The 71,692-nt window shown below is 47.4% G+C and overlaps 1 protein-coding gene across 1 annotated transcript; it reads left to right on the top strand.

The window, feature by feature from the left end:
* The first annotated feature begins 9,966 nt into the window (after positions 1-9,966).
* On the top strand, positions 9,967-18,674 carry LOC103109612 (phospholipase A and acyltransferase 2-like). Its single transcript, XM_060176192.1, has 4 exons — positions 9,967-10,068; positions 14,335-14,443; positions 15,909-16,177; positions 18,421-18,674. The coding sequence occupies exons 1-4, from the start codon at positions 10,060-10,062 to the stop codon at positions 18,535-18,537; spliced, it is 504 nt and encodes a 167-aa protein (XP_060032175.1). The 5' UTR covers positions 9,967-10,059; the 3' UTR covers positions 18,538-18,674.
* The last annotated feature ends 53,018 nt before the right edge of the window (positions 18,675-71,692 follow it).

Consider the following 71,692-nt stretch of genomic DNA (forward strand, 5'->3'; position numbering starts at 1 on the left):
TCACTTGGCATAAAAGGTAAGAGAGTCACACAGCATCAACCTCCAAACTTATGATGGAGGAAAGAAGAATGAGGAGAAGCCAACACAAGCAAGCAAGACAAGGACACTCAGTTGGATTTAAAAATACACAAATAAAGGAAGGAAAATTATACATACAAAGCGGGAGTTAAAAAAAAAAAAAGACCAATAAGGGGAGTCGGGCGGTAGCGCAGCGGGTTAAGCGCAGGTGGCACAAAGCACAACGACCGACCGGCGCAAGGATCCCGGTTCGAGCCCCCGGCTCCCCTCCTGCAGGGGAGTCGTTTCACAGGTGGTGAAGCAGGTCTGCAGGTGTCTGTCTTTCTCTCCCCCTCTCTGTCTTCCCCTCCTCTCTCCATTTCTCTCTGTCCTATCCAACGACGACGAGATCATCATCAACAACAATAATAGCTACAACAATAAAACAAGGGCAACAAAAGGGAATAAATAAATAAATAATATTTTTAAAAAGTGACCAATGAGACGCCAGGTGGTGGTGCACCTGGTTGAGCACACATGTTATAATACGCAAGGACCTGGGGTTCAAGACCCCAGTCCCCGCCTGCAGGGTGACAACTTCACAAATGGTGAATCAGGTCTGCAGGTGTCTCTCTGTCTCGCTCCCTCTCTATCTCCCCTTTTCTCTCAATTTCTGGCTGTGTCTATTCAATAATAATAAAAATTTTTAAAAATAATAAAAATGGATAATAAGATGGAAAAATGAATTTTTAATATATTGACGGTCACTAAAAATATACATAGAATAAATGTGCTAAGAGACACACATTACATGGGGCTCAGTATTAATTGAGGAAATACAGTGACAGGTAGCCTTAAAATATAAGGACACAGAGAACAAAAAGAAAAAATAGGTATTTTATATTTATTTATTTATTTATTTATTTTTTACCAGAGCACTGCTCATCTCTGGCTTCTGGTGGTGCACGGTATTGAACTTGGGACTTTGGAGCCTCAGGCATGAGAATCTCTTTGCATAACCATTATGCTATCTACCCCTGCCCCAAAATGGGTATTTTATATGACCAAAGGCCTGCTTTTATGAAAGCATTAATGTTCTCAAGGACAAAAGTTGAGGCCATGTACAGATTATCTTAATTTAAAGATAGAGCGTGGGGGTAGATAGCATAATGATTATGCAAAGAGACACTTATACCTGAGATTACAAAGACCCAGGTTCAGTTCTCTGCACCAACATAAGCCAGAGCTGAGCAGTGCTCTGTTAGAAATATATATATATTAGCGACATAGATTCTGGTATATATATATATATATATATATATATATATATATATATTAGAATTCATCACTGAGAGAGCGATAGGTTTGTTGTATAGGCACTGAACTCCAGTGATAGCCTTGGTATGGCAATTAAAAAGGAAAAAGAAAATTTATTAGGGAAAGATGGTTAGGCCTAATGAGGAAGTCATATATATAGAATCAGAATAGCTACATGGGAAGAACAGCTACAGAATGATTTGGGATAATGGGAAAGTGAATGTCTGGGTATTAAAGAAGTTTAAAGAATTATTAATTATATTGTAGGGTAACAATATTAGGCTTATATAAGCACTTGACTTGCTTTGGAAAAATATAAAATTTTTTGGGGCCAGGTGGTGGTGCACCTGGTTGAGCTTACATGTTACAACATGCAAGGACCTGGGTTCAAGCCCCCAATCCCCACCTGCAGGGGGAAAACTTTTCAAGTGGTGAAGCAGGGCTGCAGGTGTTTCTCTGTCTCTCTCTCTAACTTCCCCTTCCTTCTTGATTTCTAGCAGTCTCTATCCAATAAATAAATAAAGATAATTAAAAAAAGAGAAAAATATAAGTAGATGAAGCAAATATGAAAAAACATTTTTTTTTTTGTTTGTTTTTGCCAGGGTTTTACCATTCTGGGCCGACTTTTTCAGATATAGAACCGCAGCACCAAAAAACTTCCTCCAGGCTCAAACCTGGTTTGCACACAGGGCCAACAGCATACTATCCAAGTGAGTTATTTATTTATTTTTAATTTAAAAAATTTTATATTTATTTATTTTCCCTTTTGTTGCCCTTGTTATTATTATTGTTGTTGTTGAAGTCGTCTTTGTTGGATAGGACAGAGAGAAATGGAGAGAGGAGGGGAAGACAGAGAGGGGGAGAGAAAGATAGACACCTGCAGACCTGCTTTACTGCCTGTGAAGGGACGCCCCTGCAGTGGGGAGCCAGGGGCTCGATCCAGGATCCTTATGCCAGCCGTTGCGCTTTACGCCACCTGCGCTTAACCCACTGCACTACAGCCTGACTCCCCCAAGTGAGTTATTTTCACAACCCAACTATCAGGTCTTCAATCTTGGCAGTGGGTGTGTGGGCGGTCATTGTCTTTGTCTTTTGTTTGTTTGTTTGCTTACCAGAGCACTGCTCAGCTCTGGCTTATGTTGGCGCGGAGGAATTGAACTTGGGAGCCTCAGACATGATTGTATTTTGTCTTTCTAGTGTTTTCTGGATGTGAGGACATTTACACAGTAAACACCTTGGAATACCTGAAATCTGAATGTTTACATGAGACTTTTGAATCTACTTCAATAAATCTTCTAATAATTTATTTTAAAAAACATAAAAGGACCCAAAATGGCATATCTACTAAATGCTGGCATAACGCTATTGATCTTAGAGCTTGGAAGGCAAAAATTACTGGTTAAAAAGAAGCTGAAAAGGCATGGGGGAGGTAGGGCCTTGGTGCGGTGCAGGGCTCACATCTCTAAGGACCTGAGTCCAGCCCCCGCCCTTCATACCAAAAATAAAAGATCACCCCCCCACACATACAACTAAAAAACCCTCCACCCCTGATACACACACAGGCTTTGCTGCCAGGGAGGAGGCTAAGCAGGTAGAGTGCAGGACTTGCACAGTGAGCCGCTGAGTTGAATCTCTGATCTGCACACACTGAGGGAGAACAGAACTCTCTCTCCTCTCTCTTTACGCTCTTTCCCTTAAAAATAAATATTCTGGGAGTTGGGTGGTAGTGCAGTGGGTTAAGCGCACGGGGTGCAAAGTGCAAGGACCCGTGTAAGGATCCTGGTTGGAGCCCCCGGATCCCTTCCTGCAGGGAGGTTGCTTCATAGGCGATGAAGCAGGTCTGAAGGTGTCTTTCTCTCCCTCTCTGTCTTCCCCTCCTCTCTCCATTTCTCTCTGTCCTATCCAACAATGATGACATCAATTCTCAATAACAATAACTACAACAACAATAAAAAAACAAGGGCAACAAAAAATGGAAAATAAATAAATAAATAAACAAATAAAAATAAATATTCTGGGGGTCGGGCGGTAGCACAGCAGGTTAAACGCACATGGTGCAAAGTGCAAGGACCAGTGTAAGGATCTTGGTTCCAGCCCCTGGCTCCCCACCTGCAGGGGGGTCCATTCGTAGGCAATGAAGCAGGTCTGAAGGTGTCTATCTTTCTCTCCCCCTCTGTCTTCACCTCCTCTCTCCATCTCTCTCTGTCCTATCCAACAATGACAACATCAATAAAAACAACAATAAATAAAACAACAATAAAACAACAAGGACAACAAAAGGGGAAAAAAAAAGCAAAATTGAAAATAAATATTTTGAACGGGCATTGTAACAGAAACATTATTTTCTCTTTGTTTTGGTTCCTAGCACAGAGTTCCTACAACCCTAGGAATTTCCTTTTATTATTCTTTCCTATTTATTTTTTGATAAGAATTTTTTTTTTAGGGGGCCTGGGCGGTAGCACACTCAATGAAGCACACAAAGTACCAAGGACCAAGGTTGGAGTCCCCTCTCCCAATCTGCAGGGGCAGGGGTCACTTCACAAGTGGTGGAGCAGGTCTGCAGGTGTCTATCTTCCTCTCTCTCTTTCTTTCTTTCTTCCTATCTCCCTCACCCTTTCAATTTCTCTCCCACTCAGTACAACAGAAAGGAAGAAGAAGAAAAAAAAAAACAGCTGAGAGAGCAATGGATTTGTCATACAGGCACTGAGCCCCAGTGACAGCCCTGGTGATAATTAAAAAAAAAAAGAAAGAAAATTGATTAGGGAAGGAAGGGTAGGCCTAATTAGGAAGTAGTATGTCTCCTCCACCCTTATGGGGAGTGGTTTAGTGAAAGAACCAGTGGAAAAAAGATCCAAAAAAGGAGAGGGGTTTCTTCTTTTCAATATATATATATGGCCTCCTCCAGGGTTATTGCTGGGGCTCGGTGCCTGCACTATGAATCCACTGCTCCTGGAGGCCATTTTTTCCTCTTTGTTGCCCTTGTTGTGGTTATTATTGTTGTTGTTGATGTCGTTGGATAGGACAGAGAGAAATGGAGAGAAGAGGGGAAGACAGAGAGGGGGAGAGAAAGACAGACACCTGCAGACCTGCTTCACCACCTGTGTAGCGACTCCCCTGCAGGTGCGGAGCAGGGGGCTCGAACCAACATCCTTATGTCGGTCCTTTAGCTTTGCACCGTGTGTGCTTAACCCGCTGTGCTACCACCCGACCCCCTCCCTTGTTGTTTATTGTTGTTATTATTGTTGTCATTATTGATGTCATCATTGTTGGATAGGACAGAGAGAAATGGAGAGAGGAGGGGAAGACAGAGGGGGGAGAGAAAGAGAGACACCTGCAGACCTGCTTCACCGCCTGTGAAGCGACTCTCCTGCAGGTGGGGAGCTGGGGGCTCGAACCGGGATCCTTATGCCAGCCCTTGCTTCGTGCCACATACACTTAACCTGCTACACTACCGTCCAGCCCCCTCTTTTAAATATTTTATTTATTAATGAGAGAGGTAGGAGGAGAGAGAAAGAACCAGACATCGCTCTGGTACTTGTGCCACTAGGGGTGGAACTTAGGGCCGCCTGCTTGAGAGTTCAACACTTGACCTACAGCACCACCTCCTGGACCACAGATTATTTTCTTTTTCTTAGATGCAAGCGCCTGGGAATGAACGGAGAGTCTCTGTCGTGTTTGATAGTATTGAGTGATGTCCTGGGTCCAATTTAAAAAATTTAAATTTTGCTGGAGACCTAAGAGGCAGACACACAGAGAGTAACTTTGGGTGGGGACCCTGGAAAGCCTGATTTCTGGGATTGACTGGGTCAGGGGCTGCAGCTTCTGTTCTGTAAGAACTCTGGAGCAAGGAGGCTTGATGGGTGAGAAGTCAGGGCAGACCAGACCAGTATAGGCATGAGGTTCTGGGGGTGGAGCCTGGAAACCCCTGGAACTACCCTCCTGCCCATGGCCACTCTTCCATTTGGTTATTCCTGATAACGGACTCGCAAATACAAGCCTAGAAACTCCTGGAACCCCCTCTCCACCACCCCCTGCCTTCTGAGATCTGGGAGCTGTCCTTGCAAATTACTGAGCCTTTGGAGAGACCACTTCCCAGTGGAGAAGGCCTTGCAAAACTGAGCCTTGAAGCTGCAGGCACAGAGCTGAGCCAGTCTGTGCAGTCAGTGTGAGAACTGAATTAAATTGTCCAACAACCACAACCAGTTGGGGTCTGGACACTCAGAGAACTGGCATTCGATATAAAAAGCTCATTAGAGATACTAATTCTCAATTTGCATTCAGTGACAGTTTCCCAAAGAGCTGGTGAAGGTTTGCCTGCTCGCAGAGAGAAATGTGTGAACTTTGGCATCACAAAGTGAGACAAATACAACACTGTCAGGAACAGATGAGTCAAAGGGACACAGATGTCAGGGAAGTTACAGAACATTTGAACAAATCACCAGCAAGCTGATCTAGCAGGCATATAAAGCCTAGTTGATGGCACATAGGGAAACGTGCAGGAAAGCTGATGATAGCCTGGGCCTTCAAGCAAGTCTCCGCAGCATTCGCAACTTGGTGGCTGAGAGGTGGTAAGATATAAGGCAGGACAAAGTGTTTAGTAAAGAGGAACCATACAGTAGAAATGGAGCAGATGAGAATAGGGATCTTGGGCCAGATAGAAGCTAGGAAATCTATTTTAGGTATATTCCTAGGGGCCTGTGACTTTAGTAAAATTTTTTTAAAAGATTTTATTTATGGGGAGTTGGGCAGTAGTGCAGCGGGTTAAGCACAGGTGGCGCAAAGCACAAGGACCAGATCAAGGATCCAAGGACCCTGGTTTGAGCCCCCGGCTCCCCACTTGCAGGGGAGTCGCTTCACAGGCGGTGAAGCAGGTCTGCAGGTGTCTCTCTTTCTCTCCCCCCTCTGTCTTCCCCTCCTCTCTCCATTTCTCTGTCCTACCCAATAATGATGACATCAACAACAACAATAATTACAACAATAAAACAACAAGGGCAACTAAAGGGAATAAAAAAATAAGTATTTTAAAAAAGATTTTATTTATGGATTGATGAAAAAGATAGGAGGAGAGAGAACCAGACATTACTCTGGTACATGTGCTGCCAGGGATCGAACTCAAGACCTCATGCTAGAGAGTCCAATGCTTTATCCACTGTGGCACCTCCTGGACCAACTTTAGTAACTTTTTCTTGAGCTTGATAACATACATGCAGGTGACCTAAAAATATTGTCTGGGAAGATGGTGCCAGAGCTGAGAACTGGGTGACAAACTGGATTAGGGTAAAGAGTAGCTACCAAACTCAAAGAAAATATATAAATACAATTAAGTATTTACTCCATTGGCCTGACCCAGGGCCCATGTCTATTCATATTTAGCACAGGAGCCTGTGGAACCTCTGAGTCCCTGTCAATCTGAGCTCACAGTCCATGGTCATAACTGGGAACACTCTAGGCTGCACTCATTTCAGGAACAGTGGTAGAGTAGGCTGACCCAGCCTCCCTTTACAGTGAGGGCAAGGCCCTGGAGGGGCCCATGAGAGGGCTTGTGATGATGTTCCTCTTGGAAGTGACCAGGGATGAGTCTATAATATTGCAGGGCCTCTAGCAGCCAACAGTGAACAGAAGATAAACCCACAGCACCACCTGCTGGAAGAGATGAGCAAAAGCAGCTAATTACAAAGCTTCTATGATAGGAACAAAAAGTGAGGAAAAAAAAAGTGGCAGACAAGTGGAAGGCAGACAGAAAAGTTCAGCAGTAAGTCACTCAAAACTTCAAAGTATGATAATCATTGCATCCGAAGAGAGAATGACAACTTTCCAGAAGCCAGTTTTTTTTTTTTCCTCCAGGGTTATTGCTGGAGCTTGGTGCCTGCACTATGAACCTACTGCTCCTGGAGGCCATCTTTCCCATTTTTGTTGCCTTTGTTGTGTTGCCATTGATGTTGTTGCTGTTGGGTAGGACAGAGAGAAATCAAGCGAGGAGGGAAGACAAAGAGGGGGAGAGAAAGATAGACACCTGCAGACCTGCTTCACCCCCCTGCAGGTTGGGAGCCAGGAGCTCAAACTGGTATCCTCAGAAGCCAGCTTTAAGAACTTTTTTTTTTTTTAAAGATTTTTTAATATTTATTTATTTTCCCTTTTGTTGCCCTTGTTGTTTTATTGTTTTAGTTATTGTTATCGTTGTCATTATTGATGTCATCATTGTTGGATAGGACAGAGAGAAATGGAGAGAGGAGGGGAAGACAGAGAGGAGGAGAGAAAGATAGACATCAGCAGACCTGCTTCACCGCCTGTGAAGCGACTCCCCTGCAGGTGGGGAGCCAGGGGCTCAAACTGGGATCCTTATGCCCGTCCTTGTGCTTTGCACCATGTGTGCTCAACCCGCTGCGCTACCACCCGACTCCCGCTTTAAGAACTCTTAAGGGAGATTATGGTCCACTTGGTAGGCAATCACCATCACTACTAAGAAGATATTCAGAGACACAAGGAAACTCAAAGGAACAATGCCATGAGATCATGGATAACGTTCCTGAGTAGAAGGAATGCTTTACCAAAGAGATTAGAACTGCTACTTAGAAACTACCAGAGAGGGAGCCAGGCGGTAGCGCAGCAGGTTAAGCGCACGTGGCGCAAAGCACAAGGTTCAGTGTAAGGATCCCTGTTCAAGTCCCTGGCTCCCCACCTGCAGGGGAGTCGCTTCACAAGCGGTGAAACAGGTCTGCAGGTGTCTATCTTTCTCTCCCTCTCTCTGTCTTCCCCTCCTCTCTCCATTTCTCTCTGTCCTATCCTACAACGATGACAACAATCATAACTACAACAATAAAAACAAGGGCAACAAAAGGGAATAAATAAATAAAATAAATATTCTAAAAAAAAAAAAGAAACTACCAGAGATTCAGGATGCAACTTGTCCAATGAAGGATGTGGAGGAAACATTGGCTGACCAAGCTGCAGATGCTACCGTGATGCCACCCTGACTTCCCTGGACAGATGACCTCACCCATGCGTCCCAGAACTCCACCTCCCCAGAGCCCTGCCGCACCAGGGAAAGACAGAAACAGGTTGGGGGTGTGGATCCAATGTCCATGTCCAGCAGAGAAGCAATGACAGAAGCTAGACCTCCTACCTTCTGCCCCTCCCCCCATGATTTTTTGGGTCCATGTTTCTATAGGGGAGATGTTAAGGGAAGATAACCAGAGGAACTCCAACTCCATCAGGACCTGAAATGTTTGTCATCAGGAATCTTTGTCTTTATACCATCACTGAAAAGGAAGTGTGTCTGGAGAATACCAGAGGAAGCCAGGTACCATTTCTCTTATATGAGAGACAAGAGGAAAAAAGAATGGCACTCAGAAGTAGTAATAGGCATAGGTGTGATCTAGAATGGAAGAGAAGGTAGGACCGTAGAAGTGAATAAAAATGAACAAAATATATACAAATATAAATATATAGATACAGATAGATGGATAGATAGAAATAGATATTTAGCCAACCCATATCTGTGACCGGGGGAGAACTGTTACAATTCCACTGGGTCAGGATGGAGACACAGAACTCTACTGGTTGGAATGGTGTGGAATTATACATCTCTCATTTTATAATTTCATAAATCAATATTAATTCACTAATAAAAAGAAAAAAAGAAAAAAAAAGACTACCAGGAGTGGTAGGTTTACTGTGTAACCACTGAGCCCCAGAGATAATGTGCATGGGGGAGGTCTCTTCACAGGTGGTGAAGCAGATCTGCAGGTGTCTTTCTTTCTCCCCCTCTGTCTTTCCCTCCTCTCTCAGATTCTGTCTGTCCTGTCTGATAGCAACAGCAGCAGTAGCAACAACAATAATAATAACAGCAACCCATCTTAGTTCTTTCCCCCTTAACCCTCCTCTCTCCTTCCCCCCTTTTATAATTTTATTAGTGATTTAATATTGATTTACAAAATCACACGTCAACAGGGGTATAATTCCACACCGTTCCCACCACCAGAGTTCTGAATCCCAAGTCCCTCCATGGCAAGCCATGGCAGTTCTCCCAAGGCTGCAGACGTGGGTTAACTGTCATCTCTACAATGGTATGTCTACATCTGTACATAACTGCCTCCTTTTTCTTCCAGGTCCAGTCCTCTCTTCCCTTCCAAGCCACACACAACCTGACTACTACATCCAAATATCTCTCCCCTTTTCATCCTCTCTGGGACCTGATGGGGCTAAAGTTCAGAGCCCTCCGATCCTCTTCCTCCTATTACTTCTCCTCCACTCGGAATATGGATGCAAATGGTTTTTGGGGTGCAGATGCAGAAGGTCCTCCTCTCCCCTCCCCTCCTCTCCTCTCCTCTCCTCTCCTCTCCTCTCCCCTCCTCTCCTCTCCTCTCCTCTCCCCTCCTCTCCTCTCCCCTCCTCTCCTCTCCTCTCCTCTCCTCTCCTCTCCTCTCCTCTCCTCTCCTCTCCTCTCCTCTCCTCACTTCCCTGAAGCCTGGTTACTTGAGACTGGGGACCTCAGCCATCCCCAAATCCTTCTGTCTCTGCAAAGCAACTCTATCTTCTATTCCCTTTCTCCTTGTCCAGAGGCTGCTGGCTTCCTGGGTGTGTGCCTGGCCTTGATTAAAGAGGGCAGTCTTCATTACAGACTTTGACCCACATGTCTGAGCTATCTGTGCACCTGGGCAGGGTTAAAAGAGAAATGAAACTTAGGGAGCTGGTAGAAGACTGGGCATCCTGGTGGCCACACACAGAGCTCAGCTGGGAGGAAGGATGGCTTCGGTGAGTCCCCAAACAGTTCTGGTGCTGGGGGTTCCTTGGGGGTTTTTCTTGCTGATCCATGGGGCCAGGGCTAGGGCAGGGCTGGGGTGCTCAGGGAGGGTCCCACTGGCTAGGTGACTCCCTCCATCAGTTACATTGCCCTGGGCTGGTGGGATGAGCTGGGGAGTGGGAGTCCAGGATAAGGGGTCACAGAAGCTCAGGGCCCTGGTGAGGGCTGCTCCTGTGCCCACCCCTATCTCCAAGGTCAGCCCCTCTGCCTCTCCCTCCTGCCCTTCTGCCAGGCTCAATGACTAGTGCGTTTCTTTTCTTTTTTTTTAATATTTATTTTATTTATTTATTCCCCTTTGTTGCCCTTGTTGTTTTATTGTTGTAGTTATTATTGTTGTTGTCATTGTTGGATAGGACAGAGAGAAATGGAGAGAGGAGGGGAAGACAGAGAGGGGGAGAGAAAGACAGACACCTGCAGACCTGCTTCACCGCCTGTGAAGCGACTCGCCTGCAGGTGGGGAGCCGGGGGCTAGTGTGTTTCTTGACTGCTCTCCGCACCCTGCATTCTGTAAAAGCTTCCATTTCATCTTCGGAAAAACCCTGTGAACAGAGATATGTCTCTCCCACACCCCTCTTTCACTGCACGAATAAAGTCACAGAACTCAGGGACAGTCACTGACTTAGCCCAGAGGGCTTTAAAAATATTTATTTCCCCTTTTGTTACCCTTGTTTTTTATTGTTGTTGTAGTTATTATTGTTGCTGTTGTTGATGTCGTCATTGTTAGATAGGACAGAGAGAAATGGAGAGAGGAGGGGAAGACAGAGAGGAGGAGAGAAAGATAGACACCTGCAGACCTGTTTCACCACCTGTGAATCGACTCCCCTGCAGGTGGACAGCTGGTGGCTTGAACCAGGATCCTCAAACTGGGATCCTTATGCTGGTCCTAGCGCTTTGCGCTATGTGCACTTAACCTGCTGCGCTATTGTCCGACTCCCTTTTCTCTCTTTCTTAAAATAAACATATCATATCTTTATTATAAACACAGACACACTTTTTTTAAAATTGCCACGAGGGTTATCACTGGGGCTCGGTGTCTACAAGACAAATCCACCATTAGTGGCCTCTCTCTCTCTTTCCTTCCTTTCTTTCTTTCTTTCTTTCTTTCTTTCCTTTCTTCCTTCCTTCCTTCCTTCCTTCCTTCCTTTCTATTTCTTTTTCCTTTCTTTTATTTATTTTTAAAAATATTTATTTTATTTATTTATTCCCTTTTGTTGCCCTTGATGTTTTATTGTTGTAGTTATTATTATTGTTGTCATCATTGTTGGATAGGACAGAGAGAAATGGAGAGAGGAGGGGAAGACAGAGAGGGGGAGAGAAAGACAGACACCTGCAGACCTGCTTCACCGCCTGTGAAGCGACTCCCCTGCAGGTGGGGAGCCGGGGCTCAAACCGGGATCCTTATGCCGGTCCTTGTGCTTCGCGCCACCTGCGCTTAACCCGCTGCGCTACAGCCCGACTCCCCTCTGTTTCTCCCTTCCTTCCTTCCTTCCTTCCTTCCTTCCTTCCTTCCTTCCTTCCTTCCTTCCTTTCTCCCTCCTTTCCTTTCTCCCTCCCTCCCTCCCTCCCTCCCTTTCTTTCTGTTAAAAAGTACAGAGAATATTTGAGAAGGGAGGTGGGAGACAGAGAGGGAGAGCAGAAAAGAGTCCGTAGCAGCACTGCTTCACCACTCATGAAGTTTTCCTTTGTAGGTGGTAACCAGAAGCTTGAACTCAAATCCTTCCTCAAGCTAATGTGTGCACTCAGCCTGCTACGCCACCGCCCAGCCCTTATTTATTTTTAAAATGGTCACCTGGATTATCACTGGGGTTTGGTGCCTGCTTGACAAATCCACCAGATATATCTCCTCCTGGCAGATATATAAGTATATTTGGATAAAGAGAGAGAGAAATTGAGAGTGAAGGAGAGAGGGAGAAAGACACTTGCAGCACTGCTTCACAACTTGAAGCAGGTGGGGTTTGGGGACTGAACCTGAGTCCTTATGCATAGTGATATGTGTGGTCCACCAGGTGTGCTACCACTTGGCCCCCAGGTGTTTTTTTATGAGAGGGAGAAAGAGAGAAAGAGAGAGAGAGAGAGAGAGAGAGAGAGACCTCAGAGCACTGCTCCGTCATAAGTGGTGCTGGTGATCGAACCCAGGGCCTCAAGCATGCAGATGCTACATTTTTACCCCAGCCATCTCCTCTGCCAATGCTTCTCCATTATTATTATTATATTTATTATTCCCACAAGAAATATGTGAGTACTGGGACCAGGCAGTGGCACACCTGATTGAGAGTACACATTAGCATATACAAGGACCCGGGTTCAAGTCCCTGGTCCCCACCTGCAGGTGGGGAATCTTCATGAGTGGTGAAACTGCTGCAGGTGCCTCTCCATCTCTATGTCCCCCTCACTTTTCAATTTCTCTCTGTCCTGTAAAAATAAAAGTAAATAAAAATAAAAAAAAGAGAGAGACATATGTGAGTACTCTTTCCTGGTTAAAAGATAGCCACAGACCCAAACCCAAGTGGAAACAGTTGGCCTTCCAGCTGACTTCTCCTTCACCATTCTCCCCCTTCTGGAAGCTGCTCCCTAATCACTCAGAAGAACATTGCCCGCCCACCCCCGGCCTCTCCCATAACCTTGGTCCCCTACCTTGGTCTGGAACCCAGGTTTCAGCTGAAATATTCAGCCCCAGTGAAGGATCTCTGCTAAGTTACCTTTTTCTTTTTTTTTTTTCTTTGTGGGGAGACAACTTTATTTTGGCATCCTTAGCATACATTTTGTTTTTAAAAATTTTTTACTTATAAAAAGGAAACATTGACTAAACCATAGGATAAGAGGGCTACAACTCCACACAATTCCCATCACCAGAACTCTGTATCCCCTTCCCTCCCCTGATAGCTTTCCTATTCTTTAACCCTCTGGGAGTATGGACCCAAGGTCATTGTGGGGTGCAGAAGGTGGAAGGTCTGGCTTCTGTAACTGCTTCCCCGCTGAACATTGACAGGTCAATCCATATTCCCAGCCTGCCTCTCTCTTTCCCTAGTGGGGAAGGGCTCTGGGGAAGCGGAGCTCCAGGACACATTGATGGGGCTGCCTGTCCAGGAAAGTCTGGTTGGATCATGCTAGCATCTGGAACCTGGTGGTTGAAAAGAGAGTGAACATACAAAGCCAAACAAATTGTTGACCAATCATAGACCTAAAGGCTGGAATAATGCAGTTGGGGGGGTGTCCTTTGTTTTGTAGATAGCTAGTAGGCATATTTTGGTTATATTCCAAAGGGCCTGTGGCTATACTAGTGTTAAGTTTGGGATGATCCCACTCATAAACAGAAGTTGAGAAAGAATAATATAAAGGGGAACTCAAAGCAGGATTTGACTGAATTTGGAGTAGGGCACCAAAGTAAAAACCCTGGGTTGAGGGTGAGGGTGGGTGTTCAGCTTCATGGAGTGGGGGGTGGGGGAGCGTTGGGGAGGATGGAATGGGACACAGTCTTTTGGTGGTGGGAATGGTGTTTATGTACACTCCTATCAATCTGTAGTCATATAAATCATTATTTAATTAATATGAGGGGAAAATTGATTGAATGTCTCAAACTTTTTAAATCACAGACTGAGTCTTTTTAATAAATAGGCTGAGTCTTTGATATGTTGACTCTCTTCAAAGCTTAGACCAGGGAGAACAGAGGCAACTGGTGGCACAGCTATCTACAAATAATGTCAAAGGACAGAAATTAAGTTACCTTCTTGAGACTCAGTCTTCCTGCCTGTGACGTGGGGTGAGAGCAGCTCTGACTCCTGAGGAGTGAGTAGCGTTGTGTTGGGCTCTGCGCCTGGCTTGTGGGCTTTGCAAATCTGAGCTCTGCAGGTCACAAGAAACTCAGGGAGCCTGTAGGAGAAAGGGGGGTCTCTTGGAGAGCCTTTAGACCCTCCTTGGGACCTGTATCCTTACTCCCTGACCCCTGGGCACATGGGGTGAGGTCATGCCCAGCTTGTGCATGGCACCCCACTGCACTCACTCACAATACCCCGGGGGATCCCCTCTCCATCTCTGCATCCCCCCCACAGTCCAGCCCAGCAGCCCCCAGGAAAGGCAAGGGCTCCCCAGATGTGCAGGAAGAGTCTCCTCCTCTCTTCCCTGTCTCCTGTGGCTGATGCACAGAGAGGGCTCGTCCAGGGCCAGCCTCTAGGACGTCCCTCGCAAGGGCTGACCTCTGTCCATTTCTTTTGTCTCAGGGCAGGCGGCAGCCGCAACTTGGAGACCTGATTGAGATCTTCCGCTCGGTCTACGAGCACTGGGCCATCTACGTGGGCGGTGGTTACGTGGTCCACCTGGCTATGCTGAGTAAGGGGGTCCCCACACCCATGGGGTAGGGGTAGGAGAACGGGCAGCTCCTATGCCTTCTAGTCTGGGCCTTGAACCCGTGCCTGTTGCACCCTGGGGGTTAGCTGCATCCTTGGCAAAGCAGGGACAGGACCCTGCCTGCCCTCCTGGGGGTGTGTGGGAGGACGGCGTGAAGGAGGGCCCAGCAGGTGCGTTCGTGAAATAAGTTCACAGGATGCTGTGAACCACTGGACGTCCGGGAGCTGCTAGGGGAGACCCATGGCTGCTCAGACTGAGGAGACAGCAGGACCTGGTTCTGCAAAAGACTCGGGGCCCTGCACCTCCCTGTCCCCATCCAACGCTCCCGGGAACGCTGGTTCACAGGGTCTTCTAGAAGATCCCGTGCTCAGGGGACCAGGCAGTGGTGCCAACGGCTGAGCACGTGCATTACCGTGTGCATGAACCCGGGTTGAACCTTCAATTCCCATCTTCATGAGCCGAGCAGTGGAGCTGTGATAGGTGTCCCTCTTTCTCTCCCCCCCTTTCCTTCTAATTTTCTATTTGTCCTATCTAATGAAAAAGAAAGAAAGAAAGAAAGAAAGAAGGAAGGAAGGAAGGAAGGGAGGAAGGGAGGAAGGGAGATAGAAGCCACCAGGAGTAGTGGACTCATTGTGCAGGCACCAAGTCCTAGCAATAACCCTGGTGGCAATAAAAAATAAATTAGGGGGGCCGGGTGGTAGTGAAGCGGGTTAAGCGCACATGGCATGAAGTGCAAGGACCAGCACAAGGATCCTGGTTCCCCCGGCTCCCCACCTGCAGGGGAGTCGCTTCACAGGCGGTGAGGCAGGTCTGCAGGTGTCTGTCTTTCTCTCCCCCTCTCTGTCTTCCCCTCCTCTCTCCATTTCTCTCTGTCTTAGCCAGCAACAACAACAACAACAATAACAACAACAATGGCAACAAAATGGGAAAAATGACCTCCAGGAGCAGTGGATTCATGGTGCAGGCACAGAGCCCCAGCGATAACCCTGGAGGAAAAAAAAAAGCAAAAAAAAAAAACCAACCAAAACCACTTTATTTTAATGATATATATAATTAAATTTAAAAATTATATATATATATATATATATATATATATATATATATATATGGAGAGAGAGAGAGAGAGAGAGACCAGAGCAACTCTGGCTTATGGTGGTGCTGAGAATTGAACCTGGGACTTCAGAGCCTCACACAAAGCCTTTTTGCAGAACCACTATGCTGTTTCCATAGCCTATGACCTTCACTTTTTTCTTTCATTAAAAAAAAGTCATTAGTGATTTAATAATGATTCACAAGATTGTAATGTAACAGGTCTGTGTCCTTCACTTGTAAAAGAGAACTAGAGTCCAGGAGCACTGTCAGGGGCAGTGCGGACCCTGTGACTCGGGGCCCCTGGGTGGGGGTGCTGGCAGGACTGACTCCCTGTGTCCGTGCTGTGAACCCCCAGATGGGACTTCAGGATCTGGGTCCGTCGTCCTGGAGCACCCCCTGACGGACAAGGCCGTGGTGAAGAAGGAGCTGCTGTCCAAGGTGGCCGGGAGGGACAGGTACCGGGTCAACAACAAACACGATGACAAGTACTCCCCGCTACCAACCAACAAGATCGTGCAGCGGGCGGAGGAGCAGGTGGGGCGGGAGGTGCCCTACAAGCTGACCAGCGAGAACTGCGAGCATTTTGTCAACGAGCTGCGCTACGGGGTCCCCCGCAGCGACCAGGTGCGTCCCCAGGGATGGAGGCCGCTCCCCTCCCGCCATCCCCGCCCAGGACTCCAGCAACTCCCAGGGAAGCTGGGGTTGGGGGGACAGTGGGTCTGGGTGTGGGTCATGGCTCTGACAGGCACCCCATGGCTGAGCCCTCCCTGACCATGGCCCCAGAGGCTTGTCCCCATTGGACAGATGGGGGAAACTGAGGCTTCCCCGGGGCTTAAGTCTCTTGTCTGCACTCACTGGCCAGCTGGGTTTTGAGGGTCTAGTTCAGGCCAAGCTATGGGCAGAGGTATGATTTGAACCCAGGATCCTTCTGCTCTGGAGACTCTGATCAAAGAAGGTTTCCCGGAGGAGGGGGCACTTAAGTTGAAATGGATATTATTATTACTATTATTATTATTATTATCATTAACATCACCATTAATATTATTTTCCCAGAGCATTGCTCCATATGGTGGTGCTGGGGATTGAATCTGGGACCTTGCAGCCTCAAGCCTGAGAATTATTTGCATTACCATTGTACTATCTCCCCGGCCCAACTGTTTTTATCTTAAAAGCAGACCTATTTAGCTATTTACATTTTAGTTTTTAATTTATCTTCATGATTTATATCTATTTCGAGAGAGAGAGAGGGAGAGAGAGAGAGATAGAAAGATAGAGGGTCCAGGTGGTGGCACACCTGGTTAAGTGCTCACATTACAGTGCACAAGGACCCAGGTTCAAGCCCCTGGTCCCCATCTGCAGAGGGAAGGCTTCGTGAATAGTGGAGCAAGACTGCAGGTGTCTCTCTGTCTCTCCCTCCTCTCTCAGTTTCTGTCTTTATCCAGGGATAAAGATATTAAAAAAAGAATTTATTTCTTCTTCTAGCGTTTGCCCTTCTTCCGTAGCCAGTCAACAGCGTCAGGTTGAAAGCTGTCAGGAGCTGCTTGTTGCTGGCTTTGAAAGTGACTGGGATCCATGTGGATTCAGTCGGCTAGGAAGGATCGTCAGTTTCCCCAATGAATGGGGACTCACGGGATGCACCACGGGAAGGTCGATCCAATGCATCCCAAAGAATTTATTAAGAAAGATAAAAAGAGATAGAGACAGGAAGAGGTCAGAGGGTTGAATGCACATGTTCTCAAGCTCAAGAACCTGGGTTCAAACCTCCAGTCCCCACCTGCAGGGGGGATGCTTCACAGGTGCTGAAGCAGGGCTGCAGGTGTGTCTCTTTCTCTCTCCTTTTTTGGCCCCCATCCCCTCTCAATTTTCCTCTGTCCTATCAAATACAAATTAGGAAAAAACATTAAAAAAATGAGAAAAGAGACCAGAGCATTGCTCAGCTCTAGCCTATGGTGGTACCAGGGATTGAACCTGGGGCCTCTGGCATGAGATGCTGTTGCGCTTACCCCTTCACGACCTCTCCAGGCCTTAGTTAGTTTTTCATGAGAGAATGAGAGAGACAACAGTGCACTGTTCAACCCTGGCATATAGCAGTGCTGAGCATCAAGCCTGGGACCTCAGACTTGTAAGTGATCTCTCCTTTTAGGGGATTTAAACTTACCCAATCTACAGAGATGATTATTATTGTTATTGTTATTATTATTATTAATTTATTTACCTGAGACTGAAAACATGAGCTGGAGGTAGGCTCACACTTGTTTCCAGTTGGCTGATCCCAGCTCACTGTGCCAGCCTGCCAGCCTTTCCCACAGTGCCTACCCCAGGGGCAGAGCTATCTATCACCAGGCATTCTTTCTTTCTTTATTGTTGGCACCAGGGTTGTCACTGCCACTTGTGCCAGCACTCTGAATGTACAGCTCCTGGTGACCATATTATTTTCTTCTCCTCCTCCTCCTCCTCCCTCTTCTCCTTCTCTTCTTCCTCCTCCTTTTCCACCTCCTCCTTGTCCACCTTTTATTGTTGTTGTTATTATTATTATTTTAATAGGACAGATAGAAATTGAGAAGGGGAGGGGAAGATAGAGAGCAGGAGAGAAAGATAGACACCTGCAGACCAGCTTCACTACTCATGAAGCGTCCCCTCTGCAGATGGGGAGTGGGGGTTTGAACCTGGGTCCCCATGCAGAGTGATGTGTGTGCTTAACCCAGACCCTACTAGGCTTTAAATCCTCCTTCCAGCTGAGCCCCTGCTGTGACTGTTCAGGTCTCTCTGCCTCTGCTTGTCCCCCTGTGGCTCCACTGTGGGTCTGTCTGAGCTGTAGGTGCCTGGTGTGCCCCTGGAGTGAGTGTCCTACCTTCTTGCCGTGACAGGTCACCAACGCGGAAGTTGCGGGAGCAGTGGCAATAGGTGCGGTGGGAGCAGTCCTGATCACCGCAGGCCTCTTCACCCTGTTTTCTGGAAGCAGGCGGGAGAGGAAGAGGCAGTGAGGCCGGTGCTGCCCTGTCCTGGGAGGTCTCTCTAGGTTGTTGGGCAGGGGTCTGGGCATATGGATGTCTCTTTGTTCTGTGGTCCTGTTGGCTTATTTGGGTGTGGGTGTGTGTGTGGGGGCAAATGAACACACGGGCAAATTGTCTTGGGGACATGTATCCTTGGGAATTCTATTAAAGACATGACTGGGCTCTGTCATGACTGAGTTTTGTGGGTCCTTCAAAGTCACACTGAGGGCGTGGAGAACCACTCACCAGGTAGAGCATTTGCCTGGTGGTGTTGCTTGCGGTCTGTGTTTGAGCCCCAGCACCACACGAGGAAGACTGTGGCCCTAGGTGAAGCTCCAGAATGGTGGGCTCTCTCTCTCTCTCTCTCTCTTTCTCTCTCTTGTTATGCCCAGAAGTTTGAGTCCCGATCTCATGCAATGAAGACCAGAATCACATGCAATAGCAAGAGACTTTATTATCAAGCTTAAGCTTGGGCCGCCGACACCCTTCCAAGCAAAGGTAGAGTCCGCGACCCCAATCACTTCTTGTCCCACCTCTTTATAGTTATCACAGGTGGGCACAGGTGGAAATATTTACACGGAACAAGGAACAATTGGCTTCGGGTCAACAGCTGCTCTCAATATTCTCAATATTCAACCCCACATCTCTCTACCTCTGTGTGTGTCTCCTTCTCTCTGAATCTGAAATCAAAGAATACACCCAACCAACAAGCAAACAGGGGCAGGGTGGTGGCACACCTGGTTGAGCACACATTTTACAAATGCAAAGAGGGGCCAGGCGGTGGTGCACCTGGTTGAGTGCACATGCTACAGTGTTCAAGGACCTTAGTTCAAGCCCCTGGTCCCCACCTGCAGGGGGAAAGCTTTACGAGTGGTGAAGCAGGGCTGCAGGTGTCTCTCCCTCTTTACCTTCAATTCTCTATCCCTATTCTCTTCAATTTCTCTCTGTCTCTATATGCAATAGTAAATAAAGACCAAATTAAAAAATTAAAACAAAATGTGTAAAGACTCAGGTTCAAGCCCACAGTCCCCTCTGTCTTCCCCTCCTCTCTTGATTTCACTCTGTCTCTATCAGATAAATTTAAAAAATATCAAATCAGACAGCAAACAATCCAAAGCAACATTTGTGTGGAAGCCTTACCTTCCTCTGGTGACTTTTGCAACTGGGTCTTAGGGAGGAGATTGGTTGCCCTGAGATCATAGAGGTAACCCCCTCCCGCCCCCCAGATTAGTGCTGACTGGCTACTTCACAGACAACCGCCTCTGCGGAGCTGAGACACAGAACAACAGAACTGGGTGGGGCCCTAAACATAGTAGGCTTTGGTCTGACTCCAGCCATCTTCCCCTTCCAGGCAATGCTCAGACCCCAGCAGCTATTTGCGTTCTCCACCCTCCACTGTATGACACTCTGAGCCCGGGAACTAAGCGCTTCCAAAGTATTGGTGATGTCTGGGGTTTTCCCACAGTCACTCCAGAGGGAGCCCACTAAAGGCTCTACGTCCCCTGCAGAGGAAGCTCAAACACCAGCCCTCGAACCAGGATCGTGCTGCCCTCTGCTGGCAGCAGGACAGAATGCAGAAGAGAAATTACCTGCCTGCGCTTGGGTATTTAATTAATTTTGAAAAGGTCTGTTGATTTAAAAAATCTTATTAAATTCTTATTAATTAATTTTTTAAAAAAAGAATCTTAAAAATTTTTTTTAAAACTTTTTTTTTCCTCCAGGGTTATCGCTGGGGCTAGGTGCCGGCACTATGAATCCACTGTTTCTGGTGGCCATTTTTTTTTCATTTTATTGGATAGGACAGAGAGAAATTGAGAGACGTGGGGAAGATAGAGAGGGGGAAAGATAGACACCTGAAGATTTGCTTCATCGCTTGTGAAGCTTCCCGCCTGGAGATGGGGAGCCAGGGCTAGAACCTGGATCCTTGCGAAGGTCCTTGCACTTTGTACTATGTGCCCTTAACCTGGTGTGCCACTGTCCAGCCCCCTAAATTTTTTCCTTTTGCTTTATTTTAATTTATTGACTAGACAAGTGACAGAGAAATTGAGGGGGGAGGTAGAGAGGGAGACAGAGAGATACTGGCGGCTGTGCTTTACCGCTTGTGAAGCTTTCTCCCTACAAATAGGATTTTTATTTTATTTTACAGAGACAGAGAGAAATTGAGAAAAGGGAGATAGAGCTGGAGAAAGAGTTACTAGCAGCCTTGTTTCACCATTTGTGAAGGTTTCCCTCTGTAGGTGGGGACCAGGGACTTGAACCCGGGTCCTCAAGCAGATGTGCCATTGCCTGGCCCTTTTATTTTATTTTATTTTATTTTATTTTATTTTATTTTATTTTATTTTATTTTATTTTGTGACTCAGTTCTTTTCCTGGTCATTTCGAGGCGTATTCATGGTATCAACTCCTTGCCCTATATACTGCAAGTGTCATCTTTTATTGAGTCTTTCACTGTGTCTTTTTGTGAACAAATAATCCTGAATTAGACAACAGTTGGATCCAGAAACCAAAACTCCCACCTTCTGCACCCCATAATGATCTTGGGTCCATGCTCCCAGAGGGATAAAGAATAGGGAAGCTTCCAAGGGAGGGGGTGGGACATGGAACTCTGGTGGTGGGAATTGTGTGGAATTGTACCCCTCTTATCCTATTTTCTTGTCAATCATTATTAAATCAATAAAAGAAAAAAAAGGAAAGAAGGGAGTTGGGTGGTAGCGCAGCGGGTTAAGTGCACGTGGCGTGAAGCACAAGGACGGGCATAAGGATCCCGGTTTGAGCCCCCGGCTCCCCACCTGCAGGGGAGTCGCTTCACAGGTGGTGAAGCAGGTCTGCAGGTGTCTGTCTTTCTCTCCTCCTCTCTGTCTTCCCTTCCTCTCTCCATTTCTCTCTGTCCTATCTAAGAACGATGACATCAATAACAACAATAACTACAACAACAATAAAAAAGTAACAAGGGCAACAAAAGGGAAATAAATAAACAAATGAAAAATAAAAAAGATAAAAAAAGAAAGAAAACAGTTGGATCGGGACTATATGACAAGAAGATAATTTTTTCTTTGTTATTTATTTATTTAGCCTCCAGTCACTGGGGCTCAGTGCCAGCACTATGAATCCAACAATTCTGATGGCTATTTATTTATTTATTGTTCTCATTCGATAGGACAGAGAGAAATCGAGAGAAGAGGGGAGAGAAAGATAGGCAGCTGCACACCTGCTTCATTACTTGTGAAGCATCTCTGCTGTAGTTGAAGAGTGGAGGCTCGAACCTGGGTCCTCGTGTGTATCCTTGCATGTAATACTATGTGCGCTTAACCAGTGCACCACTGCTCGGTGCCCAGCAAGATTTTTTAAAATATATTTTATTTTATTTATTTATTCCCTTTTGTTGCCCTTGTTGTTTTTATTGTTGTAGTTATTATTGTTGTTGTTGTCGTTGTTGGATAGGACAGAGAGAAATGGAGAGAGGAGGGGAAGACAGAGAGGAGGAGAGAAAGATAGACACCTGCAGACCTGCTTCACCACCTGTGAAGCGACTCCCCTGCAGGTGGGGAGCCGGGGTTCGAACGGGGATCCTTATGCCTGTCCATGTGCTTTGCGCCACCTGCGCTTAACCCGCTGTGCTACAGCCCGACTCCTGGTTTTTTTTTTTTTTTTGACTGCAGGATTATTATTGGGGCTTGATACCTGCACTACGAATCCACTGCTCCTATGGCCATTAAAAGAAAAAAAAAATTTTTTTTTGATAGAACAGAGAGAAATTGAGAGGGGAGGGTAACATAGGGAGAAAGACACCTGCAGACCTGCTTCACCACTTGTGAAGTGTCCCCCCTGCAGGTGGGGTGCTGTGGGCTTGAACCAAGATCCTTATAGTCAAAACTGCTGGTACTGGAGCAAAAATAGACACACTGACCGTAGAATAGAATTTAGAGCCCAGAAATAAGACCCCACACCTATGGACACCCAATTTGTGACAAGGGGACCCAAATTACTAAATAGAGAAAGAAGATTCTCTTTAACAAGTGGTGTTGGAAAAATTGGATTGAAACATGCAGAAGAATGAAACTGAACCACTACATTTCACCAAACACAAAAGTAAACTCCAAATAAATCAAGGACTTACTCAAGTTAGACCAGAAACTGTCAAAGACGTAGAGGAAAATAGTGGCAGAATTCTTTTCCACCTAAGTTTTATAGGCATCTTCAGTAATACAAATCCAACTGCAAGTAAGGTAAAACCAAAAATAAACCAATGGGACTATATCAAATTGAAAAGGTTCTGCACAGCAAAAGAAGCTACCACCCAGACAAAAAGACCTCCCACAAAATGGGAGATCATCACATGCCATACGTCAGACAAGAGGCTAATAACCAACACATACAAAGAGCTCAAACTCAGCAATGAATAAATAAATAAATGAATACCTCATCCAAAAATCGGGATAAGATATGAACAGCATGTTCACCACAGAAGAGATCCAAAAGGTCAGTAGACATTAAAAAAAAAAAATCCAAATCAGTAATTGTCAGAGAAATGCAAATATAGACAACAGCGAGATACCACTTCACCCATGTGAGAATGTCACACATCAGGTTGTGAGGGCAAAGGAACCCTCCTGCCCTGCTGGTGGGAATGCCAATTGGTCCAAACCCTGTGGAGAGCAGTCTGGAGAACTCTCAGAAGGCTAGAAATGGACCTACCCTATGACTCTGCAATTCCTCCCTTAGGGTCAAACACACCCATCCAAGAAGATCGGTGTGTCCACCCGTGTTCCTGACACAGAGAACCCAGAGCACCAACATCCTCAGTGCTTTTCCACATGACTTCCTTGAAGCAGAGAGAACTCATAAAAATTTTTTTTTATTTAGCCTGCAGGGATTTATTTGGCAGGAGAAAGGAAGAGTTTTGCTAGATCCTGACTCTGCTGTGATTCCCTCAGCTGGAGCTTTAAGCAGGGAAGTTACAGGAAGCTGAAAGTGAAACACAGAAGCCTGCTATAAAAAGCTGGTCCCCAGGCAGCAGGCAGGAGGCTGGAGGCAGCAGGTAGCAGGCAGGAGGCACAGGACTCTTTCCTGGTTTCCAGAGATGCCAGGGGTAAGTCCTCTGGAACTCCCCATGACTGTCTCTCCAGCAGGGGGGCAACTGCCCACTGTGAAGCCTCTGTCTGGGTCCCTGGCTTTGGGCACGAAGCCAGCTGCAGAGCTTGCTTTAGGGGCTTCCTGGGAACTTGTACTTGCTGATAAAGGCTCTTTTCCTGCAGAGAAACCCCACAGAGTAAGGGTCCCTCCTGCTTCTGCCACCGTGAGAGGATGGGGTGATGGAGGGCAGCTTAGGGAAAGCAGCACCTCTCCCCTGCACCCTGCAAGAAGCAGGGAGAAGGGGCCAGAGGCAGGGCCGGCAGCCCAGTGTGTCTGCATGTCCTTCCCCAGCTCCCTCTCTCCCTGACTGCAAAGGCCACACACGCAGATGGAGGCAGATGTGACCCCCGGACCCCCGGAGACAAAGGCTGAAGCACAGCCTCTGAGGGCCACGCCTTTCCTCAGAAGGGACTAGAAAGCTGGGAAGATGAGGAGGCTCAGGGGGCCTTTCTCTCTCTCTCTCTCTCCCTCTCCCTCTCCCTCTCCCCCCTCTCTCTATTTCTGTCTTGGGGGTCTACATGCCTTGTATTTTTTCCTCTTTTTCTGTCCTCATTTTTTCCTAATCAATGCTCATCTTCTCCCTGAAACATGACTGACTCTTTTTGTGATTCTTCCGTGGAGGAGACAGTCTAGAATCCCACAGGAGGGAACTGGGGGCAGACCGGCCCCAGGGAGCTGCTCCCTCCCCCTCATCACGGGGACCTTCTTTGACAGGAGCTGTACCCAGGGATGCAGAAAGGTCTCTGCCAGGGCTGCTGGCTCAGCTCCCTCAGACCGGGGCAGAGAGGCTGGGGTGTGGGTATGCCAGCTGGGAAGAGAGTGACCTCATTGTGTTGGCTGCCGGCAGCACTCTGGAGCCCTCTCAGCTCTAGTCTCTTTGCTCCACGGATCTTTCTTGTTTTATAAGCTGCATGACATTAATCACACTCTGTCCTTCTCTCCCAGTCAACACCACGGCCAGCTCCAGATGAGCGTCTGGATGCTGACTAACTGATGTGGGAGGAGCTACCACCTCTGGTCCTCCAGTTCCTCTCTGCAGGAATCCTTCTTCCTCTCATCAGCTCTGACAGGGGTAGGGAACTTGAGATGGTTCAAGGCAGGCAGGAGAACTGCAGAGCCCCTGACCAGGCAGCAGAGAGGGAGGGTTGGGGCTTGAGGACTTGAGGGTGGTGGCAGCTGAGCCGGGCTGGGCCCTTAGAGCAGCTTCTCAGAGGAGGGAGGGAGGGGTGTCTGATGGAGTGGAAGGTGCGAAGACAGAAGAGATGGGGGGAAGGTGGTTGGGGGCCCAGATAAGCAGAGGTGAGAGCAGCTGAGTCAGCTGAGTGTGATGGGGCCATGCAGACAGCTGGGGTGGGGGGAGGTAGAGCACAGGGTGAAGTGGGGGCCATGAGCTGAGGGCTGAGAGCTGCTGCCCTACGCACGCACACACACACACACACACACACACACACACACACACACACACACACACGCACGACAATCAGCTCTTTGACACACACACGCACGACAATCAGCTCTTTGACAAGGTCACTTCTTTACAGAATTCCAAAAAAGTAACAGATGAAAACTGCCCCCAGGGAGGAGCCCACAGGTTCAGCTGCAGCCCCTTACACCAGCGCCCCTACCAGCTACACCGCACCAGTCGCCACCCCCCCCCAGGCCCCTGCTCTGCTTCTACTGAAGATATATTTGTTTATTTAGTGATTTACAAAATTATAAGATAATAGAGGTATAATTCTGTTAGAAATATGAGACATGGGGGTCACGTGGTAGCACAGCAGGTTAAGCGCACGTGGCGCAAAGCACAAGGACTGGCAAAAGGATCCCAGTTTGAGCCCCTGGCTCCCCACCTGCAGGGGAGTCACTTCACAGGTGGTGAAGCAGGTCTGCAGGTGTCTGTCTTTCTCTCCCCCTCTCTGTCTCACCTCCTCTCTCCATTTCTCTCTGTCCTATCCAACAACAACAGTAGCAACAACAACAACTGGGAAAAAAAATAGCCTCCAGGAGCAGTGGATTCGTAGTGTAGGCACTGAGCCCCAGCGATAATCCTGGAGGGGAAAAAAAAAGGGAATATGAGACACAATTGAGGCAAGTAGAGTCAGGTGTGTAAACAAAGGAAAATTCTAATGTAGTAGCCTGGGGAGAGAGCTTGGAAAACCTATATATATTAATTATCTTTATTTATTGGATAGAAATAGCCAGGAATCTAGAGGAAGGGGAAGACAGAGACCGAGAGACACCTGCAGTATTGCTTCACCAGTTGGCAAGCTTTCCCTCCATAGGTGGGGACTGGAGGCTTGCACCCACGTCAGCAAAGAGAGAGCCTGCCTGCTAGACAGGAGTGTATTGGTCCAGCTGAAATGTAGGCTGTGAGAGAAACAGGGTGAAGGAAGGTGTTGGCAGTCACCTTGGTGTCAGGGGCAGATTTCTGTCCTATTTCTGTCCTATTTCTGTCCTGTTGCTGGGTGCAGAAGCCTTCTCTTTTGACATTCAGAGTCACTAGATGTGGGACTATGTGAAAGCTTGGTAGAGCTTAGGGGAGCTCTCCCATCCTTGGGTGGAGGTCTGGAAAGACACCCCGCTTGTTAGCCTCTCTCGTCATAGAGATGAGCCAAGAGGGAAAAAGTCTCCCAGACTGAGCTTGCCTTGTTAGCCTCCCAGGCTCACAGAACACCTGCAGACATCTTGCACTTAGTTTCTTCCTGCTGGCAGGCCACATGGGTGCTTGCTTTAAGGTTCATTCACAAAGGAGAAACACACTCCATCTTACACCCCAACACCAGACAGTGAAGCCTCAAAACACTATTTCCTTATGTTCTTTGGTGTCCTTAATTTGCATCAAGTTTTGTTTATCTTCTCTCTATCTCACCCTACTGGTTTAACCCCTATGATTCTCTCAAATACCTTTGGATAATTAAGTTGCTTGCATCATGGAGAATAATTGTCTTGACCTTTATGTATCGCATCAATTCCTGTCATACCAGCCCCCTACCACAGGGGCAAGCTGACCTTTAAGAAACCTTCTATTTTCTGACATATTTGAAGAATGTTCTTTATTTAACTTTCTCTATATATACCCAAGCCCAACCCTGAATAAATTGAGTGTTCATATCAAAATACTCCCCGGTGTCTCCTTTCTGATCTCTGGGCCCCTTAGAGCCGGAGAGGAAGAACCGGTCAGCTTACCTTCCTGGCTGGAGTCACTCCACGTGAGCCCCAGCAACTAGAAGCTGACTGTACTGTGTGTCTGTGTAAATGTCCCAAGCCTGGGGGGATTTCACTGGTCTAGTTCTGTTGCTATTGGTAGCCTGGCAAAAGGTCTTATTTACAAGGTTATGCCATGGCGTCTGCCATCTTGGTTTTTCTGTTGCAGCTTCCAGAAGAAGCCCAGCCTGGAGACCTGATTGGCTTCACCTACAGGGGATACCCACACTGGGCCGTCTATGTAGGGGATGGGTATGTGGTCCATCTGGTCCCTAAAGGTAAGGGCTGCTGAAAATACGGTTTTTAAATATTTGTAAGTATGATGACAATAGATAAAAGGAGGAGGTGAGTAGGAGGACCATAATGGGTTTCTCCTGACAGAACTGAGCAGCCCCCATAGCCCTGCACCCTGGAGTCAGCACAGGGGCCTCAAAGGTCCTGACAGAAGCAGGAAAGGAGGCTGAGTGGTTCCTGCAGTGGAGCTGGGCTGCCTCCCCATTCAGATCTCTCAGCCCCAAGCCACCCCCCTGGGGGAAGAGTCTGCAGGGACCCCAGCCATGAGCATGGCTTCTGAAGGGCTGGGTCTCAGAGGTTTCTCATCAAGAACAGAGATTGTCAGGGCTTGTTACTTCACAGGACAAAGTGTCTTGTGATGTGGAAAATTGAAATGTTATGCATGTACAAACTATTGTATTTACTGTCGAACGTAAACATTAATCCCCTAATAAAGGAAAAAATATAAAAAGAACGAAAAGAAAGGTCAGACCATCAGGGACGCAGAGATTGCACAGGCTCAGGTGCTAAGTGTGGATAGACATGGGTCCTAGATGTGGTGGTTTTTTTTATATTTATTTACTTTCCCTTTTTGTTGCCCTTGTTTTAGTTATTATTGTTGTTGTTATTGATGTCATCGTTGTTGGATAGGACAGAGAGAAATGGAGAGAGGAGGGGAAGACAGAGAGGGAGAGAGAGATAGACACCTGCAGACCTGCTTCACCGCCTGTGAAGCGACCCCCCTGCAGGTGAAGAGCTGGGGCTCGAACTGGATCCTCTTGCCAGTCCTTGTGCTGTGCTACCCACCTGCCCCCCCCCCACCAGAATATTCTGTTTGCATCTTGCCAACCTCTAAAAATATCATCTACCCTGACAGAGTTGGGAAGGTCTAAACTGACAAGAAGTTGAAATGAAATCACTTTTACCAGGTCCTCTTTAGGGTTTGCAAGAGATCACAGACAGGAGGGAGACGTATCCTCTTTCAGCAAGACGGATGGGTTTGGACAGGTTTTCTAAAGAGGAGGGACTCTCAGTACAAATATCAGCCTCAAAATGATACAGAAATAGTACCGATATCCTTTGCTCCTGAGTCATCAACGCCCTCTGTGAAAACAGCCCTGGACTCAGTGTGGAAGGGAATTGGATTCCACCATCTCTTCTGGGGACCTGGCACTGCGGCCAGCATTTGCAGGTCACTGGAGGGAAGACACATGGGTGGAGGGTCTGCACTCTGCTCAGTGTCATGGGAGGAGAGAAACACTTTCAGACCTGCTCTGGCACTTCTCACAGCACTGATGTCTCCTGTGGTCACTCTGGATCTAGTGTTGGTTGGAAATTATGATATTAAATTACCCTGACATTAAAAAAAAAGAAAGGAGATTAAATTAAGTAATATTAAAAAAAATAAGAGAGCTCAGTGTCTGAAACCCAGTTGACTCTAAAGTAAATTTGAGCTTTTAGATATTCACAATGTAAAAAATGATGAATCATTGGACTGGGGAGACAGCTTAATGGTTCTGCAAAAAAACGTTTATGCCTGAGGCTTTGAGGTCTCAGGTTCAATCCTCAGCACCTTGGTAAGCCAGAGTCAAGCAGTGGTCTGGTCTCCTCCCCCTTTTTTAAAAATTAAAATAAATAAAAGAAAAGATGAAGAATTAACAACTAAGTGTTGCCATCATTCTTTCTAGAGGCTAAAATTTTGAAAGACCTAAAATGCTCTGTCAGAGGGGAACATAAGCAGCTTGTGAAATAAAGACAGATATCTGAGAAGCCTCCAGTCACATTTGTGAAAGACGAGGAACACAAGACCCTTCTTTCCTGTTTAGCCCCTCTGTCTCCCTACCTCCCGTCCCCCGCAGCTTCACAGGACACAAGTTGGGGCGAATACCTCAGCAACCTCTGGAGATGGTGCAGCAGGGCCGTGGTGAAGCGGGAGCTTCTGCAGGCTGTGGTGGGGAATGGCCACTATCGGGTCAACAACTTCTGGGATTCTCACTGCTCACGGCGGTCTCAAAACAAGATCGTCAGTAGTGTCATGAAGATGGTTGGGAAAGAGATGGAGTACAAAGATTTGAGCAGGAAGAGTGAGCGCTTTGTCACCTTCCTGAGATACGGGCTGATGTGTAAGGAGCAGGTGAGGCCTTCCATGAGGTGACCCCGTATCCTCCTGGGGGTGGGTTTGTTTATTTTGGGGTGCCCTCAGCTGTGCAAAGGAGAATCACTGAGAATGAGGACAACAGCATCTTCAGGGACCCACCTCATTTCTTCTTATTTAAGTGGAATACAATATATTCCACTCTGTAGCTTCTGTTTGTTTCCTACATCCAGATTTGAATTGCTTAATTCTGAGTTACTCTGTATGCTTTATTTACTTATTATTATTATTATTATTATTATTATTATTATTATTATTATTATTATTTTACCAGAGCACTAGTTAGCTCTGGCTTATGGTGGTGTGGTGATTGAACTTGGGACTTTGAAGCCACAGGTGTGAGAGTCTCTTTGCGTAACCACTATGCTATATATCCCCAATCCTCCTGTAAAATTTTTAAAAAACATTTATTTATTTTGCATTCAGGGTTATCATGGGGACTCAGTGCCTGCACTACAAATCCACTGCTCCTGGAGGCTGTTTTTGTTGTCCTTGTTGTTTATTATTATTGTTATTATTATTATTATTGTTGCTATTGCTGTCATTGGATAGGACAGAGAGAAATTGAGAGAGAAGAGGAAGACAGAGAGGTGGAGAGACAGATAGACACCTGCAGACCTGCTTCACTGCCTGTGAAGCGACTCCCCTGCAGATAGGGAGCCAGGGACTCGAACCAGTCCTTGTGCTTTGTGCCAAGTGTACTAAACCTGCTGTGCTACCACCCTGCCTTCAGGGTTATCGTTAGGGCTTGATGTCAGCAATACGAATTCACTGCTCCTGGCAGCCATACCCCCCACCCCCATTGGCTAGAACAGAGAGAAATTGAGGGGAAGATAGCAAGGGAGAGAGAAATATAGACACTTGCAGACCTGCTTCACTGCTTGTGAAGCATCCCTTTGAAGGTGGGGAGTGGGGCCTCGAACCTGGATCGTTGTGCAGGTCCTTCTGCTTTGTACTGTGTGTACTTAACCGGGTATCAGCAAGATTGAGAAGAGAAGGTTAGGTATACATTTATTATTACAGGCTTCCTGTATACTTGGAAGACGTCTGTTAAATTAAGTCACTTTCCCATGCAGTTGGAACATGAGATTAAAATCTCAGCTAGGAGAAGTTCAGGCAGGGAGGTTACAAAGGAAGGCACGTGAAACCCACGTGTGCAGGCTGCCTTCTTCCTGACACAGAGATAGGCTGAGGTCTTCCAGGAACAGGGAGGGTGATAGAGAGAAAGAGAGAGAGAGAGAGAGAGAGAGAGAGAGAGAGAGAGAGCTCGGGCTCTTCCCTGTGCCTGTTAGTGTCTGTGCACAGTGGCCTCCACCAGCCTGCAGAGTGAGACCTTTCTTGGAATCATTCTTGTGCCAAAGACATATTTTGAGGTGTCAGCTATTTGGTCTCTTACAAACGTACCACATATATAGACAAAACAACACTAACCACACAAACATGCATGTGAAAATATAACATAACATTACACATATAGCATCATACACAAAATACACAAACGCAGCAAACACGTAAGTGCATATACAAAACAGACTTGTAGCGGGTTAAGCACACATGGTGCAAAGTGCAAGGGCCAGAGTAAGGATCCCAGTTCAAGCCCTCCGCTCCCCACCTGCAGGGGAGTCTCTTCACAAGCTGTGAAGCAGGTCTGCAGGTTATCTTTCTCTCCCCCTCTCTGTCTTCCCCTCCTCTCCCCATTTCTCTCTGTCCTATACAACAACAATGACAGCAACAACAACAACAACAACAATGATAAACAATAAGGACAACAAAAGGGAAAAAATGGCCTCTAGGAGCAGTGGATTCATAGTGCAGGCACCGAGCCCTAGCAGTAACCCTGGAGACCAATAAACAAACAAACAAACAGACTTGTATGTCGCACGATGCACATAACATACATATGTAATAGAATACACACACAAAGGCTGCATCTATACCACACATCCAGCAAATAACACAGTAGAGATACAAAACCACAAAATACACAGTGCGAAGTCTACACACTCATGCATCTTGTACAAATGGAAGGAACATATGTCACACGCATGCAGGGTGCTCACAATGGACAATCAGCTCTTCCCAAGATCACTTATTTTTCCCAAACTCTAACCCGCAATTTAAGGGAAATTCCTCCAAATGACTCAGGGGCTGGAAACCCCACAGGAGATAGCAGCTCTGCCCCACCTGACTCTCACCATGTAATGAACACCAGCAGGGGCTCCCCGGGGCCCATTTGCAGCCCCTCCCCAATCCCTGCAGGGTCTCTGCTGTGACCTGGAGAGTGGGTCTCACATCTCCATTTATCTCTTGCAGGTTTGTGAACTTCCTAAGCCTGGAGACCTGATTGAGATTTTCAATGATGGCTACCGTCACTGGGCCATCTATGAGGGACATGGCTATGTGGTCCATCTGGCTCCTCAAAGTAAGGACTGCTGAAAATAGGATTTTCAAAATTTGTAAGCCTGGTAGGAACCATTGAGAGATATGAGCAGCAATCCTGAGTCAGTTTTTTCCTGAGCAGAACAGATAAGACCCCATATTCCTGACCCTGGCAGTCAGTCCAATGGTCCCCAAAGGTCCCAATAGAATGAGATGTTGGGGCAGTGGGCAACATCTTTTAACCCTGGCAGATACTGTGGCTCCTCTGGTACAGCATACATTTTACCATGCTCAAGGACCTGGGTTCAAGCCCCAGACCCCGACCTGCAGGGGAGAAGCTTCATGAGCTGTGAAGAAGTACTGCAGGTGTCTCTCTTTCTCTTTCTCTTTCTCCCTTTTCCCTCTCAATTAGTCTTTGTCAAAAAAAAAAAAAATAAGGGAGGGGGTGGGTTATGGAGATTGGGTGGTGGGAATTGTGTGGAGTTATACCCCTCCTACCTTATGGTTTTGTTAATTAATCCTTTCTTAAATAAAATAAAAAAAATAAAATAAAAGGTTGCCAGGAAGGGTGAATTCATAGTACAGATACTGAGGCCCCTGATTCAAAGCCAAAACCAAAACAAAGAACAAAAGCAACAAACTTTCACTCCCCACTTCCCCAGGTTCTTCTCTCTGTCTGTCTTATGAGAAAAGGAACAAAGGGAAAACGCAAGGTGAAACTTGGATTGACTATGGTTTGTGACAGCAAGGCCCAAGATTCTGAGGGCATTGAGGGGACCAAGTGCAGGATGACAGAGGAGGACTCACTCACACATTCTAGTGGCCTAATCTCTCTGTTTTGTCTTGTGGTTACTGTGAGTGTTGTGGGTTGACTTACTCTACCTAAAACCATCTTCATTAAGCTGGTATCGACTCATTATTGTTTGATTGCAATATCCATTTCTTCTTCCTTTTTCAGACTGATATAGAGCTAGATAAAAAGCTGTTTGGAGGGGGTTGGGTGGTGGCATAGCGGGTTAAGCGCACGTGGCTCAAAGCACAAGGACCGGCCTAAGGATCCTGGTTCGAGTCCCCAGTTCCCCACCTGCAGGGAAGTCACTTCACAGGTGGTGAAGCAGGTCTGCAGGTGTCTGTCTTTCTCTCCCCCCTCTGTCTTCCCCTCCTCTCTCCATTTCTCTCTGTCCTATCCAACAACGAACAACACCAACAATAACAATAATAACCACAGCAAGGCTACAATAACAAAGGCAACAAAAGGGGGAAAAATGGCCTCCAGGAGCAGTGGATTCATGGTGTAGGCACTGAGCCCCAGCAATAACCCTGGAGGCAAAAAAAAAAAAAAGAGAAGAAACTCTTTGGTTCATCTCTCAGCCATAGATGAAAGTGTGTAGCATTATTTGGTCTAGGGAAGAGTTACATTAAGTATTAAGCATTAAGGAGGAAGGAGGGTTTAGTCTCTAATATCAGCTTCCCCTCACACTGTTCCACTGCTCCTTTTTAAAAAAATATTTATTTTCCCTTTTGTTGCCCTTTTTTAAATTGTTGTTGTAGTTATTATTGTTGTTATTGATGTCATTGTTGGATAGGATGGAGAGAAATGGAGAGAGGAGGGGAAGACAGAGAGGGGGAGAGAAAGATAGACACCTGCAGACCTGCTTCACCACCTGTGAAGCGACTCCCCTGCAGGTGGGGAGCCGGGGGCTTGAACCAGGATCTTTACACGGGTCCTTGTGCTTTGTGCCACCTGTGCTTAACCCGCTGCGCTACAGCCCGACTCCCATTAATTAATTATTCTAAGAGAGGTCTGAGGATGAGTCCACTAACATGCACCCTATGGGGGAGTGGGACAAACAGCGAAGCCCCAGATCATGGTCCTTTGATTTCATACATGTTACAGTACACTGGAAATTCCGGGGCTGGGTGGTGGTGCGCCTGGTTGAATGCATATGTTACAGTGTTCAAGAATCCAGGTTCGAGACCCCAGTTCCCACCTGTAGGGGAAAAGCTTGGTGAGTGGCAAAGCAGTGTTGCAGGCCTGTCTCTCTCTCTCTCTCCATCACCCCTTCCCTCTTGATTTCTGGATGTCTCTATTCAATAAATAAAGTTAATAGTTTAACAAAGAAATTTCAATTTACAAAGGGGCTGATTCAGCTGGAAGCTGACCACTCAATGGGGTACGTGCTTGGTCAGGATTTGCAAGGTGCTGATTGGAGTTAAACACTCTTAAGTCGAAACTCAGCATGTAAATGACTCTCAGTAAATTGCTGGTTCTCCTTTCCTAAATCAAGAATCAACTAACCCAGAGGCCTTTGCTCCCAGGATGTCTTTGTTGCTGACTCCATCCACGTTTGAAGAATCTGTAGATAATGTTACTGGGTTCAAGGCCCTCCAGTTACTGAGTTAGACCTTCATTATACGCTAAATCTGAAATCATCAAATATCTACTTTGTTAGGCTACATTCCATCATAGGAAATACTAGGTAGCTAGGAAGTACAGAAGGAAAAAAAAAAAATCTGAGTCTGCCAATCACATTTGTGAAAAGGAAAAACTGCAGACGTCAACAGTGGGCCCCATGTCCTTCCTTCCCATCCTGCCATTTCCCCTCTCCACCCTCAACTTCTCTGCATTACCTGCTGACTCTGTCTCTGAATCCAGGATCACGTCGCTGGTTCAGCCTGTCCAGGAGAGAAAACGTCACAGTAGTGGTGCACCGGGAGCTCTGGGAGGCATTGATCAGGGACTTCCTCTATCGGATCAACAACCACCTGGATGGCAAGTGCCCACCATTGCCTGAGAGCAGGGTCCTCAGTGTCGTGAAGAAGAAGATTGGGATGAAGATGACGATGGACTTCAGTGCTTGGAAAACAAAATGTGAGGCCTTTGTCACCTACCTGAGATATGGGCTGATCAGCAGTGAGCTGGTAAGACCCACTTCAGGGTGATCCCTCTCCCTCTTAGAGGTGGACTTGGGGTGCAGTGACAGGCTGTGTAGTGAGAGGACAGCCCCCATGAATGATGCCAACATGGACTCTTAGGGACCCTCACAGAACATTTGTTCTTTATCATGACTTGTTTTCCTTTTTAAAATTTATTTGCTTTTACATTACAGAATTACATGTTGACAGGGGTTTGAGTCCACACCATTCCCACCACCAGAGTTCTGAATCTTCACTCTCCCCACTGCAATCCACCCCAGTTCCCCTAAGGTTGTAGACATGGGCTAACCATCTTCTCTACAACTATCTGTCCACATTTATACATAGTTGCCTCTTTCTTTTCTGATTCAATCCTCCCTTCCCCTTCAAGACACTCATGACAACATTGGTACCTCTGTGTGTCCCTCTCATTTATCCTCCTCTCTCTCTGGGTGCTGATGGAGTTGGAGTTCAGAGTCCTCTTATCTTTAACCTGTCACTTCTCCCCTGATGGGAGTCTGGATCAGGGTTGTTTTTGGGGAGTGGAAGGTAGGCATTCTGGCTTCTGTAGCTGCTTCTCCACTGAGTATGGGTGTTGACAGGTGGATCCATACCCCCAGCCTGTTTCTGTCTTTCCCTAGTGGACCAGAGCTCTAGAGATATGAGGGTCCAGGACACATTGGTGAGGTTTCTGCCCAGAGAAGTCAGGATGGAATCAAGGTAGCATCTGTAGCTTGATGTTTGGAAGGTGCCAAAATGGTTAATGAACAAGAACCAAAAAGTAGGATTAGAGCAGATGAGATTAGGGATTTTAGGGCAGAAGAAAGCTAGGGAAACCATCTTAGGCATGATCATGGGGGCACACAACTAGAGTAGTTTGGCTTGAGTTTGGTAGCTGGCCTGAGGTTGGATGAGCATATTGTCACGACTTGTTTTCTTTTTCTTCCTTTTTCTTTTTTGTTGCCTCCAGGGTCATCACTGGGGCTCGGTGCCTGCACTAGGAATCCACTGCTTCTAGAGGCCATTCTTCCCCATTTTGTTGCCCTTGTTGTTGCGCTTGTTATAGTTGTCATTGATGTTGTTGTTGGACAGGGCAGAGAGGAATGGAGTGAGGAGGGAAAGACAGAGAGGGGGAGAGAAAGACAGACACCTGCAGACCTGCTTCACCGCCTGTGAAGCGACTCCCCTGCAGGTTGTGAGCTGGTCCTTGCACTTTGCACCATGTGCGCTTAATCCATTGCTGCTACTGTCCAGCACCCATGACCTGTTTTCTCTCTTGTACAGTATTTTATTTATTGGTCACCAGGGTTATTGCTGGGGCTCAGTGCCAGTGCTATGAATCCACTTCTGACAGCTATTTTTTCCTTTTCATCAGATAGGACAGAGAAAAATTGAGAGGGGAGGGGAAGGCAGAGAGGGGGAGAGAAAGATAGATACCTGCAGACCTGTTTTACCCTTTTGAGGTGACCCCCTGCAGGTGGAGAGCCAGGGGCTTGAATCAGGATCCTAAATGCCCATCCTTGCACTTTGTGCCATGTGCGCTTAACTTGCTATGCTACTGCCCAACCCCTGAGACTCTTTTTTTCTTCTTTTTAAAATTTTTATTTATAAAATGGAAACACTGACAAAGCCATAGGATAAGAGGGGCACAATGCCCACCCTCAGAACTCCATATCCCATCCCCTCCCCTGATAGCTTTCCTATTCTTTAACCCTCTGGGAGTACGAACCCAGGGTCATTATGGGGTACAGAAGGTGGAAGGTCTGGCTTTGTAACTGTTTCCCTGGCATGTCGATCCATACTCCCAGCCTGTCTCTCTCTCTCTTTCCCTAGTGGGGCAGAGCTCTAGGGAAGCAAGGCTCCAGGACATATTGGTGGGGCCCTGGGAAGTCTGGTTGGCATCATGGTACCATCTGGAACCTGGTGGCTGAAAAAAGAGTTAACATATAAAGCCATACAAATTGTTGACTAATCATGAACCTAAAGGCTGGAATACTGCAAATAAAGATTTCGGGTCTCTGTTTTGGAAATAGCTAGTAGGTCTATTTTAGGCATATTCCAAAGGGCCCATGACTTTATTAGTTTGTGCCTGAGCCTGACATCTGATATGCGGGTGGACCCCAGTTACTGTCTGGGGAGATGATGTCATGGCTAGAAAGAGGACCAGAAAGCTGGATCAGGGAAGAGAGTAGCTCCCAAATATGGGAAATGTGTATAAATATTGTTGACTGTAAACCCCAGTGATTTGATGTGATCTGGGGCCCATATTCAGCTTAGGAGCCTATGTGAACTCTGCATCCCTGTAGGTACGGACTTGCATTCCTGGTCATGAGTAGGAACATTCCAAGTTGCACCTGTTTCAGGACCCATCTTCCTCAGGTAGTAGATAGAGTACGTTATCCAGCCTCCCTTTGGAGGATGCAACATTCTCTACCGTTGTTGATCCACACTGAGACTCTCTCTCTCTCTCTTTATTTTATTTACTATTGTTATTTATTTATTTTTTACCAGAGTACTGCTCAGCTCTGGCTTATGGTGGTGCCAAGGGACAGATTGAACCTGGGACTTCAGGGCCTTAGGCATGAGAGTCTTTTTGCATAACCATTATGCTATCTACCCCCCCTCCCACCTCCCAGCCTGAGACTCTCTTATCTTGGTTTTCGGTTGCAGTTTTGTGATGGTCCCAAGCCTGGAGACATGATTGAGTTCTTCCGCAAAGGCTACCAGCACTGGGCCATCTACGAGGGAGATGGCTATGTGGTCCATCTGGCTCCTCCTGGTATGGATGGTTTACATAATGATTTTTTTTCCCCAAAATATTTGTAGTGATAAAATTGATGAGAACAATAGAAAGAAATAGGTGATCAGAAAGCCCTGAGTGGGTTTCTCCTGACAGAACTGAGCAGCCCCCACAGCCCTGTCCCCTGGCGTCAGCACAGGGGCCTCAAAGGTCCTGACAGAAGCAGGAAAGGAGGCTGAGTGGCTTTTGCAGTGGAGCTGGGCTGCCTCCGCATTCAGACCTCTCAACCCCAAGCCGACCCCTGGGGGGAGTCTGCAGGGACCCCACTCAGCATGGTTTCTGAAGGGCTGGGTCTCAGGGTTCTTGTCAAGAACAGTGATGCTCAGTGTTTGTCTTTTGCATTCATGTGATTTCACAGAAGGTGCTTGATAATTTTTACCTAGTACTCCTTATGAAATGCAACCCCCATGGCTTACACATCCAAAACTTCTTATATAGATGCATAGTGAGTACTTCTGAATGATCCAGCATCTCATTAATACCAGAGTAGACAGGAGGGGGAAAAACAGTTAAAGGAGAATTCAGAGGGGGCTTGGTGGTGGCGTATCTGTAAAGTGCACATGCTATAATTCACAAGTAACCAGGTTCAAGTCCCCAGTCCCCAACTGCAGGGGGAAGCTTCATGAATAGTGAAGCAGTGCTGCAGGTCTCTCTCCTCTCTCAATTTCTGTCTCCAATTATATATGTATATATCATAACACTGTGCTCTTTGAATCTAGAGAGAAACATTTTCACACCTAGTGTTTACACTTGTTCCCAGCAGGGCCTCATAACATCTCTTTGGCTCCAGCTAGTGGTGGTAAAATGGAGATGACAATATTTCCTTGAAAGTTAAAGAGAAGATTAAATTAGGTACAACTCGAAAGGTGTGGTCTCTGAATCACAGTGGGATAAAACAGACATCTATCAAATGTGCACACTGTGCAAAAAGAAATAAATGTTTTTTTAAAGTATTTTATTTATTTATCAATGAGAGGGATAGGAAGAGAGAGAGAGAGAGAGAGAACCAGACATCATTCTGGTACATGTGCTGTTGGAGAAAGAGGGAGAGGAAGAGGGAGAGGGAGAGGGAGAGGGAGAGGGAGAGGGAGAGGGAGAGGGAGAGAAAGAGAGAACCAGATGTCATTCTGGTACATGTGCTGCCAGGGATTGAACTCAGGACCTCATGCTTGAGAGTCCAATGTTTTATCCACTGCACCACCTCCCGGACCACTAATAAATTTTCTTACTTGCTTGTATGGGCTAAATTTGGAACCACCTAACATTTCATAATAGGTCATTTCATGGTGCAGGTTGTGCAGTGAATACAATGGCAAACACTGACAATCACTGTATTCGTTGACTTTTTATGGTAACGTTGATTTATTTTTAATGTTTTAAATGTATTATACTTGATAGGATGGAGAAATTGAGAAGGGGTGGGGGGAGACACAGTGAAAGAGACAGACAGACACCTGTAGTTCTGCTTCACCTCTTGTAAAGCTTTCCCGCTGTAGGTGGGGACCAGGGCTTGAGTCCAGGTCCTAGCACATGGTAACATGTGCACTCAACTATTTCTTTATTTTTAAAGATTTACTAATGTCTCTCTATGTGTGAGAAAGGTCAGAACACCACTTTGACATACACTGTGCCAAGAATTGAACTTTGGGTCTGACACATGCAACTTCTACACTACCTGCTGGAGGTATTTCCTCAGCACTCATATTAATTGACTTAAAAATCATTGGTTATCACTGTGGGCGGCATGAGGGAGATTGGTGGTGGGTGTGGTGTGTACAGGGATCCCTGGAATCTTTAGAAAATTTTTAATTAGTAATTTATAAAATTATGAGATAACAGGAGTATAATTCCACACTGTCCCACCACTAGAGTTCTGTGTCCTCCCCACCCCCTCCATTGGAAACTGCAGTAGTTCTCCCAAGGTCACTGATAGGGGTTGACTTATTTCTTATTTATTTATTTATTTATTTATTTATTTATTTATTTTTGCCTCCAGGGCTATTGCTAAGGCTCAGTGCCTGCACCATGAATCCACTGTTCCTGGAGGCCATTTTTCCCCCTTTTGTTGCCCTCGTTGTTGTAGCCTTGTTGTGGTTATCATTGTTGTTGTTGATGTCATTCGTTGTTGGATAGGACAGAGAGAAATGGAGAGAGGAGGGGAAGACAGAAGGGGGAGAGAAAGACACCTGCAGACCTGCTTCACCGCCTGTGAAGCGACTCCCCTGCAGGTGGGGAGCCGGGGGCTCGAACTGGGATCCTTATGCCGGTCCTTGTGCTTTGCGCCGTGTGCGCTTAACCCGCTATGCTACCACCCGATCCCCGGATTGACTTATTTTTATGAATATCTATATTTATATACATATATTTGCCCATTTTTTCTATGGTCTTGCCTTCTCTTCCTTTTTAAGTCACACCTACACTCGTTACTACTTCTGAATGTCCTTTTTTCCTCTTCTCTCTGGGTCCTGATGGAATTGGGGTTCAGAGCTCTCTGGTCATCTCCCCTTAAGATTTCTTCCTCTCTCAGGCTGGGAGTATGGATCGGCCAGTCAACGCCCATGTTCAGCGGGAAAGCAATGACAGAAGTCAGACCTTTCACCTTCTGCATCCCACAATGACCTTGGGTCCATACTCCCAGAGGGATAAAGACTAGGAAAGCTCTCAGGGGAGGGGATGGGATACAGAGTTTTGGTGGTGGGAACTGTGTGGAGTTGTACCCCTCTTATCCTATGGTTTTGTTAATGTCTCCTTTTTAAAATAAATAAAAAAAATAAAAAATAGATTTCTCCCTCTCTTGGGAGTAGAGACCAAAATTCTTTTTGGGGTGCAGGAAGTGGGAGTTCTGATTTCTGTAACTGCTTTTCCATTGGATATGGTATTGGCAGGTGGATCCATACCCCCAGGTTGTCTCTTATCTTTCTCTAGTGGGGCAGGGCTCTGAGGAGGTGAGGTTCTAGGATACAACGGTGAGGCCATCTGCCTGGAATCTTATAATCTTGTAAACCACCATTAAACCACTAACAAAATTGTACTGAGTAAAAGTAAATGAATAAAAATATCCCAGATCGCTACATTTAAAGAGCAAAACCAGAGAAGCCCCCAATCGCATTGTGCGAGAAGCAGCAGGAGAGGTCCCCGGGTGACCCCTTGCCCTGTTGCCCCGCCCCTCCCCACTGTCGCCTTCCTCACAGCCCCTGCTGACAAGAGTCTCTGATTCCAGATGACTTCTTGGGGAAGGAGCATATGATCTACTCACTTACATCTGGCATGGCTGTGGTGAAGAGGCAGCTCCTGAAGGACGTGGTGCAGGGCTGTCCCTATCGGGTCAATAATTACGTGGATGAGTGGCAGTCCCCGCGGCTTCAGAAGGAGATCCTCAGAGATGCCAGCAGGGCTGTCGGGAAGGAGATGGATTACAGCCTCCTGCACTGGAACTGCGAGCACTTCACCACTTGCCTGAGGAATGAGAAACCTTACAGTGCCCAGGTAAAGCTCTCTGTGGGGTGACCCCTGTCCCTCCCGGAATGTGGGCTCGGGGTGGGGGTGGCCAGGCTGTGCAGCCAGAGGACAGGTGAATGATGCAATCAACAGTGGACTCTCAGGGCCCCATAGGCGGGGAGTCAGGATGTCAGAGCTCACAGTTCAGATTTTTTTTTTTTTGCCTCCAGGGTTATCTCTGGGGCTCAGTGCCTGCACTATGATATGAATCCACTGCTCCTGGAGGCAATTTTTTCTCATTTTTTTTGCCCATTTTATTGTTATTGTTATTGGATAGGACAGAGAGAAATGGAGAGAGGAGGGGAAGACAGAGAGGGGAGAGAAAGATAGACACCTGCAGGCCCGCTTCACTGCTTGTGAAGCGACTCTACTGCAGATGGCGAGCCTGGGGCTCGAACTGAGATCCTTAAGCCAGTCCTTGCACTTTGCACCATGAGTGCTTAAGCCACTGCACTATGCCCAGCCCCACAGCTTAGTTTTTTAGAAAATATTTTTTATTTATTATTGGATAGAGAGAGAAATTATTATTGGATAGAGACAGAGACAGGAGGGGGAGATAGGGAGGGAGACAGAGAGACACCTGCAGCCCTGCTTCACCACTTGTGAAGCCTCCTTTCTGCAGGTGTGGACTGGGGGCTTGCACCCGGGTCCTTGCACACTGTAACGTGAGTGCTTAACCAGGTGCATCACCGCCTGGCTCCACAGCTCAGATCTTGAATCCACTGAGTGTCCCTGGACAGGCCACTTTCCAGCTGGGCCTCAGTTTTCCCAGGGGCAAAAGGAGGGTCAGGTGGGGAATTTCTGGGGGCTTTTCCTCTGAGAGCCCCCCAAAAGTTGCTGAAACCTTGGGGTGAGTGTAAGGCATTCCAGGAGCAGGACAGGTCTCCTGAGGTCCCGAAAAGCATCTGGGGAGAGAGCTCAAGGTTTGTCCATGTAAGAACTGCAGTGTCCATGAGCTCCCTTTGCGGCTCCCAAACCTGCCATCTGCTACTAGGAGACAGGCCCGAGATTCACGGCCAGCTCTCCTTTCCAGACTTTTATCTCCGCACACAGCACCTCCAGGGTCCCCCACCAAAGTGGAAGCAGGGAAGAAGAGGGCTCAGGATGAGATGGGGAGGCAGGAGGGTGGATTCAGGAAGGAGAGCTGGAATTTGGGCGTGTGAGAAGCTGCATAGTTGGACCTCTGAGTCTGGAGGTGGGGCTGATGTGGGGCTCACATGGAAGCTTCCAGACCGGATACAGGCTTGGGAAGCCCAGTGCCTTCCTATGGCTTCTGAACTTGCCCTCAGCTTCTCCACAGCCTTTCCCTCTGCAGAGGAGCCAGCCAGCTAGACCAGAGCCCAGAGCTGTGCCCACTGCAGCCCCCAGGAAAGCAGGCTCAGACCCTCTCCCTGCCCACCTGAGTCACAACAGGTGTCCTCACCCACAGAGCTCAGGGGCCAGGAGCCCCTCAGCCCATCATCCAGTTCTCAGGACAGACAGGTGCAGACAAGCCCTCTCCCTTCCCCCCAAACGTGAACCCAGGGAATCAGCTCAGTGAGACAGAACAGGCTTTGTATTTGTAAGACCCTGGGTTTGATCCCCGCACCGAAGTCAACCGTGTTCACAGTGTGGGAATGCAGAAATAGCTGGCCTTTGAGACTCAGGCAAGCATCTTCCAGAAGAGAGCTGTGGGCTGAGAGCATCACAGGCACCAGTAGGGCAGGAGAGTGAGGGGGCTTCCAGGACCTGGGGAGGTGGGACAACCTGCCTGGGCTCTGACTGGGGCAATGTGGGGGGGGGTGTATTCCAGGCGGACAAATTCTTGCAGAGTTTGAGAAACGAGAAAGTGAAGGAGGTTTTAGGGACCGTGGGGCCTTCGTGTGGAGAAGTGGTCTTAAACCCGTGACAGCCTGCAGCAGCCACAGAGTCCATGCTGGAAGCAGCTAAGATGCCCCCGACCCCTGAACCTCCCCTGCTTTCTTCTGCTCAACGTTCCTAGCTGAATGCCGAAACGACAGAGCATGTGTGTTACTATGCTCAAGGACGTGGGTTCAAGCGCCAGGTCCTTGCCTGCAGGGGAGAAAACTTCATGAGTGGTGAAGCAGTGCTGCAGGTGTCTCTCTTTCTCCCTCTACATCTCTTTTCTCTCAGTTTTGATAGGAAATTTCCAGGTTTTAGCAAACCCTGGATATGCTTATGCCTGTGATGCATTTGTAAGTAGGACTCAATACAGGACAGAAAAATTGAAAATTAAATAAAGGGTTAGGAATGTGTAGAAAGTCTGAGATAGTGCAGGTGGCTAGGACAGTGACGCAGGCTGGCCTTCACTGGGTGAGCAAGTGATAACAAGTAGAGACAGTGAAGGTCAGACTGAACTTTCACTGAGAAGGCAGCTTCTGTAACCCTGACTAGCTTCTAAAAGGTACCCCTGCCTGCCCCTGTGGTGTATCTTATGATAATTAGTGAAGAGAGTTGAGAGGAAGTGTTTTCCTCAATTCTTCTATTGTAGCAAAGGTTTGCACTTTAGCACAGAATAAACAAACAAAAAAAAATTTTTTTTTTTGCCTCCATGGTTATTGCTGGGGCTCAATGCCTGTACTATGAATCCTCTGCTCTTGGAGGTCATTTCTTTTTCCATTTTTGTTGCCCTTGTTGCTGTTGTTATTGTTGCCACTGCTGTTGTTGGATAGGACAGAGAGAAATTGAGAGAGGAGGGGAAGACAGAGAGGGGAAGACAAAGATAGACACCTGCAGACCGCTTGTAAAGTGACACCCCTGCAGGTGGGGAGCCGAGGGCCCGAACTGGGATCCTTATGCTGGTTCTTGTGCTTTGCGCCATGTGTACTTAACCTGCTGCACTATCACCTGGCCTCGCATACATAGTTTTTTTTTTTTCTGAGTCTCCTTCACCATCCCTGCACAGTCACATATTAAGTGTGGCATAGAAGTTTTACATAGCAAATATATCTCACTCACTCTGTTTTTAATATCTTTTAAAGTTGCCATGACTGTCCCAGTCTTTTCTCTTATTTGCCAAATGTCATGAACTGTAGCTGCTTCTAACAGTAAGGCTGTGTTCACACAGACCCCATCCTAGTTCAAAACACCCTAAGTGGGGAATGCATGGAGCAGCACTGCTGTAGCAAGTGTCACAGCTCAGCTGAATCCACCTCGAGTGAGCTGAGAACCCTGACATTAGGCTACAGAGCCGTCCCTCTGAGCTGCGCCGCCAGAAGCAGGAGACAGGTGGATTTCTGCAGACACAATAGGATGTGAAACACAAGGAAGAGGCAGACAAGCATGACAACACAACCTGCAGGATCTCTGGTGTTCATCCTCACGATCGCTTGGCTATTGCTGAGTGCACTTCACTGCCTAGCAGCCTAAGAGCTCCAGGCCACATGGGACTAACCCCAGAGAGACCAAGATCCAGAACTCAGAACACGGCTTCTACTGAACTCGCATCATATTTGCACCACCTAAAAGCTGAACAAAGGTTGGGCCATCCTAGTGGATCATCTGTATTTCTCTTCCTTTGGTATACATATATTTTAAACATTCTTTCCCTTTTATTTCCTTGTGTTGAGAGTCCGTGCTTTCTTTACTGTGCCACCTCCCAGATCACCATTTTTACCTAATTTAACCCAATTACTTTAATCTTTAAGGTGCTAGCATTTTAGGACTTTTTTTTTTTTTTTCTGTCACCAGTGATGGAGCCAGATGGCCCTCACAAAACTTTTTTTTTTTTTTTTGGTACTAGTAGCCCTAGACCCAGGTGTGCGAGTGTCACTCTCTGGCTCCTCCACAGAGCAGGTCCCTTTCACTGCCCTGAGCAGAGAGCTTCTCCTCTCTGTCTTCCTCCTGTGACCTGCACAGTCCTGGACACAGGGAAAACCCCCCAGAAGACTCGTCAGCAGATGGAGCCTCAATTCCATCCTATACTGAGTTTAGGTTCTTTTTCTATTGTGTCGGGCTGAGCTTCACTGACGGGACAGACGACCCGGGACTCATGGTTGAGCTATACGCAGTATCTCTTTTTATTCATGCTGGATGCAGAGCAATCTAAGCCGAGCTAAACTAAATTAACAACTAAACTAAAACTCACAATGCTGTCTTTAATATATACCTGCCAAGTAGGGTGGGAACAGGATGTGACATAGAGAGGGTGGAGAGAAAAGTGACTGGTGAATATCAGGGTGTGACAAGGAGAGGGGGCGGAGCAGGCGAGAATACTACTACTGAACCACCAATGCCCTGGAGGGAGGGTGGTGCTTTATGTAAATATAAAAGTGATTTATGTAAATAGACTGCAGCTTTGAGTGGGATCAAACCAATCCCTATACAGGCATACCGGTGCTTGGTTAAGCAGAAGCCAGGGGGAGCTGGCATACTACCCAACACTATTTCTCTTTTTCACTTGTAAGCCCTGCCCATACATGGACCATGGCTGTCAAATTAGCATAACTGAATTCACCTGTGAGCCCTGCCTACCCATGGATCCTGGCTGGCTAGTTCATTAGCATAACTGAATTCACCTGTGAGCCCCCCACCCTTGGAACCTTGCTAGGTCATTAGCATAACTGAATTCATCTGTGAGCCCCCCACCCTTGGAACCTGGCTAGTTCATTAGCATAACTGAATTCACCTGTGAGCCCCCCACCCTTGGAACCTTGCTAGGTCATTAGCATAACTGAATTCACCTTTGAGCCCTGCCTACCCATAGAACCTGGCTAGTTCATTAGCATAACTGAATTCACCTGTGAGCCCCCCACCCTTGGAACCTGGCTAGTTCATTAGCATAACTGAATTCACCTGTGAGCCCTGCCTACCCTTGGAACCTGGCTAGGTCATTAGCATAACTGAATTCACCTGTGAGCCCTGCCTACCCTTGGAACCTGGCTAGGTCATTAGCATAACTGAATTCACCTGTGAGCCCTGCCTACCCATAGAACCTGGCTAGGTCATTAGTATAACTGAATTCACCTGTGAGCCCCCCACCCTTGGAACCTGGCTAGGTCATTAGCATAACTGAATTCATCTGTGAGCCCTGCCTACCCATGGAACCTGGCTGACTCATTAGCATAACTGAATTCATCTTGAGCCCAGCCTATATTTGGAATTCGGCTGCCTAACAGTAGCCCAAGTGCTGGCACAATCTCCAGGCTTACTTTCTAAGAGAAAGTTTAACTCATCTGCACAGTTTAGGGTTAGTTTTGAAATCAGTTAGCTGTGAGTTCTTACTGTGAAATTGGAATAAGAATTTTCAGATGTGGGATATAAAAATGTGAATTTATTGGAAAGATAGGAGAGAGATACGGGGTGGGGGAGGGCTGTCTCACTGGTCTAAGCTCACATATTTCAAGAGCAAGGACCTGGGTTCTAGTCTGTACTCCCCATCAGCAGGGAGGATACTTTATAAGAAGTGAAGCAGCTCTGCAGGTGTCTTTCCCTCTATCTTCCCATTCTCTCTCAATTTCTCTGTTCTATCTAATAAAAAAAAAGGAAAAAAAAAAAAAGGAAAATGGCCACCAGGAGCGGTGGATAGGTAGTGTAGGCACCAAGCGTCAGCAATAACCCCTGGTGGCAAAGAAAGAATGAAAGAGAGAGAGAAAAAACAGTCATCTGGCTATATCCTTTTAGTGAGCATCACTTTTAGTGAGCATGAGTCCTCTGTCTGGTGTGTGTGGGGGTAACCAGGATTTTTAAGGAACTGAGTTTCTTTGAACCCCCTTTCTCCTTAGCTATTATATTAGCTAAGGCATATTATGCAGACTGTAAAAAAAATGATCTTCTGGGGGCTGGGTGGTGGTGCACTGGGTTAAGTGTACATAGTACTAAGTGCAAGGACCTGCTTAAGGATCCCTGTTTGAACCCCTGGCTCCCCACCTGCAGTGGGGTTGCTTCACAAGCAATGAAACAGATCTGCAGGTATCTCTTTTTTTCTCTCCATATCTCCCCTCCCCTCTCAATTTCTATCTGTCTTGTCCAAATGAAATGGAAAAATGGCCTCCAGGAGCAGTGGATTTGTAGTGCGGGCACAGAGCCCCACAATAAGGCAAAAAAAAAAAAATCTTATTGGCACAGAAGGATACCTGTTTTTTTTTTTTTTTAACTCTACAGACTTTGCAAATATAGTTGTCTCATTCCTTTGTGTTTGCATAAAAATGAGGTATTTGTGAGATTGTTGAGATCAGAAATGACAGCAAGTACCTGGGGGTTACAGATGCTGCTGCACCACAACTATTTCCCTGGCACACCCGTGGGATATATATTCGATATACATATGTTATAGGAAATAGCCTCAGAACAGCTCTGAGTTTCAGCTCCAAGGAGTAGCAGATCTGAAGGAGGAGTCTGAGGCCATGACCATGTGGAGGGCAGGGAAATACTTTATTACACCAGCAGAATCTAGCAGACTCCTACCAAGCTAGACCAACCTCTGGTTTGGACAGCTGCTTATATACCTTTTAAGCCAGGAGTGGTGTGCATTTGATTGGTTATAAGGTGGTACATTTGATTGGTTACAAGGTGCACCAATCAGGTGTGTTCAAGGGTAATGTGCGAACGGATTGGTCACATTATGAATCATCAAGGTACATATAAGACAAAGGATAAAGTGGATTGATTATGTTCCACATCCAATCCGGGCTGCCAAGATGCAAGTGAATACAAAATGAAACATACAATTTGGTTGACTACATTCTGCGAAACAAAATAATTTAACCTGATTGGTTACATTTCTAGTCCCCTAGGTTTGCTGAAATGCAGGAACAGCAGACACACCTGTCTGTCCATTGTGCAACTGGGGAACATTTTATTTCACATATATGTATCTGGTGTCTATCAGGGGAGGAGGAAGAGCATCGTCAGGGGAATGTCTTCATCAATGAGGAAGGAGATGATCAAGAGCAGAGAGTGTGGAGCTACCCACATGGGCAACTAGCAGGAAAACCAACCAGGGAAATCCCAGAGGGCGGGGACTCTGTTATGTGTGGGGCCAATGGAGTTACTGAGTCCAGAGTTCAGTGTGTGGAGTCCTGGGTGGGGGTGAGACACAGGATTCAGATGATCCCACCAGACTAGTAGGATTGTAAAGAGAAAGATCAACTATTCAATTTTTGATGGAATTAATGATTGAAGTATTAAAACTTATTTTTCTCTTTCCTTTGACATTACACATCAAGTGTTAAAAAAAGGAGTGATATGGGGGTGTAGGAACTGAGCAAAAAGTAATAAATGTAAAATGGTATATAAACAGACAAATGAACCTAGACTCGGGCAACCCAAGGAATAAGTAAGCAATTACAAGACAGGCCTGGGAGTCTGCAAGGCTGGAGATAAAGACAAGGGCAGAGACTCTGAGAAAACAGCCTGGGAACCTGGAGTCAGGAAAAAGAGATAACTCCAAGGACAAAAAAAGACCCCCTCCCCTTCCCTGCACCTGTGGGCTATAGATGTAAAACTGTCATGTAACCACATTGTGTAGCTGAACCTTGTCATGTAGCCATGTAATCTGAAATGTATATAAACCTTAATAGGACTTGGGTATGGGGTCAATTACCAGAGAGCTGGTGTGTCAGCCCCTTGGTAACTCGGCCCTAGCCGGCTAGAATATAATAAAGGCTCTCTGCTTTTACATCACCTTTGGTTCCTTGTGTATTTCCTTATATCACGGACCCAGGTACAACAGAGGCCAGGCAGTGGGTTAAGCGCACATGGCGCAATGAACAAGGACTAGCTTTAGGATCCTGGTTCCAGCCCCCTGCTCCCTACCTGCAGGGGAGGAGGGTGGTGGGTTGCTTCACAGGCGGCGAAGCAGGTCTGAAGGTGTCTATCTTTCCCCCTCTCTGTTTTCCCCTCTTCTCTTGACTTCTCTCTGTCCTATCCAACAACATTTATAACAACAATAACAATAGCAACAACAATGGGGAAAAAAGATAGCCTCCAGGAGCAATGGATTTGTGGTGCAGGCATCTAGCCCTCACGATTAATCCTGAAGGCAAAAGCAAACAAACAAATAAATAAACAGATGTTTCATGTAAGTATCTAGAATAAGGCTTGATCCAGTATCTAGTCTCAGCTTCCCCAGAGACCCATCCTACTAGGGAAAGAGAGAGGCAGACTGGGAGTATGGACCGACCAGTCAACGCCCATGTTCAGCGAGGAAGCAATTACAGAAGCCAGACCTTCTACCTTCTGCAACCCTCAATGACCCTGGGTCCATGCTCCCAGAGAGATAGAGAATGGGAAAGCTATCAGGGGAGGGGGTGGGTTATGGAGATTGGGTGGCGGGAATTCTGTGGAGTTGTACCCCTCCTACCCTATGGTTTTGTTAATTAATCCTTTCTTTAATAAAAAAAATAATAAAATAAAAAAAAATTAAATAAAAAAAAAAGAAGATAAAAAAAAAAAAAAGCAAAGGACACAACCATCGCATGGACTTAAGACATTATAAACTCAGGGAACAGATTAGGTGGAAGAGTCATGTGATCCATTTCCATATTAATGATTCTGGAGCCCTCAGGTGATCAGGGTGAGGGAGGGACAGGCAGCCCAATCCCATCCCTTGATGGGTCCCAGTCAGAGGGGGCTCCACATCTCAGCTCCAGAGACTGCTGTTCTGTGTGGGGAGAGGCTCCTGGAGCTGAACAGACTCAGGTAAATGCAAAGTATGAGGGCCTGCAGCCCTGGGGGAAAGGGTGCATGGGGAGGCAGCACAGGGAAGGGCTCTATTCCCCCCTACAAGCCTCCCTCCATGTCTGTATCTGTGTGAGCATGTCTGTGAGGCAGGAGAGGCTCAGAGCTCCAGCGCCTGTCCTGTCACAGTTGCCTCCACACTCTTGACAGCAAGGACAAGGGGATGGTCCTGGAGGAGGTGCTGCCCACAGCACAGTGAGGCTGGGTGCTCCCTGCACAAGGCGGATGCTGCCCTGCCCGGAGTCTCTCTTCTCACAGGGAGCTCTCGGTGACAGAGCAGAGGTGGGACCTGCCTCATGGTGCCTTGACTGAGGTCTCAGGTGACTCTCCTGGGGGACACATCCCTCAGAGAAGGGACACAGTGTGTCTGCTCACTGCTGCCCTGGCTGAGCTGAGCCCATTCTCTGTCCTGGCTTGTTCTGTCCTTCTGCTCACCCACATTGGTTGAGTATAACTGTGACTTCTTGAGGGGCTGATGTTCTCATTAAGCCCCATTGACTGTGCTCTTCAATCTCTTTCTGGGGAAGCCACCCCAGGGAGTCTCACACCACACAGCATCTCTTACCTGCTGACATTTCAGCCTTGTTTTCTCTCAAGAGGACACAGAAGGGGAATACCAAAGGAGATCACCTGGGACTTAAACAAGACAGGACTAGAATGACTTCAGGAACCCAGCAAATCACCGGTGAGTGCAAACACGTGTGGCACATGGACAGAGAGGAGCCTAGGGAGAGATTAAGTGGCTGGTAACAGTCCGGCAGTTTACCAGTTGAGACACAATTTCCAGTCTGTTTTATCAACAAAAAGACTACTGAAGGGAGGAGAGGACTCCCCTAAGACTCACCAAATGCAACTGTGAGTTTCCATTGCTACTGCTTTCAGAATCTGGAGCAGCGGTGGGGAGGCCCTGTGCTGACACCAGGGGAGAGAGAACTAATAAGGAAACTCAGGAGATCTACATCTTGGTGGCCTAGTGGTGGGGCTGTGAGAGTCGCTTTGCATAAACACCGGATTATCTCTGACCCACCCTGCTTTATCTTTTGGTCAGGAGTTAGTGATTAAGCTAAGAAGCCTATTTATAGTTTAAAAGCCCTCAGGCTCCCTTAGCCTACAGGGTAGAAAAAGAACAAAAGAGGATTTTAAGCCACTGAGCTCCAACTCAGGGATTAAAATAATATTGAGACAACTGCCAATTTCCACAACTGTGAACCTTTTAATTACCTTACTTAGACACAAGTCAATCCAGGTAAGAGTGATCAGTAATTTGAGAAGTACTGAGAGAGGGACCTCATAACATACTATATAAAATGTTTAAACCAACAAGAAGAAATATTGGAGAAATGAACCAGGACAAGAATCCAGCTAAAAGCCCCCCAAAGGTTGAAGCAAAAAATATTGAGGTCAACATCCAAACACTAGTTAAGGAGTGAGTAAAGAGTTTGAAAGAATTGTCATCAGAAATGCAGAAACAACAAATGAGACTCTGGAAGAAAACACTAATTATCTCAAGGTTATTAGAGAGCTGAAAGCTGAAATAGCTGAGTTAAGAACACAACTAGATTAACAAGTTAAAACAGTATCAGAACAGGGTAACAAAATAGATGAACTCCAGAAAACAGTAGAAGGGAGAGAGAATAGAATAAATGAGGCTGAAGACAGAATTAGCAAGATCGAGGAGGAATTAGAGACAACTAAAAAAGAAGTAAGAGATCTCAAAGAGATTAAGAGATATTGAAAACAACAGAGACATATGGGATGACTTCAAAAGAAATGATGTACGCATTATTGGTTTACCAGAGGAAGAAAGAGAGGGAGGGGGAAGAAAGCATTCCTCAGGACATAATAGCTGAGAACTTCTCTAGTCTAGACAACATTAAAGACATAAAGGTTCAAGAAGCCCAGAGGAGGGTCCCAAACAGAATTAATCCAGACTTAAAGACACCAAGACACATCCTATTTAGAATGGAAAGGAATAAGGATAAAGAAAGGATCCTGAAGGCTGCAAGAGAAAAACAAAAAGTCACCTACAGAGGAAAACCCATAAGATTAGCAGCAGACTTCTCCACACAAACACTGCAGGCCAGAAGAGATCTATCGAGTGCTCAATGAGACAGGCTTTCAACCAAGACTACTGTATCCTGCTAGACTGTCATTCAGACTAGATGGAGGTAAAAAACCTTCTCAGACAAGTAACAATTGAAAGAATCAACTATCACCAAGCCTGCCCTGAAAGAAGTTCTGAAAGGTCTCCCATAAGCAGTCAGACCACCGTAAATATGCCATATATGAGAACACTCTAAAACTCTACAAGAATGGCATTAAAATATCTTCAAACTTTTATATCAATCAATGTCAGTGGCCTGAATTCACCTATTAAAAGGCACAGAGTAGGAAGATGGATCAAAAAACACAACAAACACAACCCAACAATATACTGTCTAGAAGGAACCCACCTAACTCAACAAGACATACACAGACTCAAAGTGAAATGATGGAAAACCATCCTACAAGCCAATGGCCCACAAAAAGTGGCAGGAACAGCTATTCTCATATCTGACATGATAGACTCTAAAATAAATAAAATTTAAAAAGATAGGGATGGACACTATTTAATGCTCAGAGGATCAGTCAATCAAGAGGACTTAACAATTATTAACATCTGTGTACCCAATGAGAAGCCATCTAAACACATCAAGCATCTACTGAAAGAGCTACAGCAATATATTAATAGCAACACAGTAATAGTAGGGGACTTCAACACCCCACTCTCTCAACTTGACAGATCATACAGGCAGAAAATCAATAAAGACATAAGGGAGCTAAATGAGAAGATAGATAAACTAGAACTATTGGACATTTTCAGAGTTATTCATCCCAGGAAACTGGAATACATGTTTTACTCAAGTCCACATGGGTCATTCTCAAGGATAGACCCTATATTAGGCCACTAAGACAGTATCAGCAAATTCAAGAGCACTGAAATCATCCCAAGCATCTTCTCAGACCACAGTGGAATTAAACTAACACTTAACAATCAACAAAAGATTATTACTAGTCCCAAAATGTATAAGCTCAACAGTACACTCCTTAACAACTACTGGGTAAAAGCAGAAATAAAGGAAGAAATCAAAATGTTTCGAGAGTTCAATGAAAATGAAGACACAAGCTATCAAAATATTTGGGACACATTTAAGGCAGTACTGAGAGGGAAGTTCATAGCCATACAAGCACACATTAGGAAACAAGACAAAGCACAAATAAACAGTCTGATTGCACATCTTAAAGACCTAGAAGAAGAAGAACAAAGGAATCCTAAAGCAACCAGAAGAGCAGAAATCACTAAAGTTAGGGCAGAAACAAATAACATTGAAAATAAGAAAACCATAGAAAAGATCAATGAAAGTAAATGTTGGTTCTTTGAAAGAGTGAACAAAATTGACAAACCTTTAGCCAGACTCACAAAACAAAAAAGAGAGAAGAACAAAATAAATCAGGTCATAAATGAAAGAGAAGATACCACAAAAGACACTGCAGAAATTCTACAAAACTACAAAAAGTAAATTCTGAGTGGATCAAAGACTTGGATGTTTGACCAGAACCTGGAAGAAATGAATGATTTCCCTAGATAGGAAACAAGAAAAAAGCACAAATAAATAGCCTGATTGCACATCTTAAGGACCTAGAAGAAGAACAAAGGAACCCTAAATCAACCAGAAGGACAGAAATCACTAAAGTTAGGGCAAAAATCTAAGGAATCCAGCAGGAAGCTTTTGGAAATCATCAGGCAATACAGTAAGGTGTCAGGCTACAAAATTAACATTCAGAAGTCAGTGGCATCCCTTTTACTACAGCAAGAAAAACAATAAAATATCTAGGAATAAACCTAACCAGCCTGCAGAGGGAGGACAGAGAGGCTGAGAGCAGAGGAGCCACAGTCCAGGGCAGACAAGACACAACACAGACTCTTCTCACCTGCGTCTCCTCCTGAGGCTGGGCCAACCTGAGCTTGGGGGGCTGCTGCAGCGTCTCTGTGCTCGTGGGGTCCTGGGATGTGTCCCCAGTGTGGGCAGAGGGGACCCATCAGCTCCCTGTGTCAGAGGCTGAGCTGAGCTGAGCTGAGCTGAGGGCAGGCCTGTGCTGGGTCCCAGGGACCCTCCTGCCCTTCCCTTCTCCATCACGTGGGTCTGCTCAGAGACTCTCAGAGTCCCCTGAGTGCTGGACTTCCCTCCTTGATGCTTTCTAGAAGCTTCTTGTAGAGATGGCTCACCCTACCATCTTAACTGTATAAAACTAGAGAAGAGGTAGAGTTAGCAGAATGTGTTTCCTATAATTGACCTAACTTTTCCATTCATCTAAAGAGACAACATCTGGGAATCAATGTGTTTACCTAATTGCTTCTAAAACAACCACCCATTAGCAGACTCACAAAGAGAATCAGGGATAATATCTCACTCCCAGCAGCTCACAGAAGCCATTTCCTGTCACTGTCTCCACTGGAAGGAGCCCATCTCCTGCCCATCTGAGGAACAAGAGGGCAGGTGTCCAGATGGTCATTGAGGAGAGGAGAGGAAGTGGGCTTGACTCTGAGCAGGGAGGGAGGGGCTCCCATGCCCAGTGCCACTGTCCCCCTCCTGACCAGCTGTGACAGAGAGGGAAGTGCTCCTTGTGGTCAGTGCTCAGTGCCCACTGCCCACCTAGGGACTCTGTCCTCAGCTGAGCAGGACACTGACAGGATGAAGGGTGTGAGGCCCAGAGGGTCGTGTCCCCTCTCTGAGCTCAGTGGGTCCACCTGGAGCCACATGCTGTCCTGTGAGAACCTGAGATTTGAGGTACGGGAAGGAGATGGTCACAGCAAATAAACACATAGCGTGTCCTCCAGAGTCCACTGTGGTAGATGCTTTATCTATGTTCCCTTTTATTGCCCTTTTTCATTGTTGTTGTAGTTATTATTGTTGTTGTCATTGATGTCATCATTGTTGGATAGGACAGAGAGAAATGGAGAGAGGAGGGGAAGACAGAGTGGGGGAGAGAAAGATAAGACACCTGCAGATCTGCTTCACGGCCTGTGAATCGACTCCCCTGCAGGTGGGGAGCCAGGGGCTGGAACCAGGATCCTTACGCCAGCCTTTGCACTTCGTGCCACGTGCGTTTAACCCGGGGCACCACTGCCCGACTCCCGGTGGTGGATTCTTATACTAGAGCATAAATGGAACCTTGGTCTCCCCACTTCTTGCTGTCTTCCCCTTGAGAGCTTAGTTTTAAGTAGCAGAAAGGAACTAATCAGGGCCTCAACTTGAAGGGAAAGGCAAACGGCAGAGAAAACTGGTCTACCTGTCTCTCCTGACAAAATGGCCCTAACTCAGCTCTGAGAGGGACAACACGAGACACAGAGAGCCCCTTCTCCCTCCTCCCAGCCCCACCTTTTGCCTTATTAATTCTTTAAAAAAAATTTAAAAAAATTTTTTTATTGGGGAATTAATGCTTTACATTCCACAGTAAATATAATAGTTTGTACCTGTATAACATTTCCCAGTTTTCCATATAATCATTTATTCTTTCTGCAGGTGGGGACACAGGTGTCTACTGTTTCCCTGAGAAACTCCTTTGTGTCTACAGCTCTTCCTTCCTGTAACATTTCAGAGGTACGATTTTAATTAAAATACTCCATTTAGGGGGGCCTGGTGGTAGCGTAGCGGTTACGCACAAAAGGCACAAAGTGTAAGGGGCGGAATAAGGATCTCGGTTAGAGCCCCTGACCCCCACCTACTTGGGGGTTGTTTCACAAGTGATGAAGCAGGTCTGCAGGTGTCTTTCTCCCTCTCTGTCTTCCCCTCTTCTCTCGATTTTTCTCTGTCCTAACAATGACAACAACAACAACAACAACAATAATAACAATGATAAACAACAAGGACAACAAAAGGGAAATAAATAGCCTCCAGGAGCAGTGGATTTGTAGTGCAGGCACCGAGCCCCAGCAATAAACCTGGATGTAAAATAAATGAATAAAATATACCATTTAGGGTCCTGGTTGGTGGTGCACCAGGTTAAATGAACATAGTGCGAAGCACAAGGACCCACATGAGGATCTAGGTTCGAGCCCCTGCGGGGGGGGGGGTCACTTCACAAGTGGTGAAGCAGGTCTGCAGTGTTTATCTTTCTCCTCCCTTCTCTGTCTTCCCCATCTCTCTTAATTTCTCTCTGTCCTATCCAACAACAACAATGGAAAAAAAAAAGGCCTCCAGGAGCAGGGGATTCATAGTGCAGGCACTGAGTTCCAGCCATAACCCCGGAAGAAAAAAATATTAGGCCTAAATTATATAAAACAACAACAGGGAACACACACACACACACACACACACACACACACACACACACCACTCTCCCCACTCCTCAGGCCAATGGCCTGTGTGTTGTCTTCACAGCTGTCTTCTCCCCTAAACGGCAGAACTCTGTGAGTTTGGAGAGTCTGAGATTAATCTAGGGTAAGGAGAGAGCTGAGTGCTCCTGGCCCTGGAGGGTTTGAGCTGTTCCTTCTCTCAAATGAACTCAGGATCAGACTCACAGGAGACTCTCTAGGGAGAGCTGAGTGGATGGACTTGGAAAACAGCTGCTCATCTGAGCAAGGATGCTGGTTCTCAACCAAAGGGAGATCACGTCCTCTGGAAAACTGAACTGAGGACAAAACCCTTTCAATTACCCAAGCCTCCAAAGGGGACAAGTCCCCAGTGATCCCTGGAAATACGGTGGCTTGGGTGTGAGACCACACATTTCAAAGCCATCAAAAGTAAGCACTGTGTTAACATTTTTCTCAGCAACAATAAAATCTCCTCTGAAGTACGTGAATATCCCGCAGAGAATGAGCACAGACCTGGGCGTGTGCAGGGTGGGGCCAGAGAGAGGAGGGAGTGAGGAAGTTGGGACACTGGGAGACTCTCTTCCTGGATGCTGACAGGTCCTGGCTAGTCAGCACAGTACAGGTGAGAATGGGAGACATCAGACACCCAGCACAGCCCAGGTTCCAGGGGGCTGTCTCAGGACAGGAATAGACACCCCCTCCCCCCGGTGACACAAACAGTTCAGTGAGGTCTATTCCTTACCCTGGGTGACAGACAGCCCTTGTTTCTTCTTGAGGGTTATGCCACCTCATCCATCCATCCCTGCAGGAACACAAGTGTCACCTCTGAGTACGTCTCCTTAGCCAGATTCCCCTGACCACAGCTGGCAGGGGTGAAGGGCTTTGATGAGGCTCATGTCCATAGAGATATCTCAGGGGGCTGAGGGGTACAGTTTGAGCCCGGATGTTGCTGACCCAATTACTCTCCATTTTAGTTTGACTTTCTCTCATGGACTTCTTCTTCTTCTTCGTATTTAATTTATTTATTTATTCCCTTTTGTTGCCCTTGTTGCTTGATGTAGTTATTATTGATGTTGTTGTTGTTGGATAGGACAGAGAGAAATGGAGAGAGGAGGGGAGAGAAAGAGAGGGGAAGAGAAAGACAGACACCTGCAGATCTGCTTCACCACCTGTGAAGTGACTCTCCTGCAGGTGGGGAGCCGGGGGCTCGAACCAGGATCCTTAGGCCGGTCCTTGCGCTTTGCACCATGTGCGCTTAACCCGCTGCGCTACCGCCTGACTCCCGACTTGTCCTCTTCTATTTTGGGGCGTGGGAAGATGACGCATACCATTCAGATCTTTAGCAAACACTCTCACCTTGAGCAGAGGAGGTCAGATCCCTGCATAATGGTTATGCAAAGAGACTCTCATGCCTGAGGTTCCAAAGTCTCAGGTTCAATCCTCTTCACCATCATAAACCAGAGCTGGGAAGGTTCAAGCCAGGCCCTGTTGTCCAGCCAGCCCTCACCTTGGTCCCCGTTCTTGCTGGGCCTGCAGAGTCCCGTGTGGAAGGACCCCGCTGTGTCACTTTAGGGAGAATCCCCCAGCACAGATCTCTGACCCCGCAGTACCTGATCAAGCTCTTTATCCACTAATTTCTCCCAGGTGGACATCTGCGCGCCCTCCCTGTCTTCACGAGAACTGATGGTGTCGGTTTAGTGAGAGTCTGTCACACCTGGATGTTTGCTCCTCATGCTGTTCCTCTTGGGTTCTGCTCACCTGTTCTTGTTAGGCTGGAGTTCAGCTCCACCAAGTCTCTCTCGCTACGGGCCTGAATGTGACCGTGACACGTGAACGAGGGTTAGGTCACTGCCCGCACTCCTGTTCCCTTCTGCCCTGTGTATTCCATGGAAACACACACAGCAATGCCTGCGATTCATGTCTGCCTCCTGGCTGTGGTACCCACTCCTGCTTGCTCTCTGTGATGATCTTCAGCCAGGAGGTGCTTGTGGCAGAAAACACACTAGAGTAAAGGGGCACAGACACCTCATCTTCTTTTTAAATTTGTATTAAATAATGAATGACAAGTCCATTGGATAAGAGCGGCACAATTCCACACAATTTGCACTACCAGAGCTTTGTATTCCATTTCTTCCATTGGAAGCTTTCCTATTCTTTATCCCTCTGGGAGCATGGACCCTGGATCATTATAGGGTGCAGCAAGTGGGAGGTCTGGCTTCTGTAATTGCTTCTCCACTGGACCTGGGCGTTGATAGGTCGATCTATACTCCCAGCCTGTCTCTCTCTTTCTCTAGTTGGCAGGGCTCTGTGGTGGGGGGTGGGGTGGGTCCCAGGACTCCTTGAGTCACCTGATTTTCTTTTTCTTTTTAATTTTTATTTATAAAAAGGAATCACTAACAAAACCATAGATAAGAGGGGCACAACTCCACTCAATTCCCATCACCAGAATTGCATATTCCATTCCCTCCCCTGATAACTTCCCTATTCTTTATCCCTCTGGGGGTATGGACCTAGGGTCATTGTGGGATGCAGAAGGTAGAAGGTCTGGCTTCTGTAATTGCTTCCCCGCTGAACATGGGCATTGACAGGTTGATCCATACTCCCAGCCTGTCTCTCTCTTTCTCTAGTGGGGCGGGGTTCTGGGGAAGCAGGGATCCAGGACATATTGGTGGGGTTGTCTGCCCAGGGAAGTCTGGTTGGTATCATCTTAGCATCTGGAACCTGGTGACTGAAAAAAGAGTTAACATATAAAACCAAACAAATTGTTGAATAATCATGAACGTAAAGGCTGGAATAGTTCAAATTAAGAGTTAGGGGTCTCCATTTTGTAGATAATTAGTAGGCCTATTTTAGTTCTATTTCAAAGGGCCCATGACTATACTAGTTTTTTTTTTTTTTTCCTGAGCCTGAAATCTGATATGCAGGTGGATCCACGTTGTTGTCTAGGGAGATGATGTCATGGCTGGAAAAGGATCAGAAAGCTGGATCAGGGAAGAGAGTAGCTCCCAAATATGGGAAAGGGGTATAAATATTGTTGACTGTAAACTCCATTGATTTGATGTGATCTGGGATCCATATTCAGCTTAGGAGCCTATGTGACCTCTGCATCCCTGTAGATCTGAGCTCACATTCTGTGGTCATGAATAGGAACATTCCAAGCTGCCCCAATATCAGGACCCATCTTCTTCAGGTGGAGCATAGAGTATGTTGCCCAGCCTCCCTTCGGAGGATGGAACATTTTCTGCTGTTGTTGATCCAAGTTGAGGGCAAGGTCCTATGGGGGCCCACAAAGGGGTCTACTGTGTTGTTCTGATAGAGATGACCGGTAACAATGGAGAGAGGGATATATTCGAGGTCTAGCCCCATCATGACTGTCTAGGAATCTCAGGACTCCCCAATTAGGGCCCCAGCTGATGGGGTGGCCTGATAGTGACTAAAGAGTCATCATTAAAGTGTGTCAGTCTCTCGCTGTTATTCAGCTTTTGTAGTCCTTACTTTGATAAGGTCAGCCTTGGAGGAGTCACCTGATTTTCTAAGATGTCCTCCACATGAGACAGCTCCTCATCCTGGGAATAAGTGAGAACCTGCTGCTGGTTCCTGTTGTCTCACTGCCTTCCTGACAGGATGTTTTGGAATTTCAACCCCTTCAGCAAGTGCCCTGTGCTCTGTGCAGAAGAGCTGGCTGGCAGCGAGGGGGCTCAGGGCTGGAACCCTCCCCCCCACCTTGAGTGAGTGAACCTTGGGGTGCAGCTAGGCTGGGTGCAGGAGGGACCATGCTCTTGTCCTTATCCTCTCTCATGTACATGAAAGGATTGAAATAGTATTCATTCCCTTGCTAATGCACTGAGACCTCTCACAGGACCCAGTCCAAGTGGACACTGTGCCTGGTGAAGCAACGACTCATGTCCGCCACCAGAGGGCGGTGTTCTTCTCTGCAGAGACACCTGCCAAGCAGGCGCTGGGTGGTGAGTGAGCTCACAGGGCTGGCAGAGTGTCTGTCCGTCTGAACACTAGGAGAGGAGGACAGCTGTGGGGACAGAGATGCAGACAGAGCCCAGCCCTGGATGCAGCCCAGCTGGGAGCCTGCATGAGGGCAGCAGTGAGGACAGGGCCTGGCAGAGCCGGCTGAGGGCTGCAGCTGCTCTGAAGCAGGAGCTGGGTCCTGGGGTCCAGGGGCCTCAGGCGGCTGCTGCCTGTGTCCTGCAGGGCTGCCTTTCCCTGAGAAGCTGCTGGCCACACAGCCACCCCCTTCCTGCTCCTGCCTGCTCTGCTCCTCCCTGGGCCACCTCCTGTCCCGGGAACCTGGGGGCTGGCTCTAAGTGCCCTGGACTCTCGAACCCCCTAGTGGCACCTCCATCAGGTCCCTGCCCTTGGAGTCCAGGTTTCCTTGTGTCCTGAGCCCAGGTGACAGGGAGCTGATAGGGTGCCCTGGGGACCTGCGTGGAGGTTGGATGGAGGGTCAGGGAGGAGGGGGAGGAGCAGGAGGAGGAGGGGGAGGAGGCAGGACGGTTCAGAAGGTGAGTGTCCAGGGAAGCAGCCACCATGGGACTGTCACTCTTCACCTCCCCCATGGTCCCCAGGCCACTGTCTACCCCCTCACCTGTGTCTTCCATGGCCTCATATGTCCCAGGCTGTCCTTGAAGAGGCAGAGAGGGGTGAGTGTCCTGCACACTAGACTTCCCCACCCCCCAGAGGCTGAGAATGCAGAGGTCCAGGGCTGCAGGTGCCAGGCCGGACTTGCTCTTACTTTACAAGCTGACACTTTGCACTGACGCATGGGGACGAAGAGCCTCAGGGACCCAGCTTGCCCACCCCGGCCCCTCTCCAGAGATGCTCTCAGAGAGGACGGTGAAGAGCAGTGTGGGTTCAGCAGGCCGAGGCCTGGTCACCCTTGCAAGTCGCTGGCTGTGTAGGAGGGTGCTGGTCACTGTCTCTCTGCCTTTACTCTTCCTGATGCCGGATCTCCTCCAGAAGTGGGCTCAGTGACCCCTTCTTTCCATCCATCCATCCATCCTCCCTTCCATTCTTTGTTTCTTTGCCTTCTCCTTCATCTTCCTCTTCTCTTTCCAGAGCATTTCTCAGCTCTGGGAATTGCATGGTGGTAGACATTGACCCTAGGGCTAGGGATGTAGGGCCCTCATATGAAAGTCTTTTACATAACCATTAAGGTCTCTCTTCCACCCATGTGAAGAGAAGTGTGGGGCACAGAGCTGCCCTCTCTCGATCTCACATGTATGTTTGCACCATGGAAACTCCAGCTCCAAACAAGACAGAACGAGAGCCAGCAGGAGAGGGGCCCACAGGAGCTGAGCTGAACTGGGTCACCCACAGCTGCCCCAGACCCCACAGGTCAACCCTCCTTCCTGCTCTGAGCACTGAGAGGGCCCTGGGGACAGGGGGATGGATGGTCCAGAGTGGAGACGTGCTGTGACCTGTGAGGTTTCTCACCTGCTCCTGTTTATGTCCTCTTGCCAAGAGAGACTTGAGGTCCACCCACAGGCACAGGGTGGGGGTCCTGGGGCACAGAGGTGGTACACAGTCTATTCATTGGTGACACTGGGGAACTCAAGGTCCACCTCCCCCTTCTTCCCCTGTCAGGGAGCCCCAGGTAGACACCTGCAGCCCTGCCTTAGCTCACCCCTCCTGCCCCCCACCCTTATGCATTAGCCACACTGAGTGCTGTGTTTTGGGGACAGACAGAGGGGACCTGCCTGGGAAGACAGGGCTGTTGTCATGTACAATAGATGACACAACAGAGAGTTCACCTGCAGGAAAGGATGAGCCAGTTTTGTCAGGTAATGAGAGACATTCAGCTTTATTGTACTGAGATATTACTGACCTGCACTGAGCAGTAACGGTGCACAGGGTGCTGATCTGATACACTTTTCAGTTAGCAGAGCTTTACCATGAAGATGAGCAACTTCACCTGATCATGAAATTATGTTCTCCTCCTCTGTGGGAGAACACTGAAGATCTTTTCTTAGCAGGTTTGAACCACAGAACAACACTGATTGTCTAACCGCAGAGTGTGCAAGGGAACTCAGCCAGTGATGCAGTGTGACAGTGAATCTTGAATGTAACACTAAGATATGATACTAAATGTCTTTCAAGTAAACTCATTCACAGACTCACCTCTGTAGTTGAATAGGATATTAGTTCCCTTCACTTTCAGCTTCTCAGCACTTAACTCTGTTAATCTGACAGGTGAAGCAGCCCATCTCACTCACCAGTGCTCCTGACTATCCCTAAGGGCAATTTCCATACATATTTTAGTGAAAAATAAAAAAAGTTTAGATTTATCCATGAATTACAATATATAAACTAATTCAAACTCTATACGCTTAAACAAGGAACCATTGGAAGCTATATACAAGGAAACATTAATTTCACATTTTGTTACATGTAAGGTTTCACACTGTATCTCAAGATATCAGCCATGAATTAAAATTGAGAAACTCTAACACATCGTACTGCTCAGCAGAGCAATCAGATAATAACACACAAGCACTGTCAGGTGACAGGCGGTCATGCTGAGATGCAGCGGCAGCTGTGACCCAGAGATGGTCCCTCACGGGGTGAGGAGCAGGTGAGATGGAGACACAGGCTGCCCAGGAGCAGCTCCTGTCCTGCCCCACTCAGCCCCGCATCAGGTGGGGGCTCCTCAGCCTCGTGGGTGTGAGCAGCATGGGGCAGGGACAGCACATGGAGGCTGACGACAAGGAAACGCACAGGTGTTTTATGAAGTGGCTTCATCAAATCCATTTTGCTACCAAGAGGATCTATGAATAGTTGAATAAGCACACATAGAAGTTATACCATGTAACAAGTGTTTGACAAAAAATCACATGGAGAACACAGTTACTATTTTTTGTCCTTTGGAATTTCTCTTAGAAGTAAAAACAGGGAGTCAGGTGGTAGCGCAGTGGGTTAAGTGCATGTGGAGCAAAGCGCAAGGACCAGTGTAAGGATCCCGGTCAAGCCGCCGGCTTCCCACCTGCAGGGGAGTCACTTCACAGGCAGTGAAGCAGGTCTGCTGCTGTCTATCTTTCTCTCCCATTCTCTGTCTTCCTCTCCTCTCTCCATTTCTCTATCCAACAATGAAAACAACAACAATAATAACTATAATAATAAAACAACAAGGGCAACAAAAGGGAATAAATAAATACTTGTTTTAAAAAAGAAGTAGAGTTTCCTGTTGGGCAGGAGAGGAAGGAGAGATTGGAGGGGAGGGAGGTAGGGTCTGGGGAGCAGGTGTCTGCTGCTGGTGCAGTCTGGTGGGTTCCTGCACGACCCCTGCGCAGCTGCCTGGGGTCCGGGTCTGTGCACGAACCCCCTGCACCCCTTCCCTCCTGGGCCCAGACTCAGACACTTGTGCACCCAGGCTGGAGCCAGACCAGAGGGCCAGCACTCAGCTGTAGACAAAGACATCAAGCTGCAAAAACCACCCACCATTTCTTCTTTTTAAAGTTTTATTCAGAGGGCCAGGTGGTGGTGCACTTGGCTGAGTGCACATGTTGCATTACACAAGGACCCAGGTTCAAGCCCATCTACAGAAGTAAAGGTTTCCCAGTGAAGCAGGGCTGCAGGTATCTGTCTTCCTGTCATCCCCTTTTCTTTCAATTTCTGGATATCTCTGGATATACAATAAATAAAGATAATAACAATTCTGTATTTTTTAAAAAAGTAAAGGGGGTTGGGAGGTAGCACAGTGGGTTAAGTGCACATGGCACAAAGCGCAAGGACCAGCATAAGGATCCTGGTTTGAACCCCCGGCTCCCCACCTGCAGGGAAGTCAGTTCACAGGCGGTGAAGCAGGTCTGAAGCTGTCTGTCTTTCTCTCCCCCTCACTGTCTTCCTCTCCTCTCTCCATTTCTCTCTGTCCTATTCTACAACGAATGACATCAATAATAACAATAATAACCACAACAAGGCTACAATAACAGGGCTAACAAAAAAAGGATAATGACCTCCAGGAGCAGTGGATTCATGGGGCAGGCATTGAGCCCCAGCAATAACCCTGGAGGCAAAAAAAAAAATAGAAGTAAAAACAACACCATAAATAAGCATCTTTTGTTCTTATTGTTTACTGAGAATTGACAAGGTGCAAATAATAAGAATTTAAGGCACGGGAGGTGGCAGAGTGGATGAAGTGTAGGACTCTCAGGCATGAGGTCCTGAGTTCCCTCCCCAGCAACACATGTATCAGAGTGATGCCTAGTCCTTTCTCCCTCCTCCTATCCCTTTCATTAATAAATAAATAAGAATATTAAAAAAGAATTTAAGATGAAGAATCAATAATAGATAGTAATTATAAAGAATAGCCTTGGAAGGAAGATCTGATTTTTGGGTCTAGTATCAATCATAAAAGACATGTGGTCGTAGGGGATGTAGAATGTATCCATGTTATAAAGAGTATCATTGGACAAACCAGCTGTGTGCTTCACTGGAACACAGACACAGAGTCATGCAGATAAGACTCAACCTAAGGGGCTGAACAGTAAAGCAGCAGGTTAAGTGCGCATGGTGCAAAGCACAAGGACCGGTGTAAGGATCCGAGTTCGAGCCCCCAGCACTCCACCTGCAGGGGGGATCATTTTGTAAGCAGTGAAGCAGGTCTGCAGGTGTCTATCTTTCTCTCCCCCTTTCTGTCTCTCCCTCCTGTCTCCATTTCTCTCTGTCCTATCCAACAACAATAGCTATAACAATAAAAACAGTAACAACCACAACAAGGGCAACAAAATGGGAAAAATAGCCTCCAGGAGCAGTGAATTTGTAGTGCTGGCACCGAGCCCCAGTGATAACCCTGGAGGAAAAAAAAAATTCAACCTCACAATATGTCTCCTCTATTGGAGAGCTCACACAAGACCAAACAGGGGTCATTACAGATGTGAGGATATTGTCAAGAAGAAGTAACATCAGTTTCCTTCAGAGGAAGTGTGGTCACAGTGAGTGTGAAACTGAAAAGTTAAAGTGTGGATGCCATCTTCCCCAGCCAGGAAAGCAAAGTTGAGAAGAATCTGTCCCTTAAACCAGCGGCAGGTGCACAGGAAGACACAGAGAGCAAGAGGGAGCTGAAGGGCAGTGAGGGGAGAGGGGCCAGGGGACCATGTCACAGTCCGGCTGCCAGATGGCCAAGGTCTGGGCACCACTCTGCCTGCTGGGGAGGGGCTGCCACAGACACAGCTCCATCTACTGCGCAGACTCACTGAGGGAGAGGATGTGTCTCCCTGCCCATTAGCAGGCAAGGCTGAGGGGGCCCTGACCCCTGACACAGGGACCCTGCTGGGTGTCCCATGCTGGAGCAGCACAGAGTGTCAGGGCAGAGGGAGGGAGCCAGACATGCAGAGAATTTGTCAATCTATTCCCAGCAGTGGCTTGCCAGCTCAACACACTTGTCAGCCACATAAACTCCCACAGAGAATGGGGTTGTGACCACGGACTTTCTCACCTAGAGCTGCACAGGCAGCCCTGTGTGCAGGTCAGAACAAGGTCCCGGGAGAACTGCTACTCCAGCCCCCAGGGGACACTCTGCCCCTCTGGGGACAGCGGCCTCACTACACTGCTCCTTCATCTCCTCCTCATCTGTCAGCGCACTCTGGAGCACTTCCCTGAGTGGCTTCCGGCCCTGCGGCTGCCTGTGTCTCCCCACAAAGAAGTAGATGATGGGGTTCACCACGTTGTTGAGGACCAGGAGGGGGTAGAAGATTTTCCTTAGAATGCCGTAATACGGGGGCGGGGACGGCGAGAGTTTGTGGACCATGGTGGCCACCCCATAGGGCAGCGTGAGCAGCAGGAAGGCCAGCACGCTGAGCAGGATGGTCAGGTAGAGCCTGCTGGGCTGCCTCCTCCTGGAACTGCACTGGACCCGGATGAGCAGAGTCAGGCTGGACACACAGAGCACCAGGAAGGTGAGGAACGATGTCACACAATAGAACAAAAACATTTTGTGACATTCGGTGTCCCCAAAGAGGAAACACAAGCGCCAGGCTATGACTGAGCAAGAGCCCAGCCCCCAGATGAGGGCACACAGGATGGAGGAGAGATGGGCAGGGCGGTGGCATCTGTACCAGAGGGGCCAGAGCACAGAGACGCAGCGCTCGGTGCTGACGGCCATCAGCAGGCTCAGACCCACCAGGAAGGAAGAGATTTCCACTGCTTCTGTGAGCTTATAAAGCACAGCCAGTCCTAGATTTAGAAGAGCAATTGTGAGCCAGACACTGTTGGCCAAGAGGAAGGTGAAGTCGGCCGCGGCTAAGTTGAGGATGTAGACAGAGAAGGGGTTCCTCTTCACGCGGAAGCCCAGCAGCCAGATGACAGCCCCGTTCCCCACCAAGCCAAGGAGGCAGATGAGCACCGTCACCAGGTGAAGTATAACTGTGAGAGGAGACTTCTCCATTTGGTTATGTTTCAAATATGTAGTGTTCCCTGTGCCGTTTTCCATCACCTCATAGTAATATATGAAATACTGATCATAGTTAAAATTATACTCAGCACGGAATGTAGAGTTATCATCTGTGTTTCCCACTGAAGCAAAGTCAGACCTGTTGTAGGAGTTCAAAATGTCCCTGATGCCTGTAGAGCTGTTTCCTCCTGAAGACTCAGACCAATTATAGAAATCAAAAATGTCGTTCACAAATTCATGACTGTGTGCAGATTCTTCTACTGTTGCAAATGGTTCCCAGTCCTCACTGTCTGGTACAGAGAAACCCATGATGTTCATCTTGGGCTAGGAGGCCCCTGTGGGCCCTGATCAGTGTCCCCTGTGAAGGTGGAGATGGGGCAGGACCAGGGTCTCTGAGCTCAGGGATCCCAACTCTGCACACACTCAGGCTCAGACCTCCCCAGCCTGGGACAAGGACACAACCTGGGACTCTGGGGGAGCCCCTCCGAGGCAGGACCTGCTCTCACAGCCTCGAGGCTCCAGCAAGCAGACGAGCCCCGTCCTGACCCCAAAGTCCAGTCTCTCCTGACACCCTGCAGAATCCTGGACACACGTGTGCCTAGAGCCTGGGACAGAGACCCTGTGATGCTGATGTCTGAGCCTCCGGGCATCCAGCTGGGTCCCTGCTGTCCTTTGGCCTCTAGAGCTTCCTCAGTTGGACTCTCCTCTCAGCAGGGATGGCTTTTCTTGAACTTTCTATAAATTAGATTAAATAGAAATCTTCAGAAATTAGCAGATTTCTATACCTCACTCCTAAGCAAATGACCAATATTAACAGGAAAGGAGAAGTGTGAACAAAAATATGGAGACAATAGAGCTCTAGTATACTGTGGGACGGATGCAAACTACGACAGACACTTTGCAAAACAGCAGAGGACCTGGAAGGAAATAAAAGTGGAAATACATTCTGCTCCAGCAGAATCATTCTTAGGCATTTATCCAGCATGGGGGAAAATGTGGAAAACAGAATCAGTTCAAAGTCACTTCTGCACCCCAGTTCATAGCTGCATTGTCCTCAACAGGCAAAGAGTGAGTGAAACTGAATTGTCCGTCATCAGAGGAGAGGATAAAGGGTACCGTGTGGGAGCTGGGCCATGGTGCTACCCATGGAGTGTGCACACTGTCATGTCAAGGACCCAGGTTCAAGACTCCACTCCTCAACTGAAGAGGGGAAGCTTTGCAAGCAGTGAAATAGTGTTGCAGTTGTCTCTCTTCTCTCTCCCTCTCTATCTTTCCTTTCCCTCTCAATTTGTGTCATTGTCTATAAAAAAAAAAATGTCCACCAGGAGTGGTGACACCAAACCCTAGTGATAGCCATGTACCAATTAAGTAATAGCAGCTATGAGATATGTGTTCCATGGAATAATAGTCTTCAATCAGAAAAAGACGACGTTGTGTGCTTTGTGACAATTTGGGTGGAACTGGAGGTGATCATTCTTAGTGAAATAAGTAAGAAGGTGAGAGGCAAACACTAGATGGTTTCACTCATGTGTGAAGTCTAGAAAGTAGAAAAAAAAAGATAACTGAGCATGAAGCAGTGCAGATTACAATTAGAGTTTCCCAGATTATCAGCATCTACTGTGACAAAGGTCTTAGAATATCAGGAATGGAAGGAGATTCCTCCAAAGGAAGAGTCAGTGAAGGGAACTGTGCCTAAGAGCTCACTTAAGGGAGGGACCAGAACCTTCCCCTTACTGTGGAGCCAGTCCAGGAATCTTCTGTCAGCTCTTGTGTGTCTCCTGTGCGGAGCTGTCGCATGAGGAGAAGACGGAAATGGCACAGCATGACCAGCATCCAGGAAGCCGACACACTCACAGGTCCCCCAGACAGGGAAGGTGGGCCTGTACATGTCTATGATCTCCACCTCTATCTCTGTATCATCTGACATTACTAACCATCTACCTGTCAGGCACCTCCTCACCATCTCCGCCATCTTTCTCCACCATGGATCTGCCCATCTGTCTCTGCTTTGAGAGAGGTTGCTAGTGAGGGCGGGCCTCACACTGCTGCTGTTCAGTCCAACCTGCAGGGAGGGCAGCAGCACTGGGCCCAGGAACAGCTGATGTAGCCGAGTGTGAAGGATGGAGGGAGACAACCCCGTGTTTCCTGGGTCTCCTTAAGCTCTTCACTCACTCGGGAGTCTGCTGACAGCCGGTGAACTGCTTTCCCCAGAGTGCACTGATGGCGTCTGTCTGTGTGTCTGTCTCCTAAAACTCTTCCTAGAAGAGAGAACTTTGTGTTTGTTGTTGGGGTGTGAATAGCTGTCGCCCTGAGGACAGTAGTCACCATGTCATCCATGGTTTTGTTAGTTTTTCCTTTTTATAAATAAAATAAAAAATAAAATAAAAAATACTCTAAAAAAAGTATAAAGTCAGTTTTTGCCAAATCTACAGATTACAGAGTTCTTCCCTCTCAGGTGACAGGAGAGGGAGGGACAGGCAGGCACAAGCCCCCCCTGTGAGAGTGCTGAGTGCAGGTCCCAGGCAGAGGGGGCTCCACAGCTCTCAGCTCAGGAGGCTGAGGTTCTGGTGGGGGGAGAACCCCACCCTGGGGCTGAGCAGATAAACAACGAAGGAAGGGGCCGGGCAGTGGCAAAGTCCACTGAACACACAAGAAGCAGCACACAAGGACACTGATTTGAGGCCAGGCTCCCTACTTGCAGGGGGAACCTTCCCTAGTTGAGAAGCAGGTCTGCAGATGTCTCTCTTCCTCTCTCTAGCTCCATCTCCTTCTCTCTTTCAGTTTCTCTCTGTTCCATCAAATAATACAATGGGATGGGGGAGCCAAAATGGTTACTGAGAGCAGTGGATTCACGGTGCAAGCTCAAGATCCAGACATAAACTCTACAAAAAGAGAAAAATGGAGAGAGAGAAAGAGAGAGAGAGAGAGAGAGAGAGAGAGAGAGAGAGAGAGAAGGAAAGAGAGAAAATAGAAGATGAGGTTCCTGTTTGTTGTGCCCATGGAGATAGCATGCAGAGCACTAGGAGCTAGAGTTCTCTCTCTCTCTCTCTCTCTCTCTCTCTCTCTTTGTGTGTGTGTGTGTGTGTGTGTGTGTGTGAGAGAGAGAGAGAGAGAGAGAGAGAGAGAGAGAGAGAGAGAAAGGAAGGGAGGGAAAGAAAGTAGAAGACGAGGTTCCTGTTTGGTGTGCTCACAGAGATAGTGTGTAGAGCACTAGGAACTAGAGTTCTGGCTGTGTGTGTGAGAGAGAGAGAGAAAGAAAGAAAGAAAGCAAAAACAGAAGATGAGGCTCCTGTGTGGTGTGCCCACGGAGACAGCGTGCAGAGCACTAGCAGCTAGAGTTCTGGGTGTGTGCATGGCAGGGTGGACAGGGAGCTTCTCTGTGCTCCAGGGAGAGAGAGGGGTAGGGCGGCAGCACAGGGAGGGACCTTCCCCCACCCCCATGTCTGCATCCGTGTGAGCATGTCTGTGAGGCAGGAGAAGCTCAGAGCTCCAGCTCCTGTCCTGTCCCGGCTGCCTCCACACTCTGACAGTGAGGACAAGGGGACGGTCCTGGAGAAGGCGCTGCCCACAGCACAGTGAGGCTGGGTGCTCCCTGCACAAGGCGGGTGCTGCCCTGCCCGGAGTCTCTCCTCTCACAGGGAGCTCATGGGGACAGAGCAGAGCTGGGACCTGCCTCATGGTGCCCTGACTGAGGTCTCAGGTGACTGTCCTGGGGGACACGTCCCTCAGAGCAGGGACACAGTGTGTCTGCTCACTGCCGCCCAGGCTGAGCTGAGTCCACTCCCTGTCCCGGCTTGTTCTCTTTCCTTCTGCTCTTCTCTTGGGCTGTTCTGAATGTCTGACTCACAAATATTGGAGACATTATTAGTCCTGATAGGTTTCTTTTCTGACAGAATCAGAAAAAGGCAGACAGAGAGAAAAAGAGAGAGAGAGAGAAGAGAGAAACCACAGCACAGTGAAACTTCCTTCAGTGCATGAGGACCCAGATTAGAACCTGTCTGAATGAGCTATTATGATGACATCTTTTTTCTTTATTTATTTAATATTTATTTTCCCTTTTGTTGCCCTTGTCTTTTTATTGTTGTTGTAGTTATTATTGTTGTTATTAGATAGGACAGAGAGAAATGGAGAGAGTAAGGGAAGACAGAGGGGAAAGAGAAAGATAGACACCTGTGATCTGCTTCACCACCTGTGAAGTGACTCCCCTGCAGGTGGGGAGCTGGGGGCTGGAACCAGGATCCTTACGCTGGTCCTTGCACTTCGTGTACTTAACTTGCTGTGCTAACCACCCCACTGCCTATTTATTTATATTTTTTATTTGTTTGTTTATTTTGCCTCCAGGGTTATTGCTGGGTCTCCGTGCCTGCATTATGAATCCATTGCTCCTGGAGTTTATTTTTTTTCTCTTTTGTTGCCCTTGTTTATCATTGTTGTGCTTATCATTATTGTTGGATAGGACAGACAGAAATCGAGAGAAGAGGTGAAGACAGAGAGGGGGAAGAGAAAGATAGACACCTACAGACCTGCTTCACCGCTTGTGAAGCGACCACTCTGCAAGTGGGGAGCTGAGGGCTTGAACTGCGAGCCTTACTCTGGTCCTTGCACTTCATACCATGTGTGCTTAATTAGCTGTGCTGCCGCCAGACCCCCTTATGATAATATCCATTGAGGAATCCAAACCATGAAAAAGAAGTTCATCCTCTCTGATACACCAACCCTGTTTTATCTCGGGAGGTAAGAAACAAATGAATGATCAGAATGAGCTGGAACAACAGGCACTTGGCGATCTCTCAAAGACTCTCAGAGCATCTTAGAGTCCCACCCAGTCCCCTGAACACTCTGTCTCTTCTCCAGGGCACACTTTGACCCAACACAGTCTAATGCATGGACCCTGGATTAGAAGCGCTAGTGACCATTGAAAGGATGCCCCCTTATACCCAGCATGCAGAGAGAGGCTGTGAGCAAAGGAAGAGCCATGGGTCTTAGGGCAGACAAGACACAACACAGACCCTTCTTCTCACCTGCGTCTCCTCCAGAGGCTGGGCCAACCTGAGCTTGGGGGGCTGCTGCAGCGTCTCTGTGCTCATGAGGTCCTGGGATGTGTCCCCAGTGTGGTCAGAGGGGACCCACCAGCTCCCTGTGTCAGAGGCTGAGCTGAGCTGAGCTGAGCTAAGGGGCAGGCTCTGTGGCAAGTCCCAGGGACCCTCCTGCCCTTCTTCCTCCATCACGTGGGTCTGCTCAGAGACTCTCAGAGCCCCTGAGTGCTGGGATGGTTGTCTTCGATGATTTCTAGAACCTCCTAATGGAGAAAATCAATCTCCTAACAATACTTTTAAGCAACTACAGAGCAGA

Source organism: Erinaceus europaeus, chromosome 17, assembly GCF_950295315.1.
Source record: "Erinaceus europaeus chromosome 17, mEriEur2.1, whole genome shotgun sequence".
Classification (NCBI taxonomy): Eukaryota; Metazoa; Chordata; class Mammalia; order Eulipotyphla; family Erinaceidae; genus Erinaceus; species Erinaceus europaeus.

Excerpts from the sequence above, each read along its gene's own strand:
- LOC103109612 (XM_060176192.1), top strand. Across the intron at positions 14,444-15,908 it reads GGTCCACCTGGCTATGCTGA|ATGGGACTTCAGGATCTGGG; the intron begins GTAAGGGGGTCC and ends GTGAACCCCCAG. Across the intron at positions 16,178-18,420 it reads GGGTCCCCCGCAGCGACCAG|GTCACCAACGCGGAAGTTGC; the intron begins GTGCGTCCCCAG and ends TTGCCGTGACAG.